The following is a 72,089-nucleotide window of genomic DNA, read 5'->3' on the forward strand; positions in this document are numbered from 1 at the left end:
CATAAATATATACTCCATGTCAATATTTCATTCTTGTTTACTTCTTTTGTGCAATAAACTCCATTAGTTTTCAAAATGACGTGTATTTATTAACGTGTGTGTGTGTGTGTGTGTGTGAGCGCCCTCTACGAAACATTCTGAAAAATCTTTCGTCCACGCCTGTCCAATTAAAAAATAATTAAAAATAATTAAAAATAATTAAAAAATAATTAAAAAAAAATGATGGTAATTTATGCAAATGTATTCACGATGACCTCGACACGACCTCGTATTCACATCTATTTTATGTATGCAAATGTATTCACAATATCCCATTGTGACGTCATCCTCATGAAAAATCTTTCGTCCACGCCTGTCCAATTAAAAAAACAATTAAAAATAATTAAAAATAATTAAAAATAATTAAACAAAATAATTACAAAAAATTGATCGTAATTTATGCAAATGTATTAAAATACCCCATTGTGACGTCATCCTCATTCAAATTATCCCCTTTATGACCATGGACGCTCATTTATGCTAATTTATGCACGAATTCCCATTGTGACGTCATTATTTATGCTAAAGCTGGACTATAGGGACGGCCATGAGGGCGCTGTTCGTATGACGTCATCGCATCCGATTATGAACAGCGCCCTCATGGTCGTCCCTATAGTCCATCTTAAACTACTGATAATACAAAATGCGACTTTCCTTGTATAACCGGCTCTGTGTACGGCATATAACAGTTTTATTTTGCGTTACGGCAAGTGATTGTGGTCGGTCATCATGTTTTCGCACGCAGTGATGCATCGTCTAAAATGTATTATCTTTACTATTACACGGTACAACTAGCAGCATACATGCGAGTGGAAGTGTGAACGCCGCGCAGTGTAAAATTTGTTTTTTTATTATTGACCGTAGCGAGCTTGAAAACATCCTGAGCATCGTGGTCATCGCTGTTCGTAGTTCAACGATACGAGGGTGGAAAATGGATATGATATGTTAATTCTGCATTTCAGACGAACACAATTGTTGAAATAAACGCAATTCAAAGAAATGGCCAATGCCATTTGTAACACGCTCTATATTAGCTAGTCATTACGGAATGCCAATACAGCTCAAATCTGTGTTCTATGGAAGCAAGTCTGACTGGCCCGTTATATACTTAAATGCTTATGGGTATTAGTGCTATCAGCTTGTAAATAAACTACGAATTTCTGTAAACATAGGTTATGCAAGTGATTAACAGGACTCATTAGCATAGCTACATTTACAGTAAAAAATAGGTTTTTACACTTTACAGATAAAGCTAATTACATTTTACATTTTTATAATATATTTAATAATTTGTGATTGAGAATCAAAATTGGAAACTGCGTATGAATTACATTTAATTTGTAAAATACTTTATACGCTTACAAAAAATAAGATCTTTGTACGAATTACAGACGGATGAAATGAGCTGATTAAGTTTTACACCTTGCCCATGTTTACGAATTTACGTTTTTTATTTATTTAAATTACGAAAATAAAAACAATTGATTACAGCTTACGAAAATACCTCTTGTCGACCCTCTTTCAACTCAGTATGGGAAGACGATCGCAGTCATTATCGAAAAACGAGGTGGCAGGCATGGATATTTCTTCGGATAACTATATCTATGCAAAATTAACAAATATACAAAGATACATAACGCATGCCTAACATAATACGCATTTTTTTTGGGAGGGGGGGGGCAATCTTAGCGGTTTCAGCTGCTTATTTGAATGACTTTCGCACCGGGACGGCATTTTCCTGTTTCAGAAAACCAGTTAAAGAAGATGCTTGTCTACTAAACAACCGTGGAAGGAATTAATGCCACACGAATAGTGATGACGTATCTTGTATAAAAAGGTATCTACTCGCCTATCGGTGCTCTTTTATGATTTGTTTATTTATCGTTGAGGTCAATATTTGAATGCCATTTAATCTCGCTATGTGAGTTGAGAGTTCTCATCAAGTTACGTGAATGTCGATGTTCTTCGGCGGGAATGTGGGCGACATTGAAATGTGAGTAACGCTTGACTTTTAGTTTGAGACTATGAAAGATAACTTGTCCAGAGTTCACTAAAAAAACAATTTGCGTAACAGCCAGTTTGAAAATAATTGAACGATGTTTTGACCCGGAAGTAAACATTGACCTTCTCAGCACGCTGTCTGAGATGACCTTCTCAGCACACTGTATTAGATGTAAACACGCAAGTCAATCGGGTAAGAAATGTTATCGATAAGCTCATTTCCGACGGTTGTTTCATTGAAGATCTGTGCTCTACCCCTGCTTAGACTCACCCAATAGGAGATGGGTGAATCACAAGTAAAACTACATGTGTTCATTAACTCGAAATTATAATTTTGATGACCTATATACGGCGCCGCGGACTCCCTGTATACTGTGCCTGCATAGGTCAATCCAGGAGGTCAGTCTGACACGTAGGGGAATCACCGGGATAACCCTAATGCGCATTCCACGTTTCACGATCGTCTTTATTTTAAAATATATGCAGAAAACATACGGAAGATGCGTTTTAAAGCAGGTAGACGGAGCTACGTCAAGATCACACTAACCGACCAACCTCCACATTAACGACATAAAACGTGTCACTGGCCAGTTCTTGAAACAGTTTCACTGTTATTTAAAGAAAAAAAACGATGCACCGTGGCCGGACGTCCTCGCACTGCCAAATATTACTTGAACGTATACGTACATTTATACATGATATTTATAGTCCAGTGGCATAATTCAAAAATCGATAACACGCTGGATTAAAGACGTGAGATATGGATTAGGATGAGTGATTTTAGTCGGGCGTGCCCCGGCAGGTCAAGGTGGTATTATTGTTGTAACATCATCGGTTATATTGTATGTGGTATAAAATGAAACATAAAATAAAATGAAATATAAATAAAACATATTTTTCATATGCAATTATGAAAACCGCATCATTTCTGCGCTTTATTGTCGTGTACGTATAAATAACGAGCTGTCGTCCATATTACATCTGTGAATATTTACACTACAGTCTTCTAACTAGGAATTAAATACGTGGGTGGAATTGTTTCATCAGTTTAGAAAGTATGCGACAATTACCCATCAATGTGGAACTAGGACAGAAATGCAGTATTTTGATCCTTATAGTTGAGAGAGTGTACTCGAATGTTTATTATGTTTGAATTTTATTCCACACTGAGTGAGTGTCACTTGTATTTTCTGACAATTTGTCTCACAGGAGTAAAAAAATACTGGTACAAACAATTATACTGTATTAGGGGTGGTATTTTAGAAACCTTAGGCAATCACACAAAAACTGTTAAATATTTTTTTCATTTAGTTTTTTTGCTAATTTTCAATGATGTATTTTCTGTAACTCTTATATTTCACTATGTGAAATCAAGATTTAGGCTTGGAGTTTTTTTCTGTTATTGATCTCTACAGAGATCTTTTCGGCAAAATTTTTCCTAGTTCTGCCAACGCCCCAAGATTTCCCAATGGTCTAACATTACACGTGAATGAAACATATTAATGCATAGACATTAATAGCTAAATTTCATTGATATACTTTTTTTCTAATGAAGTAGCGTCGAATTATTATTTGAGGGTAATTACTGATTCCCGCCATTTCAGAATAACTGCTACAAAATTCTCTCTATTAGAAATTTGATTATTTTTATCGATTAACTGCAGCTCAGTGGCATAAAGAACTTGCACAATCCGCAAAAAGTATGCCAGACATTATTTGATTGGTTCAATAACGATAATGACCAATTTAAAAGAAACTGAGAGAGTTTCCACTTGGCGAGATATAGCATCGGCGAAGTGTTTGGCTATCTTCTCATTTCCTTTATTGTCGATGTAGTACGCAACTGTTGTGTCGCCACATTGAGGGAACTCCATCCTGTGGTCGGTTGAATGTTTCACTGTTATTCTGTAGAACTGATTAAAAATCTTGAAAAAAAATATCTATTGTTTTCAAAGTAGCGAACTGGTTGTATGATCATGATGTGGGACATAAGTTAGAAAAAGTAAATATTAGTGGAATGTTTTTATCTAAAAACAAATACTTACAATCGCAATCAATGTTTTATATATTTCATAGTTACCTTCTAGTATCCAAATGAACAAGGGAATGATGGCAACTCGACCTATAATGGTTACAATAGCAGTCACCTCTGCTATAAGCGTATTAGCTCTATGGTTGCTGAGAAAACCAAAAAAGGGAAAACCCCGATTTGGGCAAGAAATTCGAGATGAAGAATTTCTGCTAAGTGATGACGTATTCAACTGTAACCATGGTTCCTATGGTGCTGTGCCAAACCAAGTGTTTAGAGTGAGACAAGGGTACGTGTTATTTGTCATACTTGTATGTTTATGTTATTATAATACTGAATCATAATGACGTTTGTGATACAAAATCATGCATGAAAAGAATTATTCAAATACTATCGATGTGCTGTTTACACATGTAATGCACATGTCCATCTAGTCATTGGAAATGCGCGTTGACTACTCTCTACGTGCTGTGTTTTTGAGTGGTGAGTTGTGGCGTAACGGGCAGCGCGTCAGCTTGCAGTGGCGAACTGTGTTTGCCGAGTTGCGAGTTATAATCTTGTGTTCATGTATGTAATCTTCGATTATATGTACATTCCACTCATATCATGTCTATTCATTTGTTATCCAACTGATGATTGATTCAATATTACATAGACTGACAACATTCAAAAGAAATTTGGCAAAAGCAGACCATCTGTAGGGGGAATACGTGTAATAAACGTGTGGCTTCTTGGTACTGTAATCACCGCATTCCGCATTTCTTATTTGCCGTGTAATTTGTTTGCATAACTGAAGTGGCGTACAGATTAAAGTTTGTCACAACTGTACTTTGGTTTTGTAAATCTGTACGTATATAGAATGGTTCTGATAATAATATATTCTTCAAATTAACAGTTATATAAAATGAAAATATGATACAGTTTATTATATACAATAAGACCGAAATGTTTGACTATTATGTTTGTGGTTCTGCCATTTTTACGAAAAATTGCATAATATAGTTTGACTCATATTTATCAAATTCTATTTGTTGTTATCAGACTTTATCACTAACGGACATTACATAATTAATTGTGTCGTAATGAGTCTGATAGTCAGCAAAGTAAACAACGATTACCGTACTTAATGCACACCATTATAAAACCGCAGCAAATACTTATATATTTCATGACAATTGTATTTCATATTGCTACTTATACGACTCAAAACATTCATAATTGGTATCACACATCTAAAGTCAGTACATTCATGCGAGACGCGAGTGAGTGTAAGGGAGCAATTTTATGTAGTGGAAAACTAATTAATTGAAACCAGCAAGGCATATTACTGAGTTTCAATCACTAAGAAACATCGTGCATAATATTGGTAATTTGAATGTTCAGTGAATGTTGACACTAGTAAGACTGTGATTATTCAATCTTTATATTATGAAACCCTTTTATATCTGACACATTTTTATATTGTCTTATCATTCAGATTTCTTAAAGAAGCTGAGTCCCGTCCTGATGAATTCATGAAATTGAAGAGTCCAATTTATTACGAAGAAGCGCTCCTCAGTATCGCTGAATTTGTTGGCGCCAATATTGAAAATATGGTGTTTGTGGAGAATACAACAACAGGTATTGTTATAATAACAATTTTCTTTGAAGTTATTAATTAATGAGTATACTATGTAAGGTGAAAGTATACAAATGTAAGGTAAAACTGGATTCATTGTTTACACGTAATTTTGTCATCAAATCACACTACTAAAATAAAAACTAATATAAAAAACGTGTAAAAAGACCACTATTTCATAATTATACAGGCGTTCCTATTAGGCGCCATTACCCATTGATATTGTATATGCCATGTTATATTAAAAGAAAGAACCATGCAGAACCAAGTCCTGTGTAGAATGATTTGAACAGGAGGATCACTATGTTTTCAAGGTGTTTGCAACTGAAGAGCATGACAATCGACACAGTGCAGCTTCATTTAAGTCACCCATAGCCTTAGCATTGAAAGTATAGTTAATTTTGAGGCCAAAATGTTATTAATACTGGCCTTGAAACCAAGGAGAGCGCCGCCATTTTTTGAGAATGTATGACTGCAGTGAACTCTTCATAAAAGAAATACTTATCAGTAACAGTTTCAACCAAGCCAGACGCAGCAGAAATAGTTTTGAACTAATAATATACTCCAATAATAATATAATTATACACTCATTTAAGATTATACTACTTAGAGGGTTGCAATTTGAATACTAAAAATCTACGCATTAGAAATAATATACCAAGCTTATAGTTAAAGAGATAGGGTAAGTTGGTATGTAGACATATTCTTAAAGTCCTAGTTTAAAATTGAAATTCAACATTGTAGGTTCACGGAAATTGGTTTTTCTTCTCTAGTGTGTTCAATGAAACAAATAATAATAAAACACACCACTACAAACAATCCCGTAATAGTACTGGCATCGATTGTCGCATAGGACATTATTTCATCGAGGATTTGTATTCAAGTTGCCTAGCTAGTTAGCTAGTCACATGTGATTCAGAAGTTGGTTAATACACTCATTGATTTTTTTTTTCTTGACGTGTACAAATGGGTGTATGTCTTTTTAAAGGCATTAATACAGTTTTAAAAGCTATGAAGTTCAAGAAAGGCGAGAGTATCTTGATTAATAATTTGACGCATGAAGCTGTGAGTAATACAGTCGTAGATGTATGCGACAATCCAGATTTAGGTAAGAATAATTATTTTCATTTGATACTTTTTTACTTTTTTTTTACGTTTTTAGCACCATTGCTGAATTATTAAAAATATGGTTCGTTTTCAGTACTAATTCTTACACATATATATTAGCATTTTGTAGTAAACAAATATCGTAACTTAGTGCACTTTAACACATAATCTCAGGGCAACTGCTCATTGTCAGCTCACTTTTCGCACAACAAAATCACTTGCATTTCAGTTATGATTATAACACACTGCACCAATTTTCCATTCTCGTCAATATGATATCTAAGTCAGGCCGTCTAAAATAACTTTGTAACTAACTTATCTCTACTCACACTGTATACAGTAAATTTATTTAATACATTCTTGATCATGTAATGGCGTCGCGTCAACTCGTCACGCAATAAACGTGACATCTACGTAGATACATGGTTTGATGAAATGCTTCAATTCAGTTAACATGTTGTCTTGTTTGGTCAATTCACGCTGTTCTGCAAGGGATCTTCCAAAACAACCACTGGTGGTCTTCGTGTTTGCCTGTTAATACGTATTACAGGAATTACGATTACATAGTAGGTACCATAGGTGCAACAATAAAATCGTCCCAACTTTCTCCCAAGTAACCCAGTCGTAATACATCATTACTATTAATTACGCCCTGGATATCAATGTAGTTCAAATCATCAATTGCTGTGTAGCTGTGTTATTATTCTTCATCAAGAATATAGTAAAATATATTCATCATCCGATCCGTACAGATCCGAACGATATTGATGCTTTGAACGGCCATATTGTCACCATTTGCATCCCAGAAGCGCATCGTCACTAGAGGGCGCAATATATTTGTAATATTTAATATCGTGGTTTTGATCGCTCGTGGATATGGCAATAACCTGCATGTATTAGGTGCTTAGCTGTTCGACGATATACGCCTTTCTCAGGCTAGTCAACAATCAGTAACGAGTAACACTACTAATATACCAAGCAGTTTTTGGCTTACTCAATATACGTTGTTTCAGTCAATTTCAATTTGCATAAACAAATATTCAAAATGATGGACAATGTTACTTTGTGCCAACTTTCCCGAACCAGCAATCCAGAAAAATCTTCCTGTCCTTCCAGATCTGGAATTTGAGTGGTCAGCTTTTGTAAAGTCATACAATTCCTATGCATTTCTTTATAAGCAAAGGTGTCAAGTTACTTCCAGTTTTAGAATTAGCAAAAATGTCATCCTCAGTTATTTATCATGACATGAAACTACTTAACTGAAAGTGAACGCAATTTCGCATCACCAATTAAAGTTGTTGTTTTTTCTATCTATTTATAACTTAGTAAGCAATGCACAATGTCGCTCTAAACCATATAATATGTACTTTCAAAGTTACTTTCCACCAGATCATTTCGTCAAAATAATGCACGTATAACAATGACAGCAAGTTTACCTGAAACAGATAATAAGAGTGTTTTGGCCCGTTCTCGAGTTGGGAATCCGTCCAAGCAAATTTGACAATCGTGGCACTAGGTCGCCATGAACGTACGAAAGGAGAATTATCTAGGCATATTTGTAATGTCAGATGACCAGAGATAAACAAATTTCCCGTAAGTCAATTCGGTATTGGAAGGTAAAAAATTGTTTTCTATTTCCTATTTTTGGTTATAATGGCTATGCAGTTTGATTGGGTTTTCTATTTTTTCGCGGTCATTTGCTGTTTATTTCTGCATATCATTTCAGGGCAACCTGTGAACATGATCTTTCATCCTTTGTGTTATTTTGATGTAGTAGGGTTTATTCAATTGTGAAAATATAGCACCAAATAAAGTGTTTATAACGAGTTATGGTTCGCTCTTCGGTACGGGGAGAGTAGAACGTATAATATATATTCACCCAAGTTATTACATGTGGTGTGACTACTCGCCACGTGATCACTATTCATATTATATTCAAATATTTCGCAATTTCGTGTTAATTAGCTAAACAAAGACCATTTATTTTGTCCAAATATATAAAACACAGTTATGCTAGAATACGGATAACATGATATAAAGAATATTTGTGTACAAGCTAACAATCCCAAATTAAAACGTTAACCCACTTTTGTAAATGTATACATACTCCTCATTTCAGAAACCACTGTCGTTAAATTAGAGATCAAATTACCGATTCGCAGCAAAGAAGAAATTATACAGCAATATAGCGATGTCCTGGAGGACAATCCGTCAGTCAAGGTGGCAGTCGTTGATCACATCACTAGTTCATCCGCCATGGTAATGCCAATAAAAGAACTCATTGAGGTTTGCAAAAGTAAAGATGTACAGGTGGTAATAGATGGGGCACAAGCAATTGGGCAACTACAATTTAATCTGGGAGAGCTTGGTGCTGACTATTACATTGGTGAGTCAACTATTTTATTTATATTACCCAGCAACATCATATATTCTACACATAGCCTAACATGGGAAAAGTAATCTACTTGTTGATATATATATAGTATAACTATGTGATTTCCTATAAAGTAGTACTTCTTTGCTGATCTTTAATTTATTTATATACCAGGTAATTTGCATAAGTGGATGTTCGGTGTCCGAGGGAGTGCAATACTATGGATACATCCAAAACACTACAAGTCTATCAAACCACTGATTACAGGTCACAATTATCAGCAAAGTTTGTTCAATCAGTTCTTTAATCAGGGCACACGTGATTCATCTGCTTATTTCTGTGCACCAGCTGCTATAAAATTCTTTGAAGAAATTGGTGGATTTGTAAGTTTGTAATATTTCTGTTTTTATCCGAGCTAATTTCGACCTGCCAAAATGTTCATGTAGGCATTTTATTTTTCGTGCACAAACAATGACTGCTGCACAAAATGTACACTGCTGGCTGGAGCTGTCGTTTTTCTTCTCATACATAAGTAATACACATGTGGCACATAGTAAATATATTGTCTAAAATAATTGCATGTGAATAAAGATGCGTTTTTGTGACAGATTTATGACGATTCATTGCGATATTGAACTAATTTCACCATGTGTGTGACGGAGGCCCTATACATTTTACATGAAATCATTTCTGATTTGGATAATAATCCTACCATACGATGGTTAATATTATCAAAATTGATTTCTGTAAAATTTGTAGAGTGACGTTTGTAGAGTCAGATATTCGTAATACCCATGTCCATCTAGTCACTGTCAGTGTGCAATCTTTTTAGGCAGTGTGTTATAGAATAATGGGAGCTAAAAGTTTGTAAAAGTAGAGAGTTACTAGTTTGAATCTGGTGTTTATATGTATTTGACATACATGCTGAATGTGTAACCCTGTATCTCTAAATATGTTGTGCTTCACAGGACGAAATCACCAAATACAACACAGAATTGCTTCACTGGGCAATGGAGTTATTGAAGGAATCTTGGAAAACAGAAAGTTTTCCCATACCTGACAACATGAGGGCGCCATTTATGGGCATTGTTGCGTTACCGGAGACCAAGAAGGGCCCAATAATGAACACGGATGCCAGAGGCATTCCTCAGCTAGTGAAGAGTATATATGAAAAATACAAAGTTTATGTTGTTATTGTATATCACCAGGAACGTCTCTGGTGTCGAGTGTCAACTCACGTTCACAACACAAAAAGAGATTACCTAAAACTTAAAGATGCTGTGTTAGATATGCTAAATAAGTGCTAAATTTGGATATCAAAAGCTATCAAAAATGAGAACTGTGTGAAATCTTATTAGGAACCACCACTGTGATTTAGGGGTTGTATGCTAATTATGGAAGGGCTTATCAATCATTTGACGTATTGTATATGCAAACGGCATGTCAAGTTTGAATCATATTGCATGCAAAATATGGCATGATCTATGATCTATGAATTGATTACTAATTATGACAGGTTTTTTTATCTTTTGGTAAGATTGTATGTTTCATGTTCTACATATACGTAATACTCAAATAATACGCATACTAGTATTATTGGGATATTGTATAGTGTATGTGCTTTGTAATGAGACTTCGAGGCTTATCCACGAGACGAGAGACCTGGTAATCACGTGATCCGTGTCGACGGTTACAAGCATTGACGGATAATATGATTACTTTATCATGCCTAGATATTTTACAGATATGCAAGACTCTTATGATTGAGTTGCCAACCTACACCATTAGTGTGGGTTGGTTTAGAAATAAAGCTGAACTATCTCTGTGTGTGTGACAAATGCACTTTTTACACCATCAGCACCTAAAGAAAAGAAAGCGACTAATAATAATGAAATAAATGTCGGAAACTTTTGCCTGGCACAAAACACATTAAAAAAATAATGAATGTTTTTGTTAAACGAGCAACTGAGAACAAAATTCGATCCTGTCTGTGAATCTGCAATTACACACAAGACGATAATGACGTGCTTCAATCTGGTAAAATATCTGAACTGCTAATTGTGCTTTGTTAACAATAGAATATTCAGAGGAAAACATGTACACGTAAATACCCGTATAGTTATTGGATAAGAACTACGTGTTTTGACGCGGAACAATACATCCACTCATTTGAGCTGTAAAAAAATACAAAAATCTAACCCTGAATTTTAAAATGGAAAAGCACTAAATGTGATTAATTGTTGGTCGTCGTCGTACACTGTAAATCGTGAGAGCACTTTCATGTTGTCCAATAAAACGCACTGTTCGTAATCTTTCTTTGTCTGGCGCCACTTGATTTTGTCTAGGTACTTACTATGATTAAGTTTTCATATTGCAGTATTGTGAATATAAAGATGATTTGTAATTTATTCATAAGAATCTTATCTGCGGTTGCTTCAACAGTTTCGGGGATTTGATAGGGGAACTGGAACATTGATAAGCGCATTCCCTGGGAAATTACCCATACAAATCTCGTTTGTGCCCACTGAAATCATCATCACCTCATTATTTTTCGGCAGAACGAAGAGGCAAACTAAAACTTGTACATGATCTCTGTGGCCACAGCACCACAGTGAAATTATCATAGTTGAACACCACTTTGTAAAATTCTGAAATCAGTATGCAACATCATAGATGATCGTCGGTGGATATGGATTGCCATTGCCATTGTTTATTTCCTGGGAGACTAATTACTAATTCTCTATGAGCGGGGAGGGGGGGGGGTATCGGCTGGTATCTAGTGTACGAAATGTGTAGTGTAAGAGCCAATATTTTTAAAACTCGAAAAAAATGAAAAATAAAATCTAAAAAAATAACAGCTTGAAGAATATTTGTTGCTTTTTCAAATTTCGCCAAACACTTACTTTTATTTTACCGCTATAAATTGAATAAATCAAGAAAACTACCAACATTTACTCAATTATTGAATAATTAACGGTTGCCCCGAAAGCACGGCATAGTTGGAGGCAAGGCCTATTCACAATGTGTCAACAACCAATCACATCCCTTGCCTATTTCTTACACTAGATACCAGCCGATACCCCTCGCTCATAGGACTGCGTACAGTTGATTATAGTTCCTGGGCTCCCTGTGATTCAAGTTAAAATAAATCCCCCCGTCTGCATACTATATGGTGATTCATTAAAGATTGTCTCACCTCAGCCATCAATAAAAGTGAACGACCACAACAATTAAATACTATGAGTCATCCCCGTATATATATCCTTATATATAACTTATCAGCACTGAGTTCGAGGAATGATCTCCACATATCTTCACTGAAATCCTTATATATATATATATATATATTGCCACTGGTTGTATGCTGAATTTGATGCAATAATTGACATTGATTGGGTAAGGGATATATTTGTGAGAACCAACGCTGTAGTGATGATTCGCACGTGACTGGCTATAATGATGAAAATAAAGCGACTTTTGTGTTGTGGGAGAGGGAGATCAATGATGTGCTAACATATACTTATGTACTATCGTTCAGGAACATTTAATGTGTTGCTCGTTTTTTTGAACATGTTTGTAACGGCAAGTTCTTTTGATAAATAATCAAACACGTCACCGACCATTTCCTAGAACACTACGTGGATAATCACGCTGTTTGCAACAATTGAATGCTGCTCTCTTTCACTAACCTTTGTATGAAAGTCTATTCATTGCGGTACTCATTGGCTCAGAAATCTGTGACATAGTTGAATTCATAGAGCAGTGTTGTGCCAATCACACCATTAACTTGATCACCAGCATTGAAATCGTATGCCAATCTACCCGGGTGGAACTCGTCGACCAACATGAAAACCTGACGGAATGTTTTGCACCATGCCATTCGACTTGATGGCTGCAATGATAACTTCTGTAGCCCCAATGTCTTTGTGACTGAGGCAGTCACCGACGTAAACATCTCACAATGACCAACCATAGTACGTCCTGCATGGATCCTGCTACCTTTCTCAGTTCCTACTTTATTTTATTTTCCATCATCTTTCTGTCTGGTTCAGTTAACAAATTCTTAAAATTGTCACAGATCTTGCCATGCCCACCTGCATTACTTTAACAGCAGCATGGCGTAACCTTCCACTTCTCACCCATACTAAAGAGGATATGGCAAAGGCAATGTTTTACCGGAAACGCTTGATGCCCCATACCATTTCAGCTCCGCCAACTCCAGTTTCCAATTTCCTCATCACATCTCTGCCACCATCTCCATGTGACCAGTAGCAATCATTTTTGTCGTAATAAGGAACTTTGACCTCTCAACCTAAGACATAATAGTGAGGCTGAACCTATCACTAATAATGGGATGACCTGCTCGAAATGCAGATTCTTCTTCTTTCTCAAATTCTCGACTATCGTTTTAGTGGTGTGCTATTGATAGTGTACAGGATTTCCTAGGTCTGTCACTAATTCCTGCAGGCTTGCCTGTACATATAATGAACTCAGAGAAAAAAGAAGAAACTCGATCAGTAATAACGTCTGCAAGAGGCAAAAATCAACACAGTTACAATCTATACACTACATCAGGACTGCTCATAAGGGGAGGAGTGCTGAATCAACCAAAATTAGGAAACAAAAATCCTCTTCCACTATATCCCAACTATTTAGTGACATTTCCTGGGACAATTTTCTCGCAATGGCACCTGTCTCGCAGTCTTTCAAGTCAAATCCTTTTGCTTCAACATACAAATCTAACAAGTCACCAGGGTCACACAGCTCTGACTGAAGTCTACTCGGACATAAGGGTGTCTGGTCCAACGTCTAGGTCACATGGCCTAATGCACCATCACCAACATCACTGACTTGCCATTCAGCGACCACATCATGACTATGCAGAGGCTCATTACCATTGCCGTTTTTGTGGTTTCTATTTGATGTGGCATTTAATACAGTTGGTGAGGTTTACAAGGAGGCATATAGGCAATATATAAGTTGTGGCATCGCATATTCTTTTACATCAATGCTATTACGTTACAACGTAATGGGATTTTACCTCAAAACCACACAAATTCAGCGATTTTTAAACTATTGCCCTAACTTTGCCATTTCAACAATAAATTTGAACGTTGTCAAATAGAATGTATAGTCAAATACTTACTTTTGCTTTTTAGTCCCAGTTCGGACACCATCCGACAGTGGGAACTATTAATTTGAGTCATATCACAGACACTCATTGGCCGATCACATTAAACTTTACACAAAAACAATACGTTATATTTTACAGATCCATTTTTTTTATTTGAAGATCGGAGCACACATGGCCGAATTGTGGCCATTTTTGTGTGTAACATTTGCAATGTTTGATTCTCAAACGTGTTAGCAGCTGTTTCTTGGAGATGACTATGACGATTTTAATCAAAGTTTGTATGGTGATTATACAATGAGTTACAGGTGCACGTCATTTTTATTTCGTGATTTTGTTTTTACATATTTCCCCTTTTTCTGATCGACACACTTTTACAGATTTGTTTAATCTTAGTATATATATAGTATAAATGAAGATACATTAGCACCATGTTTTTATTCAAATTAATGTGGCTAACCAACGGGCAATTTTGGTGAAAAAGTGCTAAATCACCATTAACGTGTCAACAGCTGTTGTCATAATTCAATGAACTATCTTTCACTTATTTTTCCCGTAATTCATCAAAGCAGCGTTTTGTGCCAAATTATTTTCTAATCAAAGTGACACAAAGAACCATTATTACTAACCGGTAGCAACGACATGTAAATTTAATGTACCCAGTCATTACACTATAACATTGCCAAATTTTAATTCAGAGGGAACCATGCCAACAAATTGAAACATCCAGCATCTAATTGACCAGGTTTGCATATGTCCATTATATGATTCTTGCCTGTTGTACTTTAACCAGGCTTACAAATAATTGGTAGTCAAGTTATTTTGTTTGGACATGCTAGAATATATATGACCTCATAACCAAATGGACAAGGAATTACTGGGAAACGCCCATACGCACTCACGCACACAGAATTATTAGTTCCTGTTTCAGAATACAGCCGACTAAATAAAAAAGAATTAATTCGTCTGAGACCCCGCTCCTCTATAATAATGTTTAGTTGAAAGCAACGGTAACTTCAAAGGCTTGCTCTGTAAAGCAGTATCACAGCCTACTTAAACCGACGCTTTCTGGAATGAATACAAATATCACCTACCCTCCAGCATTACAACACAAATATATAATAATCCTTGTTCCCACGCGACATGGGTGGAGTAGATAGTCAGTTCATTATATTTGAAACGTATATTACCATGTCTTGTAACAGATCATCACTTGTTATGTCGTATGCAGTTCGAAGTCGAGTATTTCGCTGTTGAATGATCCGTAATCACTAGCAGAATTATGCCGACTAAAGATAAGGTGAGAAGATAGAAAATAAATGTATTTTATTGACTCGTGGCTCGCATATTATATTGTTAATGAAATATACACATCATACTGCTTGCATGTAGAGAGTTTAGAACTCACTGAGATGATGCGATTTGTACATTAGTTGTACGTTTGCGTGATTACAACATGTGTTTGTATGACAATAGATTGACGAAAGAAGTACATTTAACCGGCGTCGAAAATTTATCATACTTGGAGTTCTATTTGGTTGTGGAGTCGCATCTCTGGCAATAGCAATTGGTCTTATACATGTAAAATATGATAGACTCCTCAGTACACCAGGTAATGTAAAACAATTCTACTAGTTCTCTTTCCATTTTTCAAATGTTCGAAACTAAATGGCTGATGTACTGTCATTGTTACTCATTTTTTCTTCTACAGAAGCCAATATGACAACCCTTCAGATGAACTCGACAGACAGTCCGTGCTTAGATGACTCATGTCTGAATGGTGGTACTTGTAGCGGTTCAATGGATGTCTTTACTTGTGATTGTGTTGATGGTTATCATGGAGCGACATGCCAGGAAGGTATGTAATGTTTCAGTGGCTTGATAATAGTCTCTACATACGTGGTCAGAAAGTGATCTGGTTCATTGGAATGTTCTTACATTATTCGGCAGATACAGACGAATGCATATCAAGCCCATGTCAAATGAACGGTACTTGTGACGATATAATAAATGGCTATGAATGTCAATGTAGTGACGGGTATGAAGGTTTTCACTGCGAGATTGGTAAGCACAATCTAGAAAATAACGTATATATGTATATCCTGATATTTATGATATTACACTTAGCGATCAGTATCAAATATGCCAGGAAGGTATGTAATGTTTCAGTCGCTTGATAATAGTCTCTACATACGTGGTCAGAAAGTGATCTGGTTCATTGGAATGTTCTTACATTATTCGGCAGATACAGACGAATGCATATCAAGCCCATGTCAAATGAACGGTACTTGTGACGATATAATAAATGGCTATGAATGTCAATGTAGTGACGGGTATGAAGGTTTTCACTGCGAGATCGGTAAGCACAATCTAGAAAATAACGTATATATCCTGATATTTTTGATATGACACTTAGCGATCAGTATCAAATATGCCAAAACAACACTCATCCCTTTTATGTTGATATCTTTTTACCTGACAATAGTTCTATCTTGAGTGGGACAAATGTGTGTTCAATAAGCTAGCATTTGCCTTTTACAGAAACAAACGAGTGCCAGTCAAATCCATGTCATAATGACGCTCTCTGCGTAGACCTATTCAATGGATATTGGTGCGATTGTAAGTTATTTATCTTTTATGGAATATTTTAAATATGACGAATCGTCATTCATTGCTGCTACTCAGAGCAGTAACTAATATATATTTATCTGTAGACTGCTGGAACTATGATATATGTTTTGGTGGTGTTTGTATCAATGAACCAGCGGGTTCATTCACATGTGATTGTTCAGCAGGTAAGAACCATTTGAAAATATTATTATGCAATATCATATGATTTGTCAGTGCATGATAATCTTGTTCAAGTATAACTCGTGTTTATTAAAAGGCGAATTTACCATACAGTTGCCATGGCAATATATATTTTAGTTGGGCTATTTTTAGTGCTTTCGTCAACTGAGTCTTTCCCCAAGCTATGATTATCTGCATACATTTGAAAGCAGTGCAGTAAAGACGGTTTGAGACCCCTTTACTTTTTTTAGTATAAACTCAGAGAGCATACACTACATTATCATGGATTTAAATGTATTTAACAAATTCAATTATATTATTTTGTACAGCCGGGTGGGCACGATATCAGGTCAAATATTACCCCAAAACACCTAATCATATTCAATATTTTGATCACCTCGTGTGCGTGTTCTCGGCCAGTTTAACAATACACAATTCTTGTAAAACACGGTGAATTTAGATTGATGGGCACCAATATAGTTTATTCCAATTATATACATATGCAAATAAATAGAAACAAAAATGCACTGGTCAATATTACACAAAAAACATCTCACATGAACTAAGTGTAACCATAGTTTATTAGATGCAAAACTCATCCGTGACATAGTTCTCTCGTAGTGACACCCCTTCGTGTGATAGTTCAGTGCACCCGACGAAAAAACACAAAACGACCACCACAATGCCGGTAAATATTTTTTTAAATAAAGAAATCAGCATAGTATAATATAATATATGAAAGCAAAGAGCTAACTAATGTGAGTGTGGGAATTTTCGGTGCCTTCAAGTTTCAAACTAGTGTCAAGCAATGCTTTTGAGGACAATACGGCCACCAGAGTGGAGGTCATCACCCCAGCGAATTTAAAATAACCGGAGAAGGTTGAACGCCGGGTTTAGCTATGGCGTTACGTGGATCCGCTCATCAGATTTCAGGGTCACCCAAATAGTGGACCCTGCAGGGCCAAATATTGAGCAGCAACCCCGTTGAACAATGCAGTTTACACAGTTTATTGTTAATTGGTTTCTAGCATATGTACATTCATCACCAAGGTGTAGTGAAGTCCAGTATGGCATTAGGGCGACCCCCTGTGGCATCTAGCATACCTTCTTTCAGACATTTGTATTTCAGTGTTAAATGAGCCTAGCCCGGGGATATAAACCATATCCCTAGGTTAGGGTAGTTATCAGTTTATATTATAATTAAATGCCCGTATTACAGTCGTTTCCACCAAACCTCGAACGTTGATTTTGTATAAAATGTTAATACACTACTAAAATTGTTTTGTAACATTGCGAGTAAATGTTTACAAGTTGCTCAAGATATTATCAAAGTTGCGGTAAAATCAAAGAGTTGTTTATATTGGAAACCAGACGTGAGTGAATGACATGCTGTCAAAAAATATAACAATAACCAAACAACGCAAAGATCGCGATTTTACCCGGGATACTCTCAAACTGAATGCTGAGTTGTTTATATTAGAAACCAGACCGCGATTTTACCCGTGATAGGTTTACTCTCAAATTCAAATCTGCTGAGGAAAAACAACTTGACTATGTTTCGAAGTGGACCCGGTATGGCAACGCCTCATGCAGTACGTGAAAAAATAGTGGACATGTTTTTGAGTGGACGTTCTTACTGGGATATCTCAAGAATTGTTGGTGTTTCTAAATCCACAGCCTACTCCATATGTCAAAAATATACATCCACTGCAAATTTTGATCGAGAAACTGGTGGTCCAACGGAATGTTCGAAACTCTCTCATAATGTATTACAGCACATCAAGTACTACAAACAATCTCAGCCTAGTATTTATTTGAAAGAGATTCAAAACAAACTGGTGGCCGACCGAGTCTGCGCAGGGGAGAATATTCCCAGCATTACGACTATACATCGTGGTATAATGCAGTATTTAGGTATGACACGAACAAAAAATTACCAGTGTTGCTGCAGAGTCCACAACAGAGAGAAACCAGGAGTGGACGCTTGGCTTTATGAAAGCTATTACAAATTACGATGTTAGACAACTGCACTGGTTCGACGAATCGTCAGTAATCCGTACAACTGGGAACCGTATCTACGGGCACGCTGAAAGAGGGCAACCTGCAGTCCAAGTTCAAAGACATGCCAGTAATGCCAACTATACTATCAACTTGCTAACGAGTGCGTCGGGTATTGGCCATGCTGATATTTTTACTGGGCCTTCCAACGGTTTAGAAATGTTGGATTTTTTTGATGACGCAACAAGAATCGTCGATGTATTTGGAAACCCCATTTTATCAGATGGAGACTGCGTTGTTCTCGACAATTGTGGGTTTCACCACGGACATTTTGTAGAGCCAGCACTAAGAGATTTACTACGTAGACAGGGAGTTGAACTAATTTTTCAGCCTCTATACAGTCCACAGTTTAATTTTTGTGAACTCTTATGAAAATTTGCCAGGAAATGAGGAGTATTCTTATCGATTTACTGAACTTGCCGTTGCCGAGGCAATTAGGAAAATTGGTCCTGGTGCATGTCGTCAATTTGGTTATATATAAATAAGACGTCAAACTGAAATGCATATAAAACGTAATTTGCAGGGTTCGAAATACTCGGGTGCACACTGCACTATGCACATAGATTATTAGCTAGTGCAAGTAAACTCAAAATCCAATGTGCACGCTGTGCATGTAGAAATTAACACAACATTTTCTCATTATATTCACTAAGCCTAAATTAGTTTTAACCAATATTGTAAAAAAATTCAAAAGCACAAGTGAAACAAATCAAATTCGTCCGTGATCGCATCGTTCGTGAACGCATCGATTGAGAACCCGGAAGTAAATTGGCAGCGTGCTCGCGTACATTGTGAAGAGTACTTTGGGTCTCGCGTGACCTCAGAACAGCATACAAATTTGCGCATGCTCGGTAGTCGCGTGTCATTTGGTTGGTATACAATCATGTCAAAACAACGAAGCCTTTTCGAGTGTGGACTATTGACATCGTTGAAAAAATCTGAGACGGCTGAATGCCCAGTATCTCAAGCAACAAAAAATGATCCCGATAATGGAAACATTTCTGAACAGATGTAGTACTTGCACACGTTTCTACCACTGAAGGAAATGTTGAATCTCAGCAGAGTATGAGTGCGGCATCATGTGTCAACACTGGGGACCGCGACGCGAGTACTTCGTTTAACTCGGTGATTGAGTCGCCACCCACTAAGAAAAAAAAAGTTTATCGTTCTCAACAGACGTGGCTTCAACAGGAAAAATGGCTAATATTCGATGAAAAAAATAACGTAATGTTTTGTGATGTTTGTCAGAAGTTTGACCACAGTGGAAAGGTAAACAAATTTCGCACACAAGGGTGTAATTCCTTTCGTTTACATGTTTTAAATGCTCATGAAAATACAAGTAACCATGTCCAGGCTGTATTATCAAAGCAAGTCAAGGAATGTAATCCAAAAGACAGACCAATAGAACGACTTTTGATTAGAATGGAAAAAAGTGAACTGGAACAAATGAGAGTTTTATTTTGTGTGGCTTTCTTTCTGGCTAAATCCGGACGTCCATTCACAGATTTTCCTGGACAGATAAAATTATTGGCTGTTAATAATGTACCTGTTAGTGAAACCTATGCAAATGACAAGCAGGCACGAATATTCACAGATTACATATATGAAAGTAAACGTGTTGAGATGATCAAAGAAATGAGTGAATCAGAGTTTTTTGCTATACTGTCAAATGGAAGTACAGACACTAGTATTACTGATGAGGAAATTGTATATGTTAAATACATTAAAAATGGTAGGCCAACATACAGATTTGTAACATTTAAACCACTTGTTAAAGCTGATGCTCCGTCAATCACTGCCGCACTCCAGAGTACAATGGAGGAAAATCTTGAAAGAAAAACTTGGAAAAATGATCTTGTAGCAGCAAGTTTTGATGGTGCCAATGTGATGATGGGGTCGAAATCAGGGGTCGCCACGAGATTGAAAGAAGATGTACCACACTTAGTTGTTGTTCATTGTTTTGCACATAGACTTGAACTTGCTGTCAAAGATGTTCTAAAGCAAATGCCATATCTTACTGTAGTCCATGAATTTCTTCAGAAGGTGTACCTTTTCTATAAGTACTCCCCCCTGAATTGGGCTGCTTTTAAGAATGCTGGGGAAGCTTTGTGCATTTCTGTTGTAAGGCCAGTGAATGTTAGTGGTACAAGATGGGTGCCTCATCATGAAAGAGGAGTTCAGGCTCTACTCAGGAACTACAAAGTTCATATTGCACATATAGAAGATGTCAGAATACATGGTGGAAAAGAAACCAAAGACAAAGCAGTGTATTTCCTGAAAATGCTGAAAAGTGTTAAGTTTGTGATGTTCTGTAAATTCCTGCAAATTTACTTTAGAATGATAAGTGCACTCAGTAAATGCCTCCACGACAATGAGGTTACTGTAGAAAGAGTCAGAAATATGGCTGAGTCTGTAAAGAAACTGATGGTACAGTATAAAGATGAAGACAAACTGAAAGGATGCATGATGGAAGGCATATCTACTAATGCTGATGGGAAACTTGTATATGAAGGCATCTTACTACAAGAGGGACCAGGAAGACCTCAAAGAAATGTAGATAATCACACCCAGTCAAAACAGAAAGAAGCTATAAAAGAATCAAAGAAAGCAATAGAATTAACTGTACAGTGTATTGATAACAGATTTCAAGATTTAGTAGAAAATGAAATCTTGAATTCCACAGTGATATTTGATCCTGCTATGTGGCCTACTGAGACTGAGGCTTTAGAGGTGTATGGAGATAATGAAGTCAAAAGTTTGTACAGTCACTTCAAACAGATACTAGAATACAGAGGATGCAATGAAATTGACACATTAATTGAATGAACAGCACTGAAGAAAATAGTTCGGAAAAGTAGAACAGACAGAAGGCCAATCCCTGAAATATCTTGATATCTGGCAAAGAGTGATGTTGGTGTTTGGAGACAATTATAAGTGTATTCTCATGCTTGTCAAGATAGTTCTTCTCATACCATGTAGTACAGCAGTATGTGAACGCGGATTTTCACTAATGTCAGTAATTAAAAGTGACTGGCGAAGCAGGCTTCAACCTGAAACCTTAACAGCATTAATGGCAATCAATTTATGTGATGATGAACTTGACACATTTGTTCCTGACAATGCAATTGACTTGTGGTTTCAAGATAGCAAAACAAGCAGAAGACCCCATACAAGACGATATGGATCTCGGGTACCAGAAAATGAGGCTGCATGGTCTGACGACGACGATCTTATAAAGAAACTTTAAACTTTATTAAAACTTTAAAAGTGGTGCATTTCACAACAAGTTGGTGCAGGTAAATTTCAAATTCAACATGCACACTGTGCATGCAGGTAAAAAATTCTATTTCAATCCCTGATTTGTTGATATTATTTAATAACTCAAATAGAAATATAGAGGGTAAAAATGACACCCCGTTAACGCGTCAAGTATGATTTTGTATGGTTTCACTTTATAAATGATTATATAATGAACACATTATACACAATGTACTGTTTTTTTTATTTTATTTATTACCATGTATACTAATCACATTTAATGTATGTAAAACATGTTTGCAACAGGAATACTAGAAAGCTGTACATGAACACAAAAAAATCAATAAAAATGCTATTATCACTGTTGTGAATACAATGTGTTAAAAAGTGTTTTCGTCAAAGGCAGTCCCAAGCGAACTTTAACGCTGCCAATGACATAAACTGGTAAATAAATTAACAAAGGGTGTGTCTAATATATTTGACTATTGTAAACTGCTTGAAAAACAAATCACACCAACTATCTAATTTGTAAAAATAAAAGAACATATCTTTTTTACCCCACTTCCATCCCCCTTTTTTGTTTGTGCACACTTCCACACATTCAGACTAAATTAGTTTTGCCACTTTGTAAAATAACTGATCATAAGTTTACTTTCTGCACTCATGTGTTTCCACTCTAAAATTGTGTGTATATGTGAAAACAAAACATAATTTTACTTTCACCACCCAATATTTTTTTCCCATTCTAAAGTTTTATGTACTTTTTTTCAATTTTAATTCAGACCAACCCCAGACATGATGGTCTACTGATATTTCAGAAACAAAAATTGTTGTCAAATTTGAAAACAAAACCAAATTAAATATTGCCCTTTTGCTAATAATGATACATATATTTCTTGGAAAAATAGGCGGATTTTGTTCTGAACTGGACTACCGATTTGTGTTTTAAAATCAGTTCTTTTGTTCTGGTTCGGCGGTTGCTGCAAGATTTAACAAACAAGCATTTGGATCAAAGTTAGTAATGTTTTCTGTTTGTTGTGTACTTGGAACGTGTGATACAGTTGTCTGTACTGGCTGTGGCCGGCCCGGGAATTCTGGTATGTCAGGCTGCGAAATAGTCGATTCTTGAGTGGGTAGAGTAGCAGTAGATGTTACTTGCACATTTCTGTCCATTTCTGTTTGAAGGCAGATATTCACACCGTGATGTAAGTAATTCTGCGGGTTCGGTGCAGCTGGGATTTGTAGCGGATGGAATGATACTGCCTACGTAGAATTTACATTAAAACCACCTGTATACATCGACCATGGGTGAGGAGCCATCATCATGGGTTGAAAAGGTTGGGTCATGTATTGATTAACAGAACCGGTGTTTATATTATCATGCGCGGTGTTAGGTTCAGCTGAACTTTGTGCCGGAGTTTCAGGTTCGGGGGGATGTTTTCCTAACTTTGCGAAAAACCTCCATTTCGTCACTGCTGGAAGAGTCGTCTTCATGAGTATTTCTATGTCTTCGTCTACAATCTGTAATTTTAGTTCTGTCATTCGACGTGGAAAAGTCGTGTCACGGGTCAAGCTGCTCGTAAAATCTTCGTAACTCATTTGATGGAAATCGTCTTCTCTAATAAATACAGGTACTCTTCTAGCTTCGGAGTAGTAAATAAACTCCACTTTAAACAGGTATTCTGCCATATTTTTAGATTGATACTGGCGAAACGAAATGCGTCTTTTAGCACATACCAGCCACGTGTTCTAGTCGTCTCTTTTTTATTTGGTGTGGCGACAGTGAATACCGCTGTCTGGTTTGTAATATAAACAACTCTTCGATTTTACCGCTGCTTTGATAATATCTCGAGCAACTTGTAAACATTTACTCGCAATGTTAGAAAACAACTTCAGTAGTGTGTTAACATTTTATACAAAGTCAACGTTCGAGGTTTGGTGGAAACTACTGTAATCTTTAGTGTACGCCAAGTAATTCGTTATATCAATAAATAGATAATTACATCTCCCGTTTCTTAATGTTTGATATTATCTGTAGTTAAAATTTGTTAAATCTCGGTTTTTAAGCGTCTAGGAAAAGGTCTGAATCAATCTCTGAAAAACACACATTTAAACAAAACATTGGCCTATATGATAACGTATTGGCGTAGAAGTGTTGCAATCTAAATCTTATTAGTATTGCAGACTATAACAAGCGTTTCCACAAATAATATATATTATTATACATCTGTCACCGTCACGCCATAAGTTACAGCGTGCCGTAATTTTGAGGTATTTCACGGGGTATTTTCATTCTACCGTATTAGGAAACGCGAATTCAAAATATAAAACGATTACGCATGTAAGCGTCCTCTAATAATAAAAAAACAAACATGACTGCCCCCAAGGTTTTGCCGGACTCAACACAAAGAAGTTTGCTAAATATGTTCGTACAATCTGTTCTAAACTGGGACAGTACGCGGTCGGGCGATATTTCCGCCGTACTGTCTTCGTGCATACTTTGCAGTATCCTCGTAATACCCTAATAGTACTACCACACAGCAACCACGTATTAGGAGTTGTAAGTGTGTTTGTATTGCGTAACGTCTTTATTTGTGTTTACTTCGGTATTTTGACAGGTAAGCCACACGAAATAAAACATTGATGTGCTGTCAAAAGAAACATTTTATTTATTTGAATGTCTGTAATATTGATTTGTACACATCATTCCATATATATTGTACATATTGCCTTCTTTGAAAACAGGAGGTGAACTGGTAAATATAGCATTGGGGAAAACTGTCACACAAAGTAGTACAGATAACGAAAACGGAATAGCAGAACATGCGGTTGATGGCGACAAATCTGGAAATTGGTTACATAATAGTTGCAGTCACACAAGTGGCTTGGCTAACGAACCATGGTGGAGAGTAGATTTGGCGGAAATACACTGTATTTCACGAGTAGTTATCACTAACAGACAAGATTGTTGTAGTAAGTCCTCTTTTATAACCACAGTCTTACCCTTCAAATGCAACGGGAAACTGAAGAAAATACATCACTTGTCAAATAAATTATATATGAACAAATACTTGAACAATATACAATCTGCGAATACACTGAATGTCCACTCAACATATTATAAATGTGTAACCTTTTTTGTATACAGGTCACAAAATAGAGACGGCAGTGGTCCTGATTACTAACACTGTTGACGAGGTGGACGCTATTCAGTGCGGTTCAGCAATAGACCAATATACTGCGTTGCAAGCGACGATTTCATTTGAATGTGATGAAAATACACTCGGTCGCTATGTTACTGTAGACAAAACCGAAACACCAGTTGTCCTACATATGTGTGAAGTAGAAGTGTTTGCTCCCATGATTTTATAAAATGAGTCAAGTGGTATAAGAAAAAAACCCTCGAATTCGAAAACTAATTATTCTAATTTACTATATTTCTGAGGTGACAAAATACGTTCACAATTGAAAATTCAAATATACATGTATATAGACCATCCCATAGTGTATGGCGTCTTTCTACTGCAGGCTGTTCATTACTAAGTAGTTTTCCACATTTGTATTCACACCCGTTCTTGTTAGTCTGCATATTTGTACTTTTGAATAATACTTCTAATTGAATTTAATTTTCCATCTTTGTAGCTTGATGTAAAACTACAATTTATTGTACTACATGTATAATTCAACCGTGCAATCTCCTTCGTATATAGCTTTCATTCGCACATTGATTGAAATTGAACATTGTATACGCACCTTGATTGTATCAAAGATGTCGCCTTGACTAAGTATTGAGATCTATTCGTTGTATATGTTCGAGTTTACATGGTCGTACATGTATGTAATCTTTCAGGCTCATTAGTAGTTACTCAATTAATACAATTGCTTACCTTCTCTCCCTAGACGTAATCTAACGCACTGTTTGCTACGTATTTTGCTTCGACACAAATAGTTGGTGATTACAATAAAAATAAAACAAATATACCAGGTCACGGATTGATAATAACTGCTAATGTAATTGTAAGTGCTAACGTTCTATTTTTACAGTTAAAAAGAAAATATCGACGTTGTCTCTGGAACGTTTCAGTGTATTTTCTTGAATTTCAATTTCTTTAGCATGACATTTCGACCTTTGTTTCTGCATTGTTTACGAAGTCATTTCGAAGGGCAGTGGGTTTGTGCTTCAGGCGATGTATATATTATATAAATCGGAACCAACTCTAGTCTTTGAATACCAGACCGAACCCTTTCAGAATGTTCCAAACTTATTTTATATCAATTTGCTATGTAGGTTGTGCACAGTGAGGATCAGTAAGCTGAATTTACATTACAAGTAATTTATTAATTATATCCATTTTAGTTTGTTATGGGGTACTTCTGTGTGTTAGGCCATGACATACACAAAGTAGTATTGACTTCTACACAGTGTTTTTAAACAAGGAATTTATCGTGTCCATTCAGCCAATAAGTCGCTTAAAAATGGCTGTCTACCATTTTATTTTATGAATTACCGCGAAAGTTGAAACTCGCAAATTGAAATCACTAAGTCATATTTTCCAAAATAGAGGGAATTACATTCGTATATTTTGTCTATGACCCTCTACTTGTAATTGTAGGTTGAATGTAATGTTTGAGCGAATCATTTAAAAACCCTGAAAGCAACCGTGATTAATGCAAATACCACCTACAACCATACAACAACAATCTATAATCTGTCCTTATATAATTGTTGCTGGGACAACACAGTTCTATAGAAAATAATTTACTGCTGAATGATGTTTTAAACACCACTTAGTTAAAAGTAGAAACTGCCCTCTACACATTGGTTTATCGTGGGGCGTGGGACTGAATGCTGGGACGGAGTATTCATTCATTATCTTTGGAACATATATAATAGTCTCACGCTTGTTATATTGTACCTGCTAGGATCTCACTGTAAGTTGTTGAATGGTTAGCAATAATGAGCAGAATTGTATCGACACGAGTAAAGTAAAAAATATATAAATGAAAAGTACAATATTTTTATATTTTGGCTGCATTAATGTACAGAATGTAATGCGTTTAGGGTACATTAGACTGATGTGCCTTGCACCATTTCGGTACAATATATACACGTATACACACATGCATGCCTTTACACATGCACATGCACTGAATTTAGTTCACTTGTACATTTGAGTGATGTCAATGCATTATTCCACCGTACTTTTGGAAACAATCGAGTAGAGGCAGCTTAAGACCCCCTATCTATTGTGTACACACTGAAAACAAAAAGCACACTTAAGGCACTAGACTATATTCGCAAAGCTGCTGGAAAATGGGTGCCTAGTAGAAAACGAAACGGATTATTTATAATTGAAATATACTTCATTTTAGAGTGATAAAATAAATACACATCCGATAGCAAGAACAATTTTATTATTTTTTCAATATATTACCTGCACTCAGTGCTGCGAGTGTCTGTTTGATTAACCGTAAAATGAAGCAACATCACAGTGGCGAAGCCATATTGATTTATACTTTGGTTTTGGATTGCTCAGTGTTAGCGAAATGGTAATGGTAAATTTTTTGTTATATATATCAGGTTCATTAGTTAAAAATATGCACAATTTTGTCGTATATCATGTGTTATCAGTGACTATGCCGTGTACTTTTGTTTTCATCGTGCAGATCACGCCAATGAATTGTACGTAAGCTGAGAGTATCAGAGGTCATAGGTTTGCTGTATAATGGCTGAATATAATGTGAGGGTTGACTGCATTGCTATATCAAGCAGGGGCTGGTTATATTTTATAACTTTTCATTTTGTCATGAATCTTAGCTGATTAGCAATATTCAGTCAGTGCCCATGCTTATATTGTTTGCGGCTAGTATTGTTCAAATCGGTACTGTATTTTGTTTTAGCCCAAGTTCAATTAGATATATTAGATATTTTTGTGATTTTATACAACGACTGTTTATTTCTGTTGACTATTCTCAATTTCAATTCTGAGGTAATTGTGCTTTTCTGTGTCGTCATTGTTTAGCTGTTATGTTTTATAACACTATTTGTTGTTTACGTGAGTCAGCTGTCAATGTGGAAACTTTGACTTCCATATGTGATAAGATATACAGGTTAATTATTTTCTTTTTTTCATTAAAACTAGAAATATATATAACTGTACAATACACGCCCCTTTTCGCTAACCGTAAATTCAGCAAACATGTAGCTTGGTACATATACTTTCAATAAATATGATCTTGTTTATACACTATTTAAACTTCAATTAAATCACCATAAACAGCTTATAGTCTTTATCACCGTTTATTATCTGAAATAGACAAATCACATTCATTTCAACCCAAAACTGGTCAGGTTTGTGTATTATCCCACAGCATATATGTACCAACTTTCATTAACATTTCATGATTGGGACAGGACAGGGAAGATACACACCATTCCTTAGAATTAGATACAATTTATGAATGAGCTATAATAAAGCACAAATCATCAAATCATAGGACACAAAAATTGCTGCCATATATTCCAGTCAAAGTCCAAGGGTTCGATATAGATCAATATTTTTGTAAGAAAGCCTCTTAAAAATATTTTTTGTGTTAAATATTGTCTTTCAAAATTGATTCCATACGTTGAATTCTAAAAGAAGAATCCTATACGTCGATCACTTTTACATGTACCATACATGTACTGCAGTGTCGGACGAATTGTTATTATTTCGTTGTAGGATTATTTGGTTCTGTTCTACATGCCAATTTACCGTCCCCTTGTCACCACGTACTACTTTCGGGCATCCTTCATTTTTTATTACTGTATCCATTCTGGGATAATTGTTCGTCGTATACGCCCTCAACCACGTGATGTACCGTGAATATCGTACCCGTCCAGACGCGCGTTGTTGCCGACGTCTTAAGCGTATTCTGCTACGTAGATTTACCCCTCTGGATCAAGAATAAGAAAGATAAGTCTCACCGTTTACCATGTTGACTGTATTTCCGGTGCATCCACCTGTATCGATGCAGTTGTTCAGAACTTCTCAATTCACCTTCAAAGTTAGCAGCATGGTGTATATTGCTTTTGAACTTGTGTCTATACAGTCCAAAGCCGTTTCATGTGTAGTATTCTAATTATAAATTCATGCTGTAGCTGTAGTACACTTTTAATCTTAACCTGAGTGAGAATTACTCAGTGGCGGATTTAGGCGGGGGGGCACCCCCCCCCCCCCGTTGAAAACTTTATTCAATTCGTTTTTGTATAATATAAAAAAATCCTTAACTTAGTCTGGCGATTTTAAAGTTTGGACCCCCCCCCCATAAAAAATCCTGTATCCGCCCCTGATACTGTATCAAAAGGCACGCCCTTTCAGCCACATCTGTAGTTGAGCCGCACGGCACTAAAGACAGAAGGGCTGAAAAACGCTCCGTCGTAATAACGAGATATTTTATTTTTCTCGAAAAACGAACTTCGCTACATCGTAATAACGATATATATATTTTAATTTTCACAAAGCGTGGCCCCGAGAAGCTTCCGTACATTTGGCAATTCAGAATGGTAATTAATTAAAATTATTCAAATAAACCACCTAGTGTATATAAATGTGTTGTGTAATCGAGAATTTTGAATGTGTAGCGGATTTCTATGTTATTATAAACGAGACGAGATGGGACAATCACTTGTTTACAACAGCAAGAGACGTACTCAGACCTCCTGTTGTATATTAATAGAATATATTACTGAATTTAAATATACCCAGTATACACAAAGACTGGGTAGTCTACTGACAAGAATTTCAACCAATCAGCAAAGAATAGTAGGTGTTATATTTGTAAGAAATGCCTTGTAATGTGGGATGCCATGTGGTATATATGCTGATTGTGGCACCAATGCAAGATAGTTTTTATATCGAATAAAGAGGGATGATGGGTGATGGTGAGAGCGACAGCTGATAAATGATCGTATCTTTGGTTCACCTGTTGAGAAAAATAACTACGATCTAGATACGACCAATACCTTATTGATCTGAGATGAGCATTTATTTATGACTAGCGAGGCACGTTCAGCTTTTAGATCTACAGTTTCCATGACCACTGAGGGTGGAACGAAGATTTTAATATAGCAACTGGTTTTAAATTAATGAACATTTGAAAAAAAAAATGTTCTCTCAAAGGTCATTAAAACATCTTTCAAATAATTTTTATTGTAAAATTATTATAATTTGCTTATTATTTATTTATTTTGTTTGTTTGTTATTACTTTTTGTTATTGTGTTGTTCCCAAATGCCACATGAAATATCACAGGAAATCAGACTCGACCAGCTCTAAGCTATTTTCTGATTTCCTTTTCGCCCCAATTAACATACTTTTAAACTTTATTTATTCATATATTCTTTATTATATATATTTTGTATATATTTCTAATTTATTATATATTCATTTTTATAATTTTTATGATGTTATCAATACCATGTAAAATTATTACTTGTTGAATAAACATTATCTTCTCAATATTCGTTAATGCCTTTACGATACAAAAGTGGGAACGAAGATGTGTCTTTGAACCATTTTCCGGGAAACAAGTTAACAAAATGTCACGGAAAATGGTAAAATTTGACTATTTTGATGGCAGAATTTTGCATTGTAACTTGGGATGAACAACTCATATCATTATCAATATGAAACCTGACATTTAAAGAAATCCACTCAATTGAGCTTAAGATGTGATAATAGTTATCCATTATGTAAAGTTCCTTCTCATGTGTGCGTAACTATCCCTGTTGTGCACAATGTCACAGATCCGAGGATTGGCCACGCACGCTGGAGGACACAATAAATGGTGATGACAATGTGCATACAATTAACTAAGCTCTTTGTATTCTCTAAACCTCATCAATATATATTTATGGCACAGTTCTAGAAACCGTAACTACACACGAATTGGTGACGTCACAAAATAATGTCCTTCAATCGGGGTCGTTTGCTCGGTATATATGAATTGGTATATACAAATTACAATAAAGAATGATACTTAAGACATTACACATAAAGTAAAACAAATCACGTGACAATATAATGATAATAACGGTAATAAATCATAGCTTAACAGTTGAACAGAACGATCATATCAGTGGGGTCACGCACTTCGTTGCAAAATGGCCGTGTGGTTGAAACTGGGTCATGACGTGACGGGTGAGGAAGACATCATTAAGCGGTGGTTGCATTACGGTATAGGAAACATGGGAAATGAAAAACCGCCCAATACAAACACCAAAAGTTCGAATCCCATTAGATACTCACTCACTGGAACCGAAGCAATCGTTTTGGCTTTCCCGTTCAACTAATCGGAACATTGAAGTAGTTGAAGTAACAAAATGAACACCACTCAACAACCAACCATAACAAGTAAACAAAGACATTTTGTTATAAAGTTTCACAATTAAATCAAATATCCAATGAAACCAGTATATTTACTTCATTACTTTAACAACTTGCAATGATGGAAGTTCTTTACACCTGAATAAGTCTTAAATATTTGTCCACACATTTCTTTTCACAATTTAATAACTTATAATGGTGGCAATTAATTAAATTTGACGTGTCCACACCAAAATAAGTCTCAAATATTTGTTGAGACATTTGTTCTCTCAATTTAACAACTTGTATTGGTGGAAATTAATTGATAAAGACTTTTTAATGGTGGGAATTAATCAAACGCGAGTTGTTTACACCAAAATAGGTCATAAACATATGTCCACACATTTATTTTCACAATTTAACTATTTGTAATGCTGGAAATTAATTAAACGCAACTTGTTTAATCATTTGACATCATTGCAACTCACCAGCAGACAGTCACAAGAGAGTATCATTATTGCACTACAATTATTAACACTAACGTGTCTTGGCATTAGGTTTAGGGGTCGGGTCAGGTATAGTCAACGCAAAGGGCAAACAACAAATTGGTTGAGGCTCAAGATGTAAACTAACAGGTTATGGGGCAAACATATAGTTTACACAAAGAGAAAACACCAAATTGGCAATATTATTGACAATTGTGACTCAATAATGGAAATATGTAGTATATCTTTATATATATATACACACACACACTATATGGTCTCATCAAATGCAAAAAAAAGCAGTCAGTCAATTATGGTCTTGTGTGTCACTGCGCAGCGACCAGGAGAACCCGGGTTCAATTCACATCTCTGCCATTTCTCACAAACACTAATTTGCAATAAAGCTAAGTATTACACGAAATTATTTATTTCTGTGACTGACTACCCATATGGTTCAGTGGATTCGAATCCACTGGTTAGAATGACTTTTTGAATGCTAGTGAAGACACTCGTAGTACAGTGGACAAGACAGTGCGCTGGAAACTCAAAGACTGCAAGTTTGAATCACGGACTGAATACCCCTACAAAGAACGTTAAAGACATATACAGCTTCAGTATATCATAGCTGACGTAGCGGGCGTCGCACACGCAGTACGAACACAGTTGACAGCTGAAAATCACATGCAACGCAACGGACACGAGGTTCATTGCTGCTCTCCAATTGTATTGACCCCCTAAGGATTGCTAATTCTCCCTTTCTAACTCTTGCCCCCCCAAATAAATATATCGCCCCTTTTAGAATATATTGACCCACAAATTAATGATTATTCATGAGCACAGAAACTGCCACGTCACGAATAAATTAGCATAATTTTAAACAATTTGCATAAAGTGTCTCCTGGAACTATGCCGTGACGCATGATTTGCCTGCCAAGTATGTACAAAATCGACCAAGACCCCCCCAAGCTGTACTGGTGAAAAGTTACCTCAACTTTAAGGGCAAATTTCCCAGTAATGAAAAAAGACATAAAAAAACAGTAACTTTGCAATAGTAACTGTGTACCCACACCCAAGCTGAATCAAATTAGCTGTTTTTTTAGAATTGTAGGAAGAGATACTTTAGACAAAAAGCTATTCAAAATTTTTTTACTGTTGTTTGGCAACAGTGGCCCGATATTTTGCCATATTTTACCACCTAACTAGCGTGAAGGTGTGAATTCTGATTATGCTCACTATTTATAAGTTTAGTTGCAATATATTACTAATTGTCATAATAATTTTGTATTTATGGTTAATCGAATGTCATAAACATTTTCCTTAAGGATAAAAACTCATTCACAGAAAAATAGGTTATTGCAAGTATACTGAAATTAAAGTATGGTATGAAAAACCATGAGTGTAGTAGTTTCTTAGGGGAAGGGCAAAATTAGGTGCTGGTCCACTCGTAAACCCAATCTAGGTGAGGAAACTGACAAACCAAACCCTGAATGCATACACCTATGAAATTTCTACTTCTCTGAATATGGCAGTCCACCAAATTGTCTAAAATATAACTGCTGTCATTGTTTTGAAATGTCGTTTCTTAATATGTTGATCCCACAGATGATTATAGCTTATTTCATGTACAAAATATAACTTTAATTATTGATTTTTTTGGCTGGATCTGCCATTAAATGCAATATTACACAAATCATTATGGATAAATGACTACCCTCTCCATGAATATGATAGAACTGAATTACTGACTCCTAGGACTCAGTTATCTGATCTTCATGTAAATGCTGCTCAGAAGCTATTACAGCAGCAGTTTCCTTCTATTAGTGGATTTCAAGATACTTTACTTTCTCAGAACAATCAATTTCTTCTTATTACCTCAGTCTGTCCAAATACTATTCACTAGTTGAGCACATTGGGTTGCTGTGTCTAGTGTAGGGAATGAAATCTCATTCTACGACAGCATACCATCTAGTGTTCCAGCAGCAGAAGTACATAACCAAATTGTCTGTATGTATCGATGCTTTGAAACTGAAAGTTACATTAAGGTATGCAAGCCACAAACCCAACGACAGTTAATAGGCTCTAACAACCATGGTATTTTTGATGTTGCTGTTGCCAATTCATTATGTCTTGGAAACAAAACAAAATTGCCATATATGATTTTTTTATCAAAATAAAATGCGACAGCATTTTGTCTCATGCCTTGAGGTCAATCAATCCCAAGGATTCAAAATGTAACACACTCCAGAAAAACGGATAAAGTTTTTAAGACAAAGCTCTACTGTTCCTGTCGTTTTGCCATAGAATGATGGTATGATACGTCGTCAATGTTTTCAGTGGTATCACAGATGCGTAGGTACTGTTCACAGGAGCTGCAAGTCCTTGGAGTGCCAGGACTGTTTACAAAAATGCATCTCTGTGATTTTTTTGGCTTGGCCGATTTCTCTTAAACTTGGCAGGTAGGTCACACCTTCACCCTAGTTATAAGGACAAATCTGAAAAATTTGTTTGGCCCACCGTTGCCATAGCAACAGCCAAAAAACTGATTTTTGGATAGCTTGTGCCCAGATGATTGTGTTTCAAGGAAAAGTCGAAAATGTCGCAACATAAAATGAACAAATCAGACAAAAATCGTAAACGCTGAATTTAAAATTGCTCCTTATCACTCATCATTAACAACGCTTAGGCAAAAAAATCTTGTGTTTTCAGTAACGGGCCCCCAAAAGATAGGGCAAGGTTTTTTTAATGGATTTCCGCAAGTCTGTGTATAGTCTATTCACTATGTTATTGTAGCATTGCATAATAATAGTCTGATTAACTAGCATAGCACTACTTAGAAAAACAAAAAAAAACTTTTATTTTTGTACCAACGTCATACAATAGGATATTTGGAATTATCTTTAAAAAAAAATTAAACCAAAAACATTTTGGTGTAAAAACAAACTTTCAATCTAATGTTTTTGTTTTAATCAACTGTAAAATACAACCTACCAGTAATCTTGTTATGAGAAATTTTAGGTCGAGTATTTTCAGTCAGTTGAGTTTTAAATATGCATTAAAATACTGTAATAGTTGACAAACTAAAAAAATTAAAATGAAAAAAATACAATGTATTACCATGTTTCAAAATTACTGTTTTCAAAAAATAGAATCTACTGACTGCTAATAAAATAATTATTTTGTCACACTGCATGATGGATACTGAGGACACAAATCACAGGAAGTACACATGCTGCCATGCTGAGTTGTTTTTTCAGGGAGCTTTCTTCTGCAGCTCTGGGTTTTCAAAATTCCGGAATCTTTTTTTTGCATCATGCCTTTTATTGATGGTGATGTTCTGCGTTCGACATCGTAAACACTGAATTTAAAATTGCATTTCATATAACCGACAATAATATTGACCTTTTAATGAGAGAATCAGTTAGTCATTCGATAGATTTAGTTCGGACACCAAGAGACAACAAGATGGTGGAGCAACAGCAAAGGTGACAGATTGAATTGAATCGACAGTGTCCGGATGTATGGACGTATGATGATCACCTTTACATTTCCTACAGGTGAAGCGTGAACGGCACTGTTTTACACCATATTTGCCTAAACAATTAAAACAGAGTTTATTATGTCTGCCAATGTCTAAGCGGGATTCACGTGTACTTACGGTTTGGCAATCGTTCAACGAATGCTGGCTTTTACAGTAGCTGCAGGGTCGCGGAATAAATCGTGATTTTGCTGATCGAGTTGCGGATTTACTGTAGTGTTGAGTTGTGGGAGGCAGTGAATTTGATCCATGGTTGGCGGTCGTCGCTGGTGGGTTTGAAGGGCTGTGTTGAGTCGAACCGTGAAACGCGGATATTTCATGGCGGTTGTTTTGAATGGCCTGCGTCACCATGTTGAACGCGGTGACTGATGAGGGGTACGTGTCCGGGTTGAGAATATTGTTTTCATGTCTGACGTTGAGAACACGTATTTCTTGAAGCATGCATTTACTTAGCCCTGCGTACAGTACTGTGTGTACGGGGGCGCGTTCGGTTGATAGATGTCCCCACCACAGCCCTGCGTACCTCCATAGGCAAAGTCCGGGACTTTGAAAAATATAAATTTTTTAATGAAATAACATGCCAAGGTACCAAAAATGATGATCGATCACCAGATATATCCAGAACTCCCAGTTCGTAGTCCAATTGTGGATGAGATTGGCTACTTTGCCCTAAAAACAAACACATTCTCTTGCGTGAATGAAATTAAAAATGGCGGCGTTTGGTGGATAATTCCTCCGGTACCTACGCGTTTACATTTTGTCCGTCTTTACTAGTCGCTTTTTAAAGACATTTCAGTTTCAGTTGAAAATTGGTGGTTGGAACCGTAGATATTTAATATGTGATTCCTCGGGGTTGACCATATCTATCGTGTAACAAGTGGAATGCGAGTTTGTAGTTCTCGGCGGTGCACAAGTAGAGCGCTGCTGATTTCGCTAAGCATTCTGGGTAATTCTATTAGAAAACGTGTGGGGAAGGTTTTAAATCAATGTATCAAGAAAGAAAGAATGCACCCATTGACTGCCTAAATGAACTTTATTCTCTTGAAAACATACAGATATATCACAAATAGCTAACCTAGAATAAGTGAATGGCATCCTTATTCATGGATTTTGTAATTTCTGGACGACATACGCCTCACCATGGCATAGGCTCATCAAGCCTTAAGGCCGGATCAGCCAATCATATATTGCAATTTTGTTTTGTTTCCAAGACATAATGAATTGGCAACAGCAACAGCAAAAATACCGTTGTCATTGGGTTTGTGGCATGCATACCTTAATGTAATTTTCAGTTTCAAAGCAGCAATATATACAAGCAATTTGGTTCTGTACTTCTTCTGCTGGAGCACTAGATGGTATGCTGTCATAGTATGAGATTTCATTCCTTACACTAGACACAGCGACCCAATGTGCTGAACCAGTGAATAGAATTTGGACAGACTCTAAGGTAATAGGAAGAAATTGATTGTTCTGAGAAAGTAAAGTATCTTGAAATCCACTAATAGAAGGAAACTGCTGCTGTAATAATTTCTGAGCAGCATTTACATGAAGATCAGATAACAGTCCTAGGAGTCAGTAATTCAGTTCTATCAGATTCATGGAGAGGGTAGTCATTTATCCATACTCGATTGTGTAATATTTCATTTAATGGCAGATCCTGCCAAAAAAGGTCAATAATTAAAGTTATATTTTGTACATGAAATAAGCTATAATCATCTATGGGATCAACATATTAAAAGACGACATTTTCAAAACAAGTTATATTTTAGACAATTTGGTGGACTGCCATATTCAGAGAAGTAGAGATTTCATAGGTGTGTGCATTCAGGGTTTGGTGCGTCAGTTTCTTCACCTAGATTGGGTTTACGAGTGGACCAGCACCTAATCTTGCTCTTCCCCTAAGAAACTACTACACTCATGGTTTTTCATGGCATACTTTAATTTCAGTATTCTTGCAATAACCTATTTGTCTGTGAATGAGTTTTTATTCTTTAGGAAAATATTTATGACATTCGATTCACCATAAATACAAAATTATTATGACAATTAGTAATATATTACAACTAAACTTATAAATAGTGAGCATAATCAGAATTCACACATTCAATCTAGTTAGGTGGTGAAATATGACAAAATATCGGGCCACTGTTGCCAAAACAACAGCCAAAAAACAAATTTATGAATAGCTTCGTGCCTAAAGTATCTCCTCCTACAATTCTAGAATTAAAAAGCTCGGACATAGCTAATTTGATTAAGCTTGAGTGTGGGTACAAAGTTACTATTGCAAAGTCACTGTTTTTGTATGTCTTTTCTTCATTACTGAGAAATTTGCCCTTAAAGTCTTGGTCGATTTTGTACATACTTGGCAGGCAAGTCATGCGTCAGGGCATAGTTCCAGAAGACTTACCTCCCTACTTTATGCAAATTGTTTAAAAATATGCTAATTTATTCATGACATGACAGTTTCTGTGCTCATGAATAATCATTAATTTGTGGGTCAATACATTCTAAAAGGGGCGATATATTTATTTGGGGGGGCAAGAGTTAGAAAGGGAGAATTAGCAATCCTTAGGGGGTCAATACAATTGGAGAGCAGCAATGATCTTCGTGTCTTGCTGTTGCATGTGACTTGCAGCTGTCAACTGTGTTCGTACTGTGCGTGCGACGCCCGATTCGTCGGCTATGATATACTGAAGCTGTATATGTTTTTAACGTTCTTTGTAGGACTATTCAGTCCGTGATTCGAACTTGCAGTCTTTGAGTTTCCAGCGCACTGTCTTGTCCACTGTACCACGAGTATCTTCACTAGTATTCAAAAAATCGTTCTAACCAGTGCATTCGAATCCACTGAACCATATGGGTAGTCAGTCAAAGAAATAAATAATTTCTTGTAATACTTTATTAGTGCAAATTAGTGTTTGTGAGAAATGGCAGGGATGTGAATTGAACCCGGGTTCTCCTGGTCACTGCGCAGTGACCCACAAGACCATAATTGACTGACTGCTTTTCTTATATACTACATATTTCCATTATTGAGTCACAATTGTCAATAATATTGCCAATTTGGTGTTTTCTCCTTGTGTAAACTATATGTTTGCCATAACCCGTTAGTTTACATCTTGAGTCTCAACCAATTTGGTGTTTGCCCTTTGCGTTGAATATACCTGACCCGACCCTAACCCTAATGCCAAGACACGTTAGTGTTAAAAATTGTAGTGCAATAATTATACTCTCTTGTGCACTATTTGCTGGTGAGTTGGTCTGATGAAATTGTTTGCATGTATCTGTTGATCGACTTATTTAGCTGATCAGCAAATGGTTGTGTTATATCTGTCATCGTCTAGGCCCATGCGAGGTTCTGGACGGAACTTGGTTCAGTGATTTGGAACTAATTACGATATAACCGTCGCTATTCGGACTACTATTTCTGACAGTTGGTATTCGATGTTACTAATATAGTGAACGTTTAATGAAAAGATATGACGTGTTCAGTACTTAGTGTGATTGGCTGTATGAATGAAGTTTACGCCCTAGAGTCATTATACTTCTTTGTAATTGGTTAAGGTTTTGAAAGTGAATAAAGTTGTTTTAGTTGGTCTTGGGAGAAAACCACGACAGACGCAGTCTTGGGGCAGTCTAGAGGAGAGTCTTGGTCCAGCCTTGCGATAGTCTTGGGGACTGTTCCCCAGGGCGCTGTGTCTTATAGAGTGCTCGACTGACAGACTAAGACGAGAGTTGAAACGTATTTCGTTGTGTGTGTCTTATTTGACTGTAAAGCTTAAGTGACTTTCCCGATAGATAGAGAGACGAGACGAGATTCCCCCCTGGTACGAGATATAGAACTCAGAGGAGAAGAATTTTCCCCTGATATTGGAATGATGTCAAATGATTAAACAAGTTGCGTTTAATTAATTTCCAGCATTACAAATAGTTAAAATGGGAGAACAAATGTCTCAACAAATATTTGAGACTTTTTTTTGGTGTAGACACGTCACATTTAATTAATTGCCACCATTATAAGTTGTTAAATTGTGAAAAGAAATGTGTGGACAAATATTTAAGACTTATTTAGGTGTAAAGAACTCGTGTTTGATCAACTTCCATCATTGCAAGTTGTTAAAGTAATGAAATAAATATATTGGTTTCATTGGAAAGCCAAACCCGGTTCCGGTGAGTGAGTATCTAATGGGATTCGAACTTTTGGTGTTTGTATTGGGCGGTTTTTCATTTACCATGTTTCCTATAACATAATGCAACCACCTCTCCGTTTTATTGTGATTTTGTGAGTGCTTAATGATGTCTTCCTCACCCGTTACGCCATAACCCAGTTTCAACCACACGGCAATTTTGCAACGAAGTGCGTGATTCCACTGATTATATGATCGTTCTGTTCAACTGTTAAGCTGGGATTTATTACCGTTATTATCATTATATTGTCACGTGATTTTTTTACCTTATGTGTAATGTCTTAAGTGTCTTTATTGTAATTTGTATATACCAAATCGTATATACCAACGTAACGTCGTCAATTCGTTTGTAGGTACGGCTTCTGAAACTCTGCCTTGTGTCCTCCCGCGTGCGTGGCCAATCCTCGGATCTGTGACATTGTGCACAACAGAGTACGTTATGCACACATGGGAGGGAACTTTACATAATGGATAACTATTATTACATCTTAAGCTCAATTAGGTGGATTTCTTTAAATGTCAGGTTTCATATTGAGAAGTTGTTCATCCCAAGTTACAATGCAAAATTCTGCCATCAAAATAGTCAAATTTTATCATTTTCTGTGACATTTAGTTAACTTGTTTCCCGGAAAATGGTTCAAAGACGCATCTTCGTTCCAACTTTTGTGTCGTAAAGGCATTAACGAACATTAAGAAGATAATGTTTATTCAACAAGTATTAATTTTACATGGTATTGATAACATCATAAAAATTATAAAAATGAATATATAATAAATTAAGAATATATGAATAACTAAAGTAAAAAAGTATGTTGATTGGGGTGAAAAGGAAATCAGAAAATAGCTTAGAGCTAACTTAAAGGCATTTGGGAACAACACAATAACAAAAAGTAATAACAAATAAAATAAATAAATAATAAGCAAATTATAATAATTTTACAATAAAAATTGTTCGAAAGATGTTTTAATGACTTTTGAGAGAAAATATTTTTTTTTCAAATGGTATACTGTTCATTAATTTGAAACCAGTTGCTATATTAAAATCTTCGTTCCACCCTCAGTGGTCAAAGAAATTGCATTGGTGCCACAATCAGCATATATACCACATGGTATCCCACATTACAAGGCATTTCTTACAAATATAATACCTACTATTCTTTGCTGATTGGTTGACATTCTTGTCAGTAGACTACCCAGACTTTGTGTATACTGGGTATATTTAAATTCAGCAATATATTCTATTAATATACAACAGGAGGTCTGAGTACGTCTCTTGCTGTTGTAAACGAGTGATTGTCCCATCTCGTCTCGTTTATAATAACATAGAAATCCGCTACACATTCAAAATTCTCGATTACACAACATATTTATATACACTAGATGGTTTATTTGAATAATTCAATTAATTAACATTCTTAATTTCCAAATGTACGGAAGCTTCTCAGGACCACGCTTTGTGAAAATTAAAATATATATACATGTATATATCGTTATTACGATGTAGCGAAGTTCGTTTTTTGAGAAAAATAAAATATCTCGTTATTACGACGGAGCGTTTTTCAGCCCTTTCTTTAAGGGCGCGCCTTCTGATACAGCCATTATACAGCAAACCTACGCCCTCTGATACTCTCAGCTTACGTACAATTCATTGGCGTGATCTGCACGATGAAAATAACAAAAGTACACGGCATAGTCACTGATAAAACATAGATGATATAAAATGGCAGAGAAATCAAGTCTCGTTCATTATAGAAAACTTAAAACAAATTTAAAATATTGCGAGAAATATTTAAATTCTTTATTTAACTTCAAGGGCACCCAATTAAAATTCAAGGCAAGATCCTGCACTCTTGGTTTGGCATATGAGAAAAAGAAATGGGCAAACTTGGATAATAATGATTGTATCTGTCCATGTTGCAAACAGGAACCTGAAACACTGGAGCATTTCATATTACATTGTGAATGTTTCTCAGCACAGAGAAAAACCCCAATGGAAGGGATTGAAATGCTCCTATGTAACAAAAATGAAATAAATTTACATAAAGACTTCATAGCAAACAAAGAAGTGCTATGTTTAATCCTGGGTGACAGTACAAGGCAGTATAATTCAGTCCTGTGTGACGAAATTGATACTTTTACATAAAATGTCTTAGTTGATGCCATGGAGAGTAGAAAGAAGTATACAGATAATATTTAATATGTTTCCAGTGTACTTCTTATATTTTAGTTTTCATATTTTTTTGCTATTTTTAGATGTTTTTGTTGTTGTTATATTTTGTTATCTCAGTTCATGTAACTTAGTTTCTTTTTGTCTATCAAAAGTGTTTTCATTAGTCTTTCAGTGAAATGTATTTTTTTATTTGGTGCAGCTCCTAATTTACATAGTGAGCACCTGTTACAAAAGGGAAGCAATAAATAAATAAATAAAATAATATACGACAAAATTGTGCATATTTTTAACTAATGGACCTGATATATATAACAAAAACTCTACCATTACTTTTTCGCTAACACTGAGCAATTCAAAAAAAAGTATAAATCAATATGGCTTCGCCACTGTATGTTGCTTCATTTTACGGTTAATCAAACAGACACTCGCAGCACTGGGTGCAGGTAATAATTTGAATAAATAATAAAATTGTTCTTGCTATCGGATTTGTATTTATTTTATCACTATAAAATGAAGTACACTTCAATTATAAATAATCCGTTTCGTTTTCTACTAGGTACCTGCACCCATTTTCCAGCAGCTTTGCAAATACAGTCTAGTGCCTTAAGTGTGCTTTTTGTTTTCAGTGTGTACACAATAGACAGGGGGACTTAAGCTGCCTCTACTGGATTATTTCCAAAAGTACGGTGGAATAATGCATTGACATCACTCAAATGTACAGGTGAACTAAATTCAGTGCATGCGTGCATATGCATGTGTAAACGTGTATATATTGTACCGAAATGGTGCAAGGCACATCAGTCTAATGTACCCTAAACGCATTACATTCCGTACATTAATGCAGCAAAAATATAAAAATATTGTACTTTTCATTTATATATTTCCACCTCACTCGTGTCGATACAATTCTGCTCATTATTGCTAACCATTCAACAACTTACAGTGAGATCCTAACAGGTACAATATAATAAGCGAGTGACTATTATATATGTTCCAAAAATAATGAATGAATACTCCGTCCCAGCATTCAGTCCCACGGCTCACGATAAGCCAATGTGTAGAGGGCAGTTTCTACTTTTAACTAAGTGGTGTTTAAAACATCATTCAGCAGTAAGTTATTTTCTATAGAACTGTGTTGTCCTAGCAACGATTATTTAAAAAACAGATTATAGATTGTTGTTGTAAGGTTAAAGGCTATAGGTGGTATTTTCATTAATCACGGTTGCTTTCAGGGTTTTTAGATGAACTGCTAAGACTGACAAACATTACATTAAACCTACAATTACATGTAGAGGGTCACAGACAAATTTGCGAATGTAATTCCTTCTATTTTGAAAACAAAAACATATTTTTCAGTGTGACTCAGTGGTTTCAATTTCAGATTTTCAACTTTCGTGTTTAGTTTATAAAATAAAATGGTAGACCGCTATTTTTTGTAATTGGGTCCCTCGACTTATTGGTTCAATGGACACTGTACTTTCTCTGTCCAATGACACTTTGTACAAGTCAATACTACTTTGTGTATGTCATGGCCAGACACAGTGAAGTACCCCATAAAAAACTAAAATGGATACAATTAATAAATTACTTGTAATGTAAATTCGGCTTACTGATCCTCACTGTGCACAACCTACATAGCAAATTGATATAAAATAAGTTTGGAACAACGGCATAAATGTCATGCTAAAGAAATTGGAAATTTAAGAAAAAACACTGAAACGTTCCAGAGACAACGTCGATGTTTTCTTTTTGACTGTAAAAATAGAACTTTAGCATTTACAATTACATCAGCAGATATTATTAATCCGTGACCTGGTATTTTTGTTTTATTTTTATTGTAATCACCAACTGTTTATGTCGAAGCAAATTAAGTAGCAAACAGTGCGTTAGATTACAGGGAGAGACAGTAAGTATTTGAATTAACAGAGTAACTACTAATGAGTCTGAACAGTTACATACATGTACGACCATGGAAACTCAAACATATGCAATATTCAAGAGTGTTACTACCAACGCAAGTCATCCGTTGGATTTGCCTGAGTGGCGTGTAAACTGGTTTGTTTCAAGGCGACATCTTTTATAAAATCAAGGTGCGTATACAATGTTCAATTTCAATCAATGTGCGAATGCAAGCTATATACGAAGGAGATTGCATGGTTGAATTATAGTATAATACATTTTAGTCTTACATCAAGCTACAAAGATAGAAAATTAAATTCAATTAGAAGTATTATTCAAAAATACAAATATGCAGACTAACAAGAAAGGGTGAGAATACAAATGTGGAAAACCACTTAGTAATGAACAGCCTGCACTATGGGATGGTCAATATACATGTATATTTGAATTTTCAATTGTGAACGTATTTTGTCACTTTAGAAATTTAGTAAATTAGAATAATTAGTTTTCGAATTCGAAGGTATTTTCCTCCTTATACCACGTTACTCAATTTATAACATCATGGGAGCAAACACTTCTATTTCACACATATGTAGGACAACTGGTGTTTCGGTTTTGTCAACAGTAACATAGCGACCGAGCGTATTTTCATCACATTCAAATGAAATCGTCGCTTGCAACGCAGTAGCTTGGTCTATCGCTGAACCGCACTGAATAGCGTCCACCTCGTCAATAGTATTAGTAATCAGGACAACTGCCGTCTCTATTTTGTGACCTGTATACAAAAAAGGTTACACATTTATAATATGTTGAATGGACATTCAGTGTATTTCGCAGATTGTATAATGTTCAAGTATTGTTTATATATAATTTATTTGACAAGTGATGGAATCTACTGCATATACTAGTAATACTGAGATACATTTCTTCGTCTTTTCTTCAGTATCCCGTCGCATTTGAAGGGTAAGACTGTGGTTATCATAGAGGACTTACTACAACAATCTTGTCTGTTAGTGATAACTACTCGTGAAATACAGTGTATTTCTGCCAAATCTACTCTCCACCATGGCTCGTTGTACAAGCCACTTGTGTGACTGCAACTATTATCTAACCAATTTCCAGATTTGTCGCCATCAACCGCATGTTCTGCTATTCCGTTTTCGTTAGCTGTACTACTTTGTGTGACTGTTTTCCCCAATGCTATATTTACCAGTTCACCTTCTGTTATCGAAGAAGACAATATATACAATATATATGGAATGATATGTACAAATCAATATTACATACAATCATGAAATGAACATTCAAATAAATAAAATGTTTCTGTTGACAGCACATCGATGTTTTATTCTGTGTGGCTAACCTGTCCAAACACAAATAAAGACGTTACGCAATACAAACACACTTACAACTCCTAATATGTGGTTGCTGTATGGTAGTACTATGAGAGTATTACGAGGATACTGCAAAGTATGCACGAAGACAGTACGGCGGAAGTATGGACCGACCGAGTACTGTCCGAGCTTAGAACAGATTTTACGAACAGATTTAGCGAACTTCTTTGTGTTGGGTCCGGTCAAACCCTGGGGGCAGCCATGTTTGTTTTTTATTATTAGAGGACGCTTACACGTGTAATCGTTTTATATTTTGAATTCGCGTTTCCTATTTTGGTAGAATGAAAATACCCCATAAAATACCGCAAAATTACGGCACGCTGTAACTTATAGCGTGACGGTGACAGATGTATAATAATATATATTATTTGTGGAAACGCTTCTTATAAAGTCTGCAATGCTAATAAGATTTAGATTGCAACACTTCTACGCCAATACGTTATCATATAGGCAAATGTTTTGTTTAAATGTATGTTTTTCAGAGATCGATTCTGACCTTTTCCTACACGCTTTAAAACAGAGATTTAACAAATTTTAACTACAGATCATATTAAACTTTAAGAAACGGGAGATGTAATTATCAATTTATTTATATAACGAATTACTTGACGTACACTAAAGATTTATACGGGCATTTAAGGTAGCGATGCAGTTTACCTGACAGGTATTTCAATTAATTAATTAGGAAACCAAGATGACCTCCCTTGTCCACAAAACTATATATTTTCGGAAAGCTTATTGTATGAATTTTAAAGTTTTGTTAGTATTTTATTTTTATGGACACTGTAGTTTGAAATATGCACAAAAATGTGCTTTTTTGGTCAAAAGTGATTTAAAAAAATTAGCTTCTAAACCATGCTTCTGTTTCCTGTCAAAATTGGTTTATGGGTACATCTGTTTACCATGAAGAAAGTGCCGTCTTGAAAACTGTCTACCAGTTGTCAATTTTGTAGGGCAGCAGCTCAAATTTCACTACTTCAAGTTTATGCATAAATTAACACCCAGGGTAGTTGTCTGTACGATTGCTGTAACACTATTCAACTACAAACAATGCCCGACGGCGTTTTGAAGATAAACACATTGTCAATCATTTGTGAAAATTTCACAAGTTCTGGAATGTGCACTAAAAAGAAGCTGAGATAATTGCTAATTTGCATAACAATTCACTCAGTAAGAAGTTTGCTAATGCTCATAATTAAAATCGCTGTTACAGTTTCAAATTTAAATGTATTATCGTTTTGTAAAAAGTTAAATACAGTGCATAATATGGAGAACCCGTCATTTCTTTTTTTCACCATGTTTTTTTTAATTATTTATGTACAGCCTTGCTAAATCTTGCTAAGCATCAAAAGAGATAATGTTTGCACCTGTTATCTATATTTTAAAATCGTTTTTTTGAGTATGTTCCACTATTCACAATTCTACAAAATTTCAACAGTCTATAGCCAAGACTTTTTGGATAATAAAAAGCAGAAAGAAAAAATTCACTCCCAAGTGCCCACGAACCTGCATCTCTACCTTAATTATAATATAAACTGATAACTATCCTAACCTAGGGATATGGTTTATATCCCCGAGTTATGCTCATTTAACACTGAACTACAAATGTCTGAAAGATGCCACAGGGGTCGCCCTAATGTCACACCGGACTTCACTTCACCTTGGTGATGTAATGTGTTGAAGCCAATTAACGATTGGTAACAATAAACTGTGTAAAGTTTGACTGCATTGTTCCACGGGGTTGCTGCTCAATATTTGGCCCAATAACAAGGGTCCACTATTTGGGTGACCCTGAAATCTGATGAGCGGATCCACGTACCGCCATAGCCAAACCCGGCGTTCAACATTGTAATCTGAAGTGAAACCGAATGAAAACCTAGTTGAAAAGGTTCGATACCCAGCTTCTGAAACAGCCTTCGCCGGTTACTTTAAATTCGCTGGGGGTGATGACCTCCACACTGGTGGCTGTATTGACCTCAAAAGCACCATTGCTTGACACTAGTTTGGAACTTGAAGGCACCGAAAATTCCCACACTCACACTAGTTAGCTTTCAGTTATTATATATACTATGGCATATAGAGATTTTTTTATTTAAAAAATATTTATATAAAGATTATTGAATGTTGTTTCTCCCTCTTATAGCGTGACCATTACCGGTATTGTGGTGTTTGTTCTGTGTTTTTTCCGTCGGGTGCACTGAACTATCCCTTGGAGGGGTGATACTACGAGAGATGAGAACTATATCAAGGATGAGTGTTGCATCTAATAAACTATGGTTACACTTAGTTCATGTGAGATGTTTTTTTGTGTAATATTGACCAGTTTGCATTCTTGTTTCTATTAAATGCATATGTATATAGTTGGATTAAACTGTATTGGTGCCCATCAATCTAAATTAACCCTGTTTTACAAGAATTGTGTATTGTGTTTTGGGGTAATATTTGACCTGATATCGTGCCCACCCGCCTGTACAAAATAATAGAATTGAATTGTTAAATACATTTAAGTACATGACAATGTAGTTTTCGAGTGTGCTTTGTGTGTATGTTCTCTGAGTTTATACAAAAAAAAGAAAAGGGGTCTTAAACCGTCTTTACTGCATTGCTTACAAATGTATGCAGATAATCATAGCTTGGGGAAAGGCTCAGTTGACGAAAGCAGTGAAAATAGCCCAACTAAAATATATATTGTCATGGCACCTGTATGGTAAATTCGCCTTTTAATACACACTAGTTATACTTGAACAAGATTATCATGCACGGACAAATCATATGATATTGCATAATGGGATTTTCAAATGGTTCTTACCTGCTGAACAATCACATGTGAATGAACCCGCTGGTTCATTGATACAAACACCACCAAAACATATATCATAGTTCCAGCAGTCTACAGACAAATATATATTAGTTACTGCTCTGAGTAGCAGCAATGAACGACGATTCGTCATATTTAAAATATTCCACAAAAATAAATAACTTACAATCGCACCAATATCCATTGAATAGGTCTACGCAGAGAGCGTCATTATGACATGGATTTGACTGGCACTCATTTGTTTCTGTAAAAGGCAAATGCAAGCTTATTGAACAAATATTTGTCCCACTCAAGGTAGAACTATTGTCAGGTAAAAAGATATCAACATAAAAGGAATGAGTGTTGTTTTGACATATTTGATACTGATCACTAAGTGTCATATCGAAAATATCAGGATATATATATATATATATATATATATATATATATATATACGTTATTTTCTAGATTGTGCTTACCAATCTCGCAGTGAAAACCTTCATACCCGTCACTACATTGACATTCATAGCCATTTATTCTATCGTCACAAGTACCGTTCATTTGACATGGGCTTGATATGCATTCGTCTGTATCTGCCGAAAATGTAAGAACATTCCAATTAACCACAGTACTTTCTGACTACGTATGTAGAGACTATTATCAAGCGACTGAAACATTACATACCTTCCTGGCATGTCGCTCCATGATAACCATCAACACAATCACAAGTAAAGACATCCATTGAACCGCTACAAGTACCACCATTCAGACATGAGTCATCTAAGCACGGACTGTATGTCGAGTTCATCTGAAGGGTTGTCATATTGGCTTCTGTCGAAGGAAAAATGAGTAACAATGACAGTACATCAGCCATTTAGTTTCGAACATTTGAAAAATGGAGAGAGAACTAGTAGAATTGTTTTACATTACCTGTTGTATTGAGGAGTCCATCATATTTTACATTTGTAAGACCAATTGCTATTGCCAGAGATGCGACTCCAAAACCAAATAGAACTCCAAGTATGATAAATTTTCGACGCCGGTTAAATGTACTTCTTTCGTCATTCTATTGTCAAACAAACACATGTTGTAATCACGCAAACGTACAGGTGTACTGTATTTCATGTGCTATGATGTACAAGGCGCATCATCTCAATGTATTCTAAACTCTCTACATGCAAGCAGTATGATATGTACTTTTCATTAACAATATAAAATACATTTATTTTCTATCTTCTCACCTTATCTCTAGTCGGCATAATTCTGCTAGTGATTGCGGATCATTCAACAGCGAAATACTCGACTTCAGACTGCATACGACATAACAAGTGATGATATGTTGCAAGACATGGTAATATACGTTTGAAATATAATGAACTGACTATCTACTCCGCCCATGTTGCGTAGGAACAAGGATTATTATATATTTGTGTTGTAATGCTGGAGGGTAGGTGATATTTTTTATTCATTGCAGACAGCGTCAGTTTAAGTAGGCTGTGATACTGCTTTACAGAGCAAGCCTTTGAAGTTACCGTTGCTTTCAACTGAAAATGTCATTGTAGAGGAGCGGGGTCTCAGACGAATTAATTCTTTTTTATTTAGTCGGCTGTATTCTGAAACAGGGACTAATAATTCTGTGTATGTGCGTGGATGTGCGCATTTCCCGGTAATGCCTTGACCATTTGGTTATGAGGTCATATAAATACAGCTCAAGCATGTCCAAACAAAAAAACTCGACTACCAATTATTTGTAATCCTGATTAAAGTACAACAGGCAAGAATCCCATAATGGGCATATGCAAACTTGGACAATTAGATGCTAGATGTTTCACTTTGTTGGGATGGTTCCCTCTAAATTAAAATTGGACAATGTTATAGTGTAATGACTGGGTACATTAAATTTACATGTCGTTGCTACCAGTTAGTAATAATGGTTCTTTGTGTCACTTTGTTTAGAAAATAATTTGGCACAAAACGCTGCTTTTATGAATTACGGAAAAAATAAGTGAAAGATAGTTCATTGAATTATGACAACTGCTGCTGACACGTTAATGGTGATTTATCACTTTTTCACCAAAATTGCCCGTTGGTTAGCCGAATTAAATTGAATAAAAAAAAATACACTTCATCGCTAGGTGGCGCTATACTAAATTAATAGAGTGCCATAACACTGTCTTTGGCGGCAACATTCCGGCCCTCTAAATGTTGAGTAAGATACAAAACATTTACAAATATTTATATAAAGCCAAATACTTGTCTAGCAGGGAGAGGTTCCAGTACATCACCTGCAAGTGAATCCTCAGCATTCACTTTCATTATGGTGTTAAGATAAATATGTCATTGAATCATTGATCTGCCTCTAAGATCATGCAAAGCTTATCTACAGGTCGGAGAAGCGATGTCATCCTTGTCTTTACTCTAGCAATTCTAACAAGTCCTTTGTAGTCTTGCATGACTTCACGAACTCTACCCATAGGCCATGAATTTCTGGGTGCATTGTTATCAACAACTAAAACAATATCCCCTACTTAGAGATTTCTTCGGGGCGTTGTCCACTTCTGGCTTGTAGTAGCAGTAAATATTCCCTTGTCCATCTCTTCCAAAAGACATCTGCCAAATACTGAACCTGTCTCCATCGATGTTGGACATAGCAGTCACTTTTGTTGAATATTCCTGGTGATGGTAATTGATTAGCCTGTAGTAGCAATAGATGGTTGGGAGTTAGGGCTCCCAGATCGTTAGGATCTTCCGAAACCTTGCTGATTGGACGACAGTTCACAATAGATTCAACTTCGCAAAACAATGTTTGCAGTGACTCGTCATTCAGGTGTATCATCTGCTCTCTGAGCAGTGAATATAGGATCTTTCAAATGGTGCGGATTTGGCGCTCCCATATGCCACCAAAATGGGACCCTGATGGAGGATTGAATTGCCAACTTATGTTCCTTTGGCTGAGTACTTCACCGATTTTGGCTTGATTCCAATTATTGACTGCCTCACGCAACTCCCTTTCATCTCCCACAAAGTTGGTACCATTATCTGATTGAAGGAGCCTGATCTGTCCTCTTCTAGCAACAAATCTTCTGATTGCATTTATGCATGAATCAGTATCCAGTGAGTGGGCTAATTCTAGATGGATAGCCCTGATATTCATACAGGTGAATACAACACCATATCGTTTAACTGTGGTTCTGCTTCTCTTAACCTCTATTGGACCAAAATAATCTACTCAAGTGTTTGTAAAGGGTGGATCACCTGTAGTTAGTCTATCCTTTGGCAGGTCTGCCATCATCTGTTCCCCAATTTCTGCACGATAACGTTGACAGATTACACAATGGGAAAGTATCTGCCTGACTGCCGAGTTGGCATGAAGAATCCAAAATTTCTGTCGCAATGCAGCTAATACTGAATTTCTTCCCAAATGTCCAAGGGCTCTATGTATATCTTGAATGATCATGCTCGCCAATGGTGACTCCTTTGGTAATAGAATGGGGTGCTTCATATCATATGGCAACATAGCCCGGCCCAAGCGACCACCCACTCGACGAAAACCATCCTTCATAACTGGGTCAAACTTAGAAATCCTACTGGATTTTCTGACTGGTTGACCCTTTTGAAGAGTGCTGATTACTTGGGGGAAATGTTTCTGTTGTTCATATCTTATGATTGATGTTTCTGCTAAATGTAATGTCTCAGGGGTCAGAAAACTCACTTTGACATAATCTTTGGCTTTCATCATAGCCTTGTACTTCAAGCTCTTCATTTTTTCTTCAACAAGCAACTCCAGTTTTATGGTATTTGGTTCTGATTTGTTCAGGTTTTCTCTGTATTCCCTGCGCTGTGAAACCCAATGCTTTAGATTTTGAACACCCTGTATGATCCAACCAGTCATCTTCTTCAACTTCTTCTATTCAGAAGTATGTGAAAGGAGCCTATCTATCACTGTAGTTGATTCTTCAGTGGCCATAACATTAACGTCGCCTTTGATTTCTGGATCATTATCTGGAATACCTCTAGATATATCTGCATTCTTAGGCCATTCTGATTTTGACTTCCATAAGAACTCTGGGTCATGAATCCATCTCTTATTTTGAAGAAGTTTGTCCATTGTCATTCCCCTTGACACATCATCAGCAGGATTTGAGTTGGTATCAACATACCTCCAATAAGCTGATTCAGAACCTTCTCGAATAATTGTAATGCGGTTTGCAACAAAGGTTTTAAACCGTGTGGTTTCATTGGCACAGTACCTCAGTACTGTCAGACTATCTGTCCAGAAGAAAGTGCTGTCAATTGGGTAATCTAATTCTTGCTATAATTTCTGATTGACACGAACAGCTAGTGTTGCTGCAGTGAGTTCCATCCGGGGAATTGTAGTTTTCTTCAAAGGGGAGACTCTTGATTTCGCCATCAGTAGGGAACAATGTGTCTGCCCTTCTGCATTAGTAAGACGTAAATAGGATGCTACCCCATATCCTTTCTCGCTGGCATCAGAAAAGTTGTGTATTTCATATAATTTCACTTCACCAAACTCTGGTGGTTCAAGACATTGCTCTACAGAAAAGTTCTGCAATTGATGTAAATCTGAGAGCCATCGCTGCCATCTTAATCTTTCTGAAGGTGTTATATCTTCATCCCATCCAGTGTTGCGATAACACATGTCTTGTAGTAATATCTTCGCTGGTAGAATGAAGGGTCCAGCAAGCCCAAGAGGGTCATAAACAGAGCTTACAATGGACAATATACCTCTTCTGCTATAAGGTCTAGCTTGTATCATGGTCTTGAATCCTAGGGTGTCATGCTCTGCTGACCAATATACTCCCAGTGCTCTCTCAAGTGGTAAGTCGTCTGAAACCAAATCAATACCTTTTACTTCTTTGGCTCGTTCATCAATAGGAATCGTTTCCAGCACGGTTCGACTATTACTTATCCACTTTGTAAGATGAAACCCACCATACTGGCAAGCATCTGCAAGACCTTTAACTAGACTAATAGCTTTGTCCACGGATTCCACTGACAGGAGACAATCATCTACATAACAATTTCTCAGTATTGCATTCACAACTTCTGATGAGAACTGGTCTTCATTATCTTGTGCTGTTTTGCGCAATGCCATATTTGCACAACTAGGTGATGATACAGCACCGAATAGATGCACGACCATCTTGTATACTTCTGGTGGTTTCTCTAAATCTCCATTAGGCCACCAATAAAAACTCAGGCAATCACTATCTTCTTGTGGCACTCTCACTTGGTGAAACATTGCTTCAATATCTGACATTACAGCTATGTCTTCTTGCCTAAATTTGAGAAGCACACCAAGTAGATTGTTGGTGAGATCCGGACCTTGTAGTAAGTAATCATTCAGGGACACTCCCTGATATTTTGCCGAGCAGTCAATTACAATTCTAATCTTGTCAGGTTTTTTAGAATGGTAAACCCCATGATGGGGAATGTACCAAATCTTTCCACCATCTTTATATAACTGCTCTTCTGGAATCTTCACTGCATGTTCTTTATGTATTAAGTCATTCATGTAGGTCTTGTAATCCATGTGAAACTTTGGATTTCTTTGCATTTTCTTCTCTATGGCTTTCAACCGCTGCATAGCTTGGCTCTCATTATTTGGTAATCTTACAGTATCATCACGAAACGGCAAATTAATTTCATAATGACCATCAGAATGCTTGATTGTTTTATTTATTTTCTCAATGAACTTCTTATCTTCTTGAAATGGCTCTTTCTTATCGTCTATTACACGTTCTGGAAAATCCATATTGATAGAGCGCTTAACCATCACTTGAGCTCTTCCATTTTTTTAATAGCGATAGCCTCAGTTCTGTGGACAGTGAACTCTTCTTGTTCACTATCTGTGCTACGTACCAGATTCCAAATTGCCCATCCCAGACGGGTCCTAGTTGCGTATGGACTACCACTTGGTCCAGTTATCGTTTGCAGTGGTGTATAGGCATTAGCAACTGCATTGCCAATCATGAGTCCGACTTTAGCATCGATCTTTGGAATATGAACTTCGTTCAGATGTAGCCATTCGCTAATATCTTCCTGGGTGGGGATGTGACGTCTGGTTACTGGTATCTTGTCCTTAGTGTATACAATGGGAAGATCAACAATATTCTGTCCATGGATATCACTCACTTCAAATCCCTTAATAATTAAGGTACTCATGGGGTATGGCATACCCATAGTATTCAAAGTGATATTGGCTCTTCTTCCACTCACACCAAGTTTCTTCATCACATCATCTGTACAGAAGCTAATACTGCTGCCTGGATCTAGAAAGGCATAGGTTTCTATGACTGTACTACCTATCTTTGATTAAACTGTCACAGGAATGACTGTAGCTGTACACTCGGTCTTACCGGCCCCCATGTGGCTATACATCTGTTGCTGTTCACTGACATGTAGAGCTGTTGGACTCTGGTCACTTTGGATATTCCAGGAATTTTCTCTTTGGGAACCAGACTTGTATTCATCACAGTGTAATACAGTTGGATGTCGTTTCTGACACTTCTTACAGGTCGCAAGATTTTTACAACTATTGTTCATGTGACCATGTTTGAGACAACCAAAGCACACTCCCTTCATTTTCAAAAACTGATAACGGTCCTTCAATGGCTGTGTACCAAAACGTTCACAGTTGTCTATGGAGTGTTGGGAGTTCTCACATTATAAACATAATTTGTCAAGTGCCTTTCTGTTTGATTGGCTAGTTTTGTTGGTTGCCCCACTGTCTTGACATCTTGGAGATCCTTCAACCTCATGTGTCACACTGGTCATCTCAGTAGCAAAACTTGTACGAGTTTGGTATGGCAGGCGTTTCTGGTTGTTTGTTTTCTGCTTATCATCAGCATGTCCTGCATTCATCGCTATTCTTCCATATACAGGATGGTTCATGCTCACTGCTTCTTCTCTAACAAACTTGACCAGCTGACTGAACCTAACAGCAGTTGACTTTGTTGCTATTCTTCGCCACTTATCATGCATATGGTATGGCAATTTTGAGACTAACATCTTCATGTTTTCTGAATAATCCAGTATTTGCACAGACTCTATATTAGTCACAGCATATTCACATTCAGTCAGGAAGATAGAATACCTGTCTAGAACCTTGACATCGTCTGCTTTTATTTTCTTAATATACTCTGTGGCTATCAGCTCATTGTTTCCATATCTTTGATCAAGTTCTCTGATCGCTGCTGCATAACCTCTGCTTGCGTCAAGATAGCTTAACTTGTCTAACTTGTTTACTCCTCAACTTGTCCCATATAACTCATCAAGTTAACTCACTCATGTAGTCATAAACTGTCGACTGATGAACTTATTGATTAACTGGAATAAATAAAGAAATAAGCTACATTTCAAAAATGTTCAAAGTAAATCATGAAATGCACAAATACTATACTCGCCAAGCATGTCCCTGACACAAATCGAAATGGTTTACAATACAAGAGCCCACAGAGTACAAATAATTAAGTGGGAAACCCAAACTGAAGCAGAGACTACTGCAAGGTCAATAACAGTATAACACTGTGTCAAAAAATACAGTACAACACCTCACCATAAGTATAGGCGCTATCTAACACGTACACAGAAATGTATCACAATACAAACTCTCAATGGAACAACGCTATATCTAAATAAAGGACTAAAATCACAACAGGCAAATAATCATCTCAAACTAGTAATATTACAATGATATAATTCTAAAATAGCGAGATAACGTATGGTCATTTGTCTTTAGAATGTTTCAGATTATTCTCGGTAAACATGTCAAATCACCGCTATTTATAGTTACTCACATGCGCGGCATCCACAAATTCACGAAAAACTGAATTTCAGTTTCTTACCGAACTAATAGGCGAACCCAGGCGTTAACACTTCTTCTAGTAACTAAATATGTAGTTTCATTGGTGCATTATAGCAATAAATCATCCAATATTAGCATGGTATATGAGCGAGAAACAAACTCGTACAGTTCTCTCCATGAAACAATATGGCGCACTGACTAATTTATCTAAAAACAAACCAAAAATACACTTCATCGCTAGGTGGCGCTATACTAAATTAATAGAGTGCCATAACACTGTATTTGGCGGCAACGGGCACAAACGAGATTTGTATGGGTAATTTCTCAGGGAATGCGCTTATCAATGTTCCAGTTCCCCTATCAACTCCCCGAAACGGTTGAAGCAACCGCAAATAAGATTCTTACGGATAAATTACAAATCATCTGTATAGTCACAATACTGCAATATGAAAACTTAATCATAGTAAGTACCTAGACAAAATTAGTCCAAAATCAAGTGGCGCCAGACAAAGAAAGATTACGAACAGTGCGTTTTATTGGAAAACATGAAAGTGCTCTCACGATTTACAGTGTACGACGGCGACCAACAATTAATTACATTTAGTGCTTTTCCATTTTAAATTTCAGGGTTAGATTTTTTTAATTTTTTGACAAATATTGTATTCCCGGAACCCCTGACACCACAAGTAGAACGAAATAAACTCAGAGCGAAGTAACAAGATATAACACTAAACATCTTAAAATCCAATGAATACGATTCAGAAAATCCAGAACATGTTTTACTCTTTCACAATATGGAGTCGTCTCGCAAGGGTGGGCGCTCGAAACTTGAAACAAACTATTTACGTTACGCGTTTATGTACGTATTTTTTAATACATGGAGCTCATGTAAATGAAAGCAAAGTGCGTCTTCTATTACCTGCCGTAAAAGTTTCAGTTCTCTCCGGTAAAGTTTTGTTTCAAATTTTGATGTATCGTTTGCTGCCTGTGACGATGCCTAGAGTATGTCGAATACTCCGGATGTACAGCCCCTCTTAAAAATAGTATGAACATTTCCTCCAAAAATCAAGTTCGCTTGAGACAAAAAAAAGCTAAATAAAAAAAAATATTCATTTTTTGACTTGCGAAACCCGCCCTCCCGCAAGAATAGAATTGCTGTCGCCAACACCACCAGGAAACCCTTTAGTCAGCGAGTATTATTGAACACATTGTGCGAGCGTTAATATTACGTTTAGATCCCTCAAAATAATACATGCCACCATAGTTAAAACAGGGCTTCTACTTTGACGTTGTGTGAAATATTAGTTTGACCAAGCAGCAGACCCCCTCCCTGAGCTATTGTATTCGTGAAATATAATAAGATATTTATTTAACACACTGCAATATATGTCACTATATACATTTTGTAGCAGGTAACAATTTCCGTCTGTGAATGTTGTCTCGTATATTTTGCTACACAAGATTTCGGGATTACCAGACGGGGCTTCATGACTACCTTTCTACCGTAATTGCATACTGGTAATTTAATAAGCTATACCGATTCTCTCAAAATCACAGTGAATATACAAATTATTTATCTTTGGCAAATACATTAATTTCAAGTAGAATTTCAAATGTGTGTGATGAAATTGTAAGTTGATACTCAAATACTAGGTAATATAGTTCCGCATTTAAATTACGTCATCAATTTATTCAGGTACCATCACCGAATCATATGCTTTTTTTAGATTAGTGATTGGGAAAGAAATAATACAATACCCCCTAGGAATCTAGGATTTCCCATTCTTTGGAGAGATTTCAAATGCTCTTCGTGCGAGGAATTCTTTCAGTCACATTTTTTTAGTATTAGGTGCAATACAGCTCAAATGAGTGGATGTATTGTTCCGCGTCAAAACACGTAGTTCTTATCCAATAACTATACGGGTATTTACGTGTACATGTTTTCCTCTGAATATTCTATTGTTAAAAAAGCACAATTAGCAGTTCAGATATTTTACCAGATTGAAGCACGTCATTATCGTCTTGTGTGTAATTGCAGATTCACAGACAGGATTGAATTTTGTTCTCAGTTGCTCGTTTAACAAAAACATTCATTATTTTTTTAATGTGTTTTGTGCCAGGCAAAAGTTTCAGACATTTATTTCATTATTATTTTCCGGTTTTTTTCTTTAAGTGTTGATGGTATATAAAGTGCATTTGTCACATACACAAAGATAGTTCAGCTTTATTTCTAAACCAACCTACACTAATGGTGTAGGTTGGCAACTCAATCATAAAAGTCTTACATATCTGTACAATATCTAGGCATGGTAAAGTAATCATATTATCCGTCAATGCTTGTAGCCGTTGACATGGATCACGTGATTACCAGGTCTCGTGGATAAGCCTCGAAGAGTCGCATTACAAAGCACAGACACTATACAATATCCCAAAAATACTAGTATGCGTATTATTTGTGTTTTACGTACATGTAGAATATAAAACGTTATACAATCTTACCAAAAGATTAAAAACCCGGTCATAATTAGTATTCAACATACTAAGTGATTCATAGACCATGCCATATTTTGCATACAATATGTCTGGTGATTCAAACTTGACATGCCGTTTGCATATACAATACGTCAAATGATTGATAAGCCCTTCCACAATTAGCATACAACCCCTAAATCACAGTAGTGGCTCCTAATAAGATTTCACACATTTCTTATTTTCTATAGCTTTTGATATCCAAATTTAGCACTTATTTAGCATATCTAACACAGCATCTCTAAGTTTTAGGTAATCTCTTTTTGTGTTGTGAACGTGAGTTGACACTCGACACCAGAGACGTTCCTGGTGATATACAATAACAACATAAACTTTGTATTTTTCATATATACTCTTCACTAGCTGAGGAATGCTTCTGGCATCCGTGTTCATTATTGGGCCCTTCTTGGTCTCCGGTAACGCAACAATACTCATAAATGGCGCCCTCATGTTGTGAGGTATGGGAAAACTTTCTGTTTTCCAAGATTCCTTCAATAACTCCATTGCCCAGAGAAGCAATTCTGTGTTGTATTTGGCGATTTCGTCCTGTGAAGCACAACATATTTAGAGATACACGGTTACACATTCAGCATATATGATAATTACAGGAACATATAAACATAAAACACCAGATTCAAACTAGTAACTCTCCACTTTTAGCTCCGATTATGCTATAACGCACTGCCTAAAAAGATTACTTGAAATTGCACACTGACAGTGACTAGATGGACATGGGTATTACGAATATCTTACTCTACAAACGTCACTCTACAAATTTCACAGAAACCAATCGTCAATTTTGATAATATTAACCAACGTATGGTAGGATTATTATCCAAATCAGAAATGGTTTCATGTAAAAAAAATGTATGGGGCCTCCGTCACACAAATGGTGAAAATGGTTCATTATCACAATGAATCATTATAAATATGTCACAAATGACTAATTTTTATTCACATGCAATTATTTTAGACAATTTATTCACCATGTGCCACATGCGTATTATGTATTAGAAGAAAAACGACAGCTCCACTCTGCAGTGTACATTTTGTGCAGCAGTCATTGTTTGTGCACGAAATCACAGAAAAATAAAATGCCTGCATGAACATATTTGGCAAGACGAAATTAGCTCGGATAAAAACAGAAATATTACAAACTTACAAATCCACCAATTTCTTCATAGAATTTTATAGCAGCTGATGCACAGAAATAAGGAGATGAATCACGTGTGCCCTGATTAAGGAACTGATTGAACAAACTTTGCTGATAATTGTGACCTGTAATCAGTGGTTTGATAGACTTGTGTTTTGGATGTATCCATAGTATTGCACTCCCTCGAACACCGAACATCCACTTATGAAAATTACCTGGTACATAAATAAACAAAATAAATTAAAGATCAGCGAAGAAATACTCATTGCATTTTAAGAAGAACCACATACCTTATCATTTATACTATATCAACGAGTGGATTAATAGTTGACTCACCAATGTAATAGTCAGCACCAAGCTCTCCCAGATTAAATTGTAGTTGCCCAATTGCTTGTGCCCCATCTGTGTTTTATATATGTATTATGTTTGAACAAAATAAATGGTCTTCGTTAAGCTAATTAACACGAAATTGCGAAATATTTGAAGAAGCAATATAAATATGAATAGTGATCACGTGGCGAGTAGTTACACCACATGTAATAACTTGGGTGAATATATCTTATACGTTCTACTCTCCCCGTACCGAAGAGCGAACCAAGACTCGTTATAAACACTTTATTTCGTGTTATATGTTCGCAATTGAATAAACCCTACCACATCAAAATAACACAAGGGATGAAAGATCATGTTCACAGGTCGCCCTGAAAGCTGGACAATAAATGATATGCAGAAATAAACAGCAAATAACCGCGCAAGAATGGAAAGCCCAATCAAACTGCATAGCCATTATAACCAAAAATAGAAAATAGAAAACAAATTTTCACCTTCCAATACCGAATTGATTCACGGGAAATTTGTTTATTTCCGGTCACCTGACATTATAAATATGCGTGGATTTCCTGAATTCTCCTTTCGTACGTTCATGGCGACCTAGTGCCACGATTGTCAAATATGCTTGGACGGATTTCTAACTCGAGAACGGGCCAAAACACTCTTATCGTTTTTAGGTAAGACAAAAGTTGTTGTAAATGTTATACGTGCAGTATTTTGACGAAATGATCTGATGGAAAGTAACTTTGAAAGTACATGTTATATGGTTTAGGGTGACATTGTGCATTGCTTACTAAGTTATAAATACATAGAAAAAACAACAACTTAAATTGGTGATGCGAAATTGCGCTCACTTTCAGCAATTATTTAGTTCAGCCCATTAGTTAAGTAGTTTAATTTCATGATAAATAACTGAGTATGATATTTTTTGCTTTTGTTTATAATGAAATGGTTGGGAATTGCATGACATTTCAATAGCTAGATATTGATATTGAGAGACAGGAAGATTTTTCTGGAAAGTTGGCATTTAGTAACATTGTCCATCAATATAAATATTGATTTATGCAAATTGCAATTGACTGAAACAATGTATATTGGGTGAGCCACAAACTGCTTGGTATATTATTAGTGTTAGTTGTCACTGTGTGTTGCCTAGCCTGAAAAGGCGTATATAGTCAGACAGCTAAGCACGTAATACATGCAGGTTATTGCCATACCCACGAGCGATCAAAACCACGATAATACATATTTCATATAAATGGCGCCCTGTAGTGACGATGCGCTGCTGAGAGAGATGCAAATGGTGACACTATGGCCGTTCAAAGCATCAATATCGTTCGGATCTGTATGGATCGGATGATCAATATATTTTACTATATTCTTGATGAAGAATGATAACACAGCCACACGCAGTTGATGATTTAAACTACATTGATATCCAGGGCGAAATTAATAGTAATGATGTATTACGACTGGGTTACTTGGGAGAAAGTTGGGACGATTTTATTGTTACACCTATGGTACCTACTATGTAATCGTAATTCCCGTATTACGTATTAACAGGCAAACACGAAGACCACCAGTGGTTGTTTTGGAAGATCCCTTGCAGGACAGCGTGAATTGACAACAAGATGTACTACTAATTTTGGAAAGGCGTATTATTTCTACATGTTAACTGAATTGAAGCATTTCATCAAACTCTGTAGCTACGTAGACGTCACGTTTATTGCGTGAAGAGTTGATGCGACGCCATTACATGATCAAGAATGTATCAAACAAATTTACTGTATACAGTGTGAGTAGAGATAAGTTAGTTACAAAGTTATTTTAGACGGCTTGACTTAGATATCATATTGACGAGAATGGAAAATTGGTGCAGTGTGTTATAATCATAACTGAAATGCAAGTGATTTTTTTTGTGTAGTTTGATAATCTTAAAACCAGACCGTGTTATTACATCAGTATTGATTTATTGTTATCGCTTTAACATCCGTGTACGCATATACACTTGTACTTTCATTGTAAGCAGATGTTAGTAGTGGAAATGCTTAAATTGACTTTCATTTTATTCGATATATTTGGTTGTCTATTGTAATATTATTGTATTATCGTGGCTAATTTCAAGTGTTCATTTACTTAATTTAGAGTGACAATTCATTACTAATCCTTGGTTACTATTGTTAAATTCTTCATAAATAACTCATTTAATATTTAGGTCACTTAGTAATACTTGTATCGAGATACGCACTTGTTGTGCGAACAGTGAGCTGACAATGAGCAGTTGCCCTGAGATTATGTGTTAAAGTGCACTAAGTTACGATATTTGTTTACTACAAAATGCTAATATATATGTGCAAGAATTAGTACTGAAAACGAACCATATTTTTAATAATTCAGCAATGGTGCTAAAAAAAGTAAAAAAAAAAAGTAAAAAAGTATCAAATGAAAATAATTATTCTTACCTAAATCTGGATTGTCGCATACATCTATGACTGTATTACTCACAGCTTCATGTGTCAAATTATTAATCAAGATACTCTCGCCTTTCTTGAACTTCATAGCTTTTAAAACGGTATTAATGCCTTTAAAAAGATATACACCCATGTGTACACGTCGGGAAAAAAATCAATGAGTGCATTAACCAACTTCTGAATCACATATGACTAGCTAAACAACTTGAATAAAAATCCTCGATGAAATAATGTCCTATGCGACAATCGATGGCAGTACTGTTAAGTGATTGTTTATAGTGCGTGTGTTTTATTATTATTTGTTTTATTGAATACACTGAAGAAGAAAAACCAATTTCTTTGAACCTACAATGTTGAATTTCAATTTTAAATTAGAACTTTAACATGTACATGTACATTGTTTTGGACAAATTTATATTGATGCATACAAATATTTATACTTGATTCTAGATTATGCTAAATGAGTTTGGTAACTACCCTGGTCATATTACAAAAAAAGAACACAAAAACCAATGTTGAATTGAGGTTTGTGCATAGCAATTAGAGTTCTTCTAACTGTATTTTCAAAAACATGCTATGCATTTCATTTGATACATGTTTATATCATATATTCATGAAAGTGTTATAATACCTGCAGGGCAGAGACTTTTAGGCCTGTTTGCAAGCGAGTTGGAGATTTCCGAGGCCATTTCACAGGAGGAAGTTTGGCCATATTGAGTGCTACATGCACAGATAAAGTACGGAAGATTAATTTAAACACCTTACATTTAGAAGACAAAGAAGTTTTTACAATAGCTAGGCATCCTGACAGGTAAATAACTACAATATTACATAATGTTGATCTTTATTTCAGAAAATAGTTAAAATGTTTAATGTAAGAAAATGTCATTTTATATAGGCCTAATATTTATTTAGCAATGAAGAGTCAGCCAGGAAGGAAGTTTTTAGAGGAAGTTAGGTGGTATATTGATGAAATTAAAGTAATGGGGAAAAATGCAAGAAAAGCAATTATATACAAGAGGTCTGTATTTTGTATTAATATATGATGCATATAATCAAATATTCGGTAACAAAAGATAAAAGTTTCTCATGAACAGATTTTTAATAGTCTTTGTCTTTGAAGTAAATATTTTTGTAAATTAATTAATTTTATGCTAATAAATGATTTGTTTTCACATATATTATTGCATGCTTGTTCTTTTATTATGTTTCTGTATATACATTTACACTGTAATTGGAGTAAAGTAAAATAATTACATGTTCTGACATTATTGGAAATGTACTGCATTGTCACTCTGCACAAAACCAAGAACATTTTTACAAAAAAAAAAAAATTAACTTGGAGGTTTCCTGTTAAGATTATAGCACAATTAGACGCCATTTGAAAGACAAAACTTTATAAGAGTTTATTTTATCCGTACATGAATTACTTATAAACTACAAACACAGTGTAATCAAAATATTAACTTTGAAGTTGTATTTGTTCATTAACCTGGAATTTGTTTTGCATGTATAGTGCTGCATCCGGAATTACTGTAAAATATTTTGTTTAACTGGAATTAATTTTCACTTTTTGGGTGTTTTGTATGGCATTTTTTCACTGATTTTTGGTGATTTGAATGTAAAATTAAGAAAAAAAGGTATATTCACTGAATCACTCCTTCAGCGAAAATAAAGTATTTTACAGTATACTGATAAGTGTGGAATTAACTGGCTAAAACATAATGTATAGCCCCCAGTTGCCAGAGTGGGTATTCACAATATGGACTAGACCAGGTCTAAATATTTCATCTTCTGTCCACCTCCTCTCAGCGAATTATACATGATTATTATCAGAAATTAAAAATAACTTTATTAGAAGTACATCATCAGTAGAAGTACATCCATGTCCAAAATAGTATTTTTGTAAAACTTGATCACTTAAAGGGCAATACTAGTCATCATATTGTGCATGAGCAAGGTCAAACTCCATGCAGTTTGTTGACAACACACCCCATGATGCAATGTTTACATTAGCAATACAAATACAAATACAACTGTGCTGAAAAAGAAATGAGGGAAATTTGCTTGCTTGGTTGAATTTTTGTAAGAAAAGTGATGCGTTAACAGTAAATCATAAATTGCAGTGCAACTACTATCACTCTTTAATTAAAGTATGATCTGCGACTTGTTTTGATTTGATAGTATTACATGGTTACAATGTATTATATAAGCAAATGTTCTACTAATAGGGCTACTAATAGTACATAGTCCCAATAATGGTCAACACAATCAATACATCCACAGTCATGTTAGTGTCGTGAGAAAGTGGTTGCGTATATGTGACATATTGCGTAAATCGTATGTGAGATTGTTATCTAAATTATCGGAAATTGCGTCGACCTTGAGCAAGTCAATTTCGCTCTTTATACCGTTTATCTGTAGAAGACCGACGGTGGTACGATGTATCGTTTTACACCCTGTTTTCGGATTGAAAAATGATTCCAGATTGAGGGTTTCCGAGTAATTGGGGTTTGCATTTATCGAATTTGCAAACTTCGTTGTCACAAAACTCCTATCAGCCCCCACATCAAAAAGGACTGTAGCGATCCTGGAAACACCATTGCCAAGACGTGGTGATTCGTGCAGTTTTCAGCAAGATGCGCGGTGGTGGGTCGGTATTTGACCGCCCATTTAGAAATGGTCGCTTGGGAGAGTGATTTGATACATGCGCGAAATTTATGTGTGTATCATTTGATTTATTTTGATGCATGTGCGACATTCTCGCAAAAGATGATGACCCAAACAATTAAAGCAGAGCTTGTTATCATGAATAAATTTCAAACGATCTGTGCGTGTTGCTATCGTACGACTGTCTGTGGTATAATGGTTGCCATTACAGTGAGTACAATGTGGTGATTTGGGTTTATATTGCTGTGATTGAGCATTGTTTTGTGCAGTGTGTGTTCTGGCATTAGCAGTATATTTTGTTTTGTTAGAGACATGTGAATTGCATTGATTGTTACCATGGGTACCATCTAATTGTTTTGACTGAGGATACTGACTTCGTATTGAAGGCAGCAACAGATGATGGGTAGTGATCGCTATCAGCAGCGTCGTCTGATCCAATGTTGAGAGCTTTGATTTCATGCAACATTGCTTTGCTGAGCGTCGCCAAAGTCCACGTGTCATCCGTGTTGGATCGAGAAAGTTGGCGTTGAAATTGAGCTGGCAGTTGCTTGAGTAAATACAGTATCAATAGCTTTTCGTAGTGAAATTCATCCTGTCCAAGAGCTTTCAGTAAGCAAATAGTTGTGTCCAGATTATCGCTAAATGTTCGCAAACATGTGGCGTAATAATCCAGTGGGGCACGCGTTCATAATGACTCCATGTGCGCTTGAATAATAAGTTGTGTCTGTCCGTACATGGAGCTAAAAAAAGAAGGAGATCGAACAGATTGTAATCCTACTTGAGTCCTTTGTTTTAAGCTGATTAGTTTATTGTTCGCGTTTGCCTTTCATCTCCGTGATCGCGGCCGGCGTTAAACAATGAATAATTAATGAGCGTCCTCCTCGCATCAGTGACCTGAACTTTGAGAGCTGCGCAGTTGGTGCCGAAGTTCACCAAACATGCGCGATTTCCAATTTTAAGTTTTTCAGCAACCATGTTGGATGGTGACGTTCGAATCATGGAAATCGCACGATTAATGCGTAAGTTACAATAATTTTCGTTATTTTCTTACTGCGAAAACATCGTTCGAAAAAAATCGATTTTCTAGCGTGATATTAGGTCCCGGAAAATAATTCTTGGATAAAAAGAGAGTAGATTTCGCATACTTGTTGACAATGTGTAGATGACTTGTTACTTCGAGTGGCCAAACGCAGCGTCACACTTTCCATTTCCGCTTGTTGGTTCGTTTCCTGTTTATGTCTCCCATGGGTCCTCATAGTTATTGCTGCACTCAGCCGAGCAACACGTTAAACTTGAGCTCTTGTCAATCTGTAATTTCTCGTGATAATCTTAACTCCGGTCGGTAAAAAACAGTTCAAACGAAAGGATTTCTGCTGTACATCAATTCTAGGTAGGTTACACGATTACTATTATATGGACAAGTCTGCACTTCTCGTTTTACTTCGATGTATTTGTACACGAATTCGCCATCGTGTTTGTTTATGTCGAGTGCTCACATCCCCGGGGTTTCCTATTGGTGCAGTGAAAACTATCATGATATAGCAGGAAGAAAAGCAGTGCAATGTGACATCCTCTATAGAGTAGCTTTCTATTTTTTCTGGAGAAATGTGTACAGATGTGTTTGTACATTATTAAAAAAAAAACCTATAATTAACCCTTTGAGCGCCATTGTAAACTTCAGTCACCATTCACAAAACAGTTCTATACAGTTCTGCTCCTTACATGAAATCTCGATAAAAAAATGACAAAGCTTTTGATCAAAAACTAAATGCAATATCTGATACTGTCTGAATGGTCCAAAGTTATGATGAATTCAGTGAACAATTTACAAAATGTGAAAATATTTCCACTGAATTGTGAGCGAGAAAAAATGTGGTGCTCAAAGGGTTAAACGTGACATAAATGCATTTATTTGTGTATAGCATCTCCAAATCCCTGTTGGGAATATGCATGGTACTTATAGTAACATCTTTTTATTGTTTTTATTTAGGTTTGGTATGGATTTTCATCAGGAAAATCTCAAGAAATTGTGCAGACTATGTGGTGAAAAGAGAGCAGTTATTACTGGCAGGCAGCCATTACCCAAGACAAAATATGGTGGGATGATTTCTAGAGGGCTTGGTATTGATGTCTGTAATGAAGAAACTAATGTATATCCACCATATATTTGTCAACCATGCTCAAAGAAATTGATTCGATGGAATAAGAAAAACAACTCCAGGATTGTCAAGAATTTACTGAATATCAATCCACCAAGTTTCATGGAACACTGTGATCAGTGCAGTGTGTGTATGGATCCTGAATTCTCCACAGAAAATGAAGTCAGCAACCTAATCTTGAACGCTGCAGTCACTGCTGGAAAGGAATATGGTTTTCATGTAGTTGGTGAAGCTGAAAGCACTGTTTGTATCAAGACCACCGCGAACGGTAGATTTGTGACACAACGTTTCAGTATTGATCGTAAAGGAGCTTGGACATTAGAAATCCACGGACGAGTAGTCACCGCAGGTCCAGTATTCACAGAATTGCCTTCCATTATTTGCAGTCCTGAATTGTGTCACAATGCATTGGAACGCATTTCTAAGAGCACTATTTGTCAAGGCAACGAAGATTTCATTTCACTGTGCGATATTGATAAGTGTTCATCCTAATAATGGAGCTGTTTTTTTCAATAAGAATGGCAACATTGAAGCATATGAAGAAGCCCAGTGTGCTAAAACTATTAGGAATGTGCGATGCCATTTGCTTTTAGAATCACCTGACAGCAGATGCTGTGTATGCCGGATGTACCGTACAAATCTGTCAGCAGACGAGAAGACGAGACGAGAAATGATTTCCTACCTCGGAAGCAATTGGAAGAGAAGGCAAGGCGTCTATCACAAGAAAAGACAGATTTAAAGAGGAAGCATGACAATCTTCAGGACAAGCTGAGAAATGTCATTGAAGAAAGGGGAGTCATGCTTGATGACGGCTTATCATCGTCTCTTTCTACTGTTATGAGCGAAAAGGAAAAAGAAATTGAGATGATCTATGACAAGAACAGTCCTCAATATCTTTTTTGGAAACAACAGAAAGAAGTAACAAATTGTTCAAAGACCCGGAGAAGATGGCATCCAGCTATGGTTAAGTGGTGCCTCGCCTTGTATGCCAAATCACCGTCTGCATACAGGATGATTAGAGGATCAAGATATTTGATACTGCCCCATGAACAAACACTCGCTGACTATAGGCATTTCACCACTTCTTCACATGGGTTCAACTGTGAATTACTCGAAAGAATTAAAAAAGACATTAAGCACAACCAGATGCCAGACTTTCAGAAAAATGTAAGCGTTGTGTTTGATGAGATGAAGATAAAGTCTGGTTTGGTATACTCCAACAGCTCTGGGAAATTGATAGGTTTTTCCAGTCTCGGGGATATCAACAATGAATTGAGGAAATTCACACAGGACCAAGAAGATGTCAGTGATTGCAACAATTCATCCGAACCTCTTCTTGCCACCCATGTATTAGCATTGATGGTGAGAGGGATATTTTCTCCACTCAAAGAAGTATATGCATGGTTTCCCTGCAATGGTTTCAACAGCTACCAGTTGTTCTGGATTGTCTGGGAAGGTGTTATGATGCTCGAACTTGCAAATTTCAAGGTTCGTGCTCTGGTGGCTGATGGTGCCTCACCAAACCGACGTTTTTACCGGATACACGGTATTCCCAATGATGCAGAAGGACCAACATATTATGCTGTAAATCCACATGCCAAGGACCGAAAAATATACTTTGTGTGTGATGTACCTCACCTTGTAAAGACGACTAGAAATAACTGGGAGAATTCCGGGTGGCATAACAACACCAGAAACCTACATGTAAGATGCAATTTTTTGTACATTATTGTATATTTTTGAGTATTCATTATTCTCATTTTTTTTATGTTCAGTGTAACTGCATGTATACATACTATTTTACTAATTTTCTATTTTTTTTTATAATGTAGTGCAATAAACAAGACATCTCATGGAAGCATCTGCTGGAATTGGTTGAGCAAGACATTGGTATAAATGGGAATAATGGTATTGCACACCTGAGACGCTTACCAAGACTTACACATGAGCACTTGTATCTCACATCTTCTTCAAGGATGAGGGTGAATATTCTATTTCTAATTTTTGCAAATTATTTTTTTGGGGGGATTTTATTGCGATAAATTTACTGCGTAAAAGCATACCTACCTGTTTTGCATATGGTTGCTATGCAACCTATATATAAATGAGCTTCGTGTTGAACATAATCTCTACTGGTCTCTAAAAATCAAAGAACTAGGGGGTCCAGCACAACTACAACGGTCTACAACCGTTACGGTGAATCGAGTTGGGCTAGGGACAATAGGGAACTTGTGGGGTCGGTTTGGGTGCTGGACCCCCTAGTTCTTTGATTTTTAGAGACCAGTGGAGATTACGTTCAACACGAAACTCATTTATATATAGGTTGCATAGCAACCATATGCAAAACAGGTAGGTATGCTTTTCCTAGTAAATTCCAAAACTAATCAGCGCTACGCGCCAGTTTTGTTAATTTTACACTTATGCTTCTTCGGGCATTTTTATAAAATACATATTGCTTCTTTGTTTTAATTCAGGTTCTCAGTAATACAGTAGCCAATGCGTTTGCTGCTCAAGGCCAGCATTATACAAAATCGACTGAGAAGTTTGTGAGAATGTTTGACAGATTCTTTGACTGCCTGAATGTTTCAAGGAAGGGTCAAGGTGCACGGAGTAGAAAACCTGAACTGGAGGTATATCAGAATGCTGATGATTGGAGGTTCAAGGTAATTGATTGGAATGACAAGTATTTTTTTTAACCAGTTTGCGTATGCGAGTTCGTCTACAAGTGCATTAGTGACTTGCATAATTCATAATCTTTTGTTGGTGGCTAAACAACAAACTACCATAACCAATTTTATGTTTTCACGCCAGTTCATTTTATTCCAGGCCAAGTTATAATATATGACTGCAATTTTTTTTTCAGTGGCTCAAAGATGAATTTTTAGTATTCCTTAATGATTGGGAAGCTGAGTGTCTGGCAATGCCTAACATGTTGATAACTGAAAAGAAAAAAATGTGTTTGAGCAGAGAAACCCTGGAAGGATACCGCATAACAGGTTAGGTTAGTCTTCATTTTATCTTAAGAAGTGCAAGGATAAACTGTAAACTGTACCCATATTGTGCTTAATATAATTAGTCATGTGAACTATCGGTACTTGTATTTCTCATCAAATTCAGAAGCCTGTCACCCATTTTACATTTAAAGGGTAGTGAAAATGTACTGAAAATTAGGTTTGTGTTTACTTGTAATTTATTTAATTTTGTGGTTATTTTAAATTCAGGGGTAGTCCACTAGAAACTTTGGGGGGGGGGGGTCACTTAGTTTTCTTCTAAATTTTTTTCCATGATGAATTTGCTGTAATATTTTTTTTTTACTCTATCAAATGTGTTTTCGTTATTCCAATTCTGCCCCCCCCCCGAGTTTCTAATGTTACACCCCTTTGTCCATTTTGTTGAAAATGTTTTGTTGCAAACCAAAAACATGTTTTACAGAATTTGCCTTTATGTTTTATTTTCAGTCAATTCTTTTACGGAGCTGGTTCCAGAACTTTTGCAGTTGGATGGGGTGGAGTTTCTTCTCAGTGAGAAGTTTTGCCAGGACCCTCTTGAACAGTATTTTATCAGACAGAGAGGATGTGTAGGAAGAAATGACAACCCAACAATTGCAGAGTTTGGTCGGAATGCATTATCACTCTATGTGGCTGGCTCTGCAGCTGTTAGGGCAAGTACAAGAGGGAACTGCCGGAATGTGAACAGAGAAGATGAAGAGAATCTGTGTGATAATGCTCCACTGGATAGGTGCAACAGAAGAATACATTAATTTTTATACTGGTAGTAGGATACCGTATTTGCTCTATTACAAGCGCATCTCCAATAGAAGCGCACCTAAACCAAACTTACATTGATTGTATACTGTAACGTTAAAATATGACTTATTTTCACCATACAATCACCTCTATCATTTATGTAAGCGCATGCGCTTCTAATAGAGCAAATACAGTACATGTATTATCAGGGAGGGGCATGGTACTGTATCATCTGATGTTATTAGGCTGGGTTTTTAATTTTTTTTTCTTAGTTGCATTTATCACTTTATGATTATGCTATTCCACCAAAGTGATATTTTCTAAAATTGGATGCAGCGAATCTGAAGATTACACTGCCTTTGTCACAATTTTATCCAAAAAATTAATATATTCTATTTCTACTGTTTTTCCGAAGAATTGTTTATGTAAATTGTTTTAACTGAAACTGACAACAAACTGTATATATTTCTGTATAATCTGCTGCTTCCCACATGGAATGCTGATCATAATCTTAGAATGATGTCTTTGTTTGTGAATTGCCCTGAAAAATATACCAAATGTGTGCAGATTTACATCAGAAAAACATTATGGTCATCAAAGAGTTCACCTTTTGATCCTAGTATTTTTTTGGGGGTATTTATATATTTATTATGTAAGGCATTTATAGCTCTTTATATAACAAGTTTTTCACATTTACTTTAATTAAATTAGACAGCAGGAATATTTTGTGTTCATATCAGCTCCAGGTCTACAATGGTGTTATGGTTGGTCTTTAGGTATGACAGTATAAATGATGCCCTGTAACAGCTATGTGCTGCCATACAGTCCAAACATTCTAAATAATGAACAACAAGCATGAGTCAAAATAACCGAATTTTATTATCACTTAATGTATTTACATTTACAGTTAACCCCCCCCCCCAAGAGCTGTACAATTTTAATTTTTTACAAATAAACTGTGATGCTATCATAAACCAGCATTCAC

General features: G+C 36.1%; 6 protein-coding genes across 6 annotated transcripts; 4 read left to right on the forward strand and 2 right to left on the reverse strand.

The window, feature by feature from the left end:
• The first annotated feature begins 2,163 nt into the window (after positions 1 to 2,163).
• LOC102803604 (uncharacterized) lies at positions 2,164 to 11,478 on the forward strand. Its single transcript, XM_085492288.1, has 7 exons — positions 2,164 to 2,233; positions 4,117 to 4,358; positions 5,547 to 5,689; positions 6,676 to 6,795; positions 8,914 to 9,180; positions 9,343 to 9,551; positions 10,137 to 11,478. The coding sequence occupies exons 2-7, from the start codon at positions 4,135 to 4,137 to the stop codon at positions 10,473 to 10,475; spliced, it is 1,302 nt and encodes a 433-aa protein (XP_085348414.1). The 5' UTR covers positions 2,164 to 2,233; positions 4,117 to 4,134; the 3' UTR covers positions 10,476 to 11,478.
• Positions 11,479 to 15,468: 3,990 nt separating this feature from the next.
• On the forward strand, positions 15,469 to 26,481 carry LOC146733289 (uncharacterized). Its single transcript, XM_085492098.1, has 9 exons — positions 15,469 to 15,599; positions 15,776 to 15,911; positions 16,011 to 16,157; positions 16,250 to 16,363; positions 16,545 to 16,658; positions 16,841 to 16,918; positions 17,014 to 17,094; positions 25,151 to 25,378; positions 25,554 to 26,481. Exons 1-9 carry the CDS (start codon positions 15,582 to 15,584, stop codon positions 25,775 to 25,777), a joined length of 1,140 nt encoding a protein of 379 aa, XP_085348224.1. The 5' UTR covers positions 15,469 to 15,581; the 3' UTR covers positions 25,778 to 26,481.
• Positions 20,213 to 22,394, forward strand: LOC146733290 (zinc finger protein 862-like). The gene is made up of 2 exons (XM_085492355.1): positions 20,213 to 21,902; positions 22,072 to 22,394. Exons 1-2 carry the CDS (start codon positions 20,213 to 20,215, stop codon positions 22,392 to 22,394), a joined length of 2,013 nt encoding a protein of 670 aa, XP_085348481.1.
• Positions 26,482 to 43,849: 17,368 nt separating the features above from the next.
• On the reverse strand, positions 43,850 to 49,571 carry LOC146733291 (uncharacterized). Its single transcript, XM_085492077.1, has 8 exons — positions 49,460 to 49,571; positions 49,149 to 49,284; positions 48,903 to 49,049; positions 48,698 to 48,811; positions 48,406 to 48,483; positions 48,231 to 48,311; positions 45,021 to 45,248; positions 43,850 to 44,802 (listed from the first exon to the last, which is right to left on the reverse strand). The coding sequence occupies exons 1-8, from the start codon at positions 49,475 to 49,477 to the stop codon at positions 44,579 to 44,581; spliced, it is 1,026 nt and encodes a 341-aa protein (XP_085348203.1). The 5' UTR covers positions 49,478 to 49,571; the 3' UTR covers positions 43,850 to 44,578.
• A 2,959-nt stretch (positions 49,572 to 52,530) lies between these two features.
• On the reverse strand, positions 52,531 to 53,994 carry LOC144364509 (uncharacterized). The gene has a single exon (XM_078014420.2). It carries the CDS (start codon positions 53,992 to 53,994, stop codon positions 52,531 to 52,533), a length of 1,464 nt encoding a protein of 487 aa, XP_077870546.2.
• A 15,024-nt stretch (positions 53,995 to 69,018) lies between these two features.
• LOC144357152 (uncharacterized) lies at positions 69,019 to 71,118 on the forward strand. The gene is made up of 5 exons (XM_085491984.1): positions 69,019 to 69,062; positions 69,191 to 69,340; positions 69,833 to 70,021; positions 70,222 to 70,354; positions 70,817 to 71,118. Exons 2-5 carry the CDS (start codon positions 69,335 to 69,337, stop codon positions 71,116 to 71,118), a joined length of 630 nt encoding a protein of 209 aa, XP_085348110.1. The 5' UTR covers positions 69,019 to 69,062; positions 69,191 to 69,334.
• Positions 71,119 to 72,089: the final 971 nt, after the last annotated feature.

This window comes from Saccoglossus kowalevskii, chromosome 17, assembly GCF_978046115.1.
Source record: "Saccoglossus kowalevskii chromosome 17, keSacKowa6.1, whole genome shotgun sequence".
NCBI classification, from domain to species: domain Eukaryota; kingdom Metazoa; phylum Hemichordata; class Enteropneusta; family Harrimaniidae; genus Saccoglossus; species Saccoglossus kowalevskii.

What these genes read in the sequence shown, in the direction of transcription:
- LOC102803604 (XM_085492288.1), top strand. Translation starts at nt 4,135, where the DNA reads ATGAACAAGGGAATGATGGCAACTCGACCTATAATGGTTACAATAGCA. An exon ending in GTGTTTAGAGTGAGACAAGG is followed by an intron (nt 4,359 to 5,546) that starts GTACGTGTTATT and finishes CTTATCATTCAG; the next exon opens with ATTTCTTAAAGAAGCTGAGT. An exon ending in TTGAAGAAATTGGTGGATTT is followed by an intron (nt 9,552 to 10,136) that starts GTAAGTTTGTAA and finishes TGTGCTTCACAG; the next exon opens with GACGAAATCACCAAATACAA.
- LOC144357152 (XM_085491984.1), top strand. An exon ending in CTGATGATTGGAGGTTCAAG is followed by an intron (nt 70,022 to 70,221) that starts GTAATTGATTGG and finishes TTTTTTTTTCAG; the next exon opens with TGGCTCAAAGATGAATTTTT. An exon ending in GGAAGGATACCGCATAACAG is followed by an intron (nt 70,355 to 70,816) that starts GTTAGGTTAGTC and finishes TTTTATTTTCAG; the next exon opens with TCAATTCTTTTACGGAGCTG.
- LOC146733291 (XM_085492077.1), bottom strand. An exon ending in TGGACTCCTCAATACAACAG is followed by an intron (nt 49,050 to 49,148) that starts GTAATGTAAAAC and finishes TTCCTTCGACAG; the next exon opens with AAGCCAATATGACAACCCTT. An exon ending in CAATGGATATTGGTGCGATT is followed by an intron (nt 48,312 to 48,405) that starts GTAAGTTATTTA and finishes ATTTGTCTGTAG; the next exon opens with ACTGCTGGAACTATGATATA.
- LOC146733289 (XM_085492098.1), top strand. An exon ending in AGGTTTTCACTGCGAGATTG is followed by an intron (nt 16,364 to 16,544) that starts GTAAGCACAATC and finishes ATTATTCGGCAG; the next exon opens with ATACAGACGAATGCATATCA. An exon ending in CACATGTGATTGTTCAGCAG is followed by an intron (nt 17,095 to 25,150) that starts GTAAGAACCATT and finishes CTTTGAAAACAG; the next exon opens with GAGGTGAACTGGTAAATATA.
- LOC146733290 (XM_085492355.1), top strand. Translation starts at nt 20,213, where the DNA reads ATGAGTGCGGCATCATGTGTCAACACTGGGGACCGCGACGCGAGTACT. An exon ending in TGGAGATAATGAAGTCAAAA is followed by an intron (nt 21,903 to 22,071) that starts GTTTGTACAGTC and finishes TGGTGTTTGGAG; the next exon opens with ACAATTATAAGTGTATTCTC.
- LOC144364509 (XM_078014420.2), bottom strand. Translation starts at nt 53,994, where the DNA reads ATGGATTTTCCAGAACGTGTAATAGACGATAAGAAAGAGCCATTTCAA.